The following is a 71,508-nucleotide window of genomic DNA, read 5'->3' as shown; positions in this document are numbered from 1 at the left end:
ACCTTAATTGTGGCGGAAGGCATGGAGTAATTTACAATCTCAGTGATTATAAAATAATAGTACTACTACATTTTACAATTCCTATTCTCCAATGGAAATTGACTTTTAAAGAATTGTATACGTACTTTGTTGTACCGTCACATTGTAACACCCCAGAAAATTGTGACTTTATTTATTTATTATTATTTTTATTTGATGGCTTTTTTTTATTTATTTAATATGGATGTTGAATTAGAATTTCTTTTGTGGAAATTGAGTTTCTATGTGTTTGATTTAATTATGTTAAATTAGTTGTTGTGAGTTATGTGAGTTAATGTGATTAAGCTTCCAATGTGTGAATTAAATTAAATGGGATAATGCATAATCATTCTAGCCATTTTATTTGAAATTTTCGACCCTCCTATTTATTGGAAACAATACTTTCTTTCTTGGATTTAATTAATTGCTTTGGGATATTTATCCAAATTAAATCCAAACCAAATTATCCATATGTTATTCTAAATGATTTTCGACCCCTTGGCCATCCCTTGAGATTTTCGAAATCTCCTATTAATTAGGAGAAGGAATTATTTTTGTAGATTTAATTGGTATCTTGTTTATCTCTTTCCTTGAATTAAAATCTAATTAAATCTTACCATATCTTGCCAAATCTCTCCATATCCTATTTTAATTAGGATTTGATTCTTTCTTTCACTAAAACCTCATAATTTTCGCCCATATGCCTTTCAATTACTTGTTGGATTAATTTATTTGTTACCTATTTTGTGGGAGACTTTTCCTACAAGAAATGTTGAGCATGAAACTGTGGTGCTCGGACAGTAGGTTCCGATGAGTGTTTGGCCAACCAAACGATCTTATTTTGGCACGACTTTTTAGCTGAGTAAAATTTTAAGTGTCTTCTGTATTGTGTCAAAATTTCAACCTCTTTTGACGAAAGATGAATTTTTAACGAATTTTTTTCAATTGAACTGCGCAGTCCTGTCAGAATTTGTATTCTCGTCCAGTGAGTTTGGTTTTTGTTTTTGACCGACCTAAAGATGTGATTTTGGTGTGAATTTTTAACTGGATGAACCTTGATGTGTCTACTGTGTGGTGACCAAATTTTAGCTCCAAATGATATCGGATGGATTTTTAATGATTTTTACAAAACAACTGCACTATTCTGCCAGATTCATGTCTTGATTGAAATAGTCTTGTCGGCAAGTTTTGAACGAAATACATGATACATGTGTGAGTAAGAACTTATCCTATGATATAATTATGCGTTGCACGTTGATGTATGCCAAAGGGTTCGTTTTGTGTATGATGGTGAACGTTGGGATGGGCAATATAAGAAAACGATGAAAGGAACGATAGGGCATGCATGAGGAATGTGTTGATAGAAAACTGATTGTGTTGTATTATGTGGTTATGATGTTGATAAGGGTTGTTGTGCGTACGTGGGTACGAAGAGCAAGGATTTCAATAAAGTTGTGAACCGTGTTTGTAAGCGATCGAGGTGGGCTTTCTTTACTAAAACTCTTTTACGTTTCAAAATTATGATATTGGAGATATAAGGATGGTTTAAAGTGTTATGTCATGCCATGATTGTTTTGATGTTGAGATTGTTGCCTGATGCCTAGTTCGTTTGAGCTTGCTCCGTTAGGCTATAGGGCTATGTGTGAAACGAATTCGGGTCTGAGTAGGGCCGCAAACCCTATCAGGCTGTGTACACAGGTGGGATCGGGAGCCGTCCTTGCTAGTCGGCCGGTCTCGTGGGCGAATAGTGTGGCCACACTTTCGTCGCACTATGGTAAGAGGATGTGATTGATTGATTGTGGAGAAAGTGGGGAGATTGTTTTGACTGGCCAGTCTACGAAAATGTTTTGTGATACTCAATGATATTCTTTTCTAAAATGTTAAAACTCGAGTTCATTATGGTATGGATGACATAACTTTTATCAAATATTTTGGCGTGTGTCTACTGAGTATGTCAAGTACTCAGCCCTGCATATGTTTTCTTTATGTGCAGATTGAGCGGTGATGTTGCGGCGGATGTTGAGTCGAACCTTAAAAAATTCCGGATGCGTCTTGTCTTCATACATAGGCGTCTCCCTATGACTCTCTAGACACCTTTATTCCGCTGTCTTGTTTCGAATCGTTCTTGATAAAGTCTTTCGTTTTGCTCTACACTACTTTGTGACATTAATTACCTTGAGATATTAACCCGCTGCTTAATTGTTTAATCGATTAAAACTTTTCTTTTGAAGCTTTGTTTAAGATGTTGTCTTTCATTGTTTTCCCCTTCTTCTTCCCCGCTCCTTAGTCCCTTCCCTAGTCACGATTTCCTCGTCTTTACTATCCTTAGTAAGGGCGGTCGTGACACACATCTTTTTATTTTTATATTTTGTGGGCATTGACATATTATTGTTTACAATTTTAGTCATTAGATTCCTATTAGAAGTTTTACTTTTGACTGACAAGGTTATAAAAAAAATTGTTTGATTTCATAAACGAGAGTGGTAGAAATGGTTAATTTTCATAAACGAGAGTGGTAGAAATGGTTAATGAAATCTGGGTATAAAAAAAATATTTAACTTTATAAACGAGAGTGATAGAAAAGGTTAATGAAATTTATTTATTTATATACATTAATTTTAGAGATTTTGGTTCCAAAAACCTTTAATTTTTCTAAAAAAATCTATTATTTTCCATAAACTATAAAAGTGGTACGAAAAATTACAAACTTTTGCAAAACGCGTTTATTTCACACTCGGCTCGATTTTAAAATTTTCTTGCAAATTACGATTTACGTGGACATCGTAAAGTCTGTGTCTGCACACCAGAAATTTAAATCCTCACGACATTGTTTAATTCCTAGCTTTTTTGATAAATCTAAGAATTTGGCTGACAGATCTTAGTAGTTTGAAGCTTTCTAGGTTAGAATACTTTGAATCGGGAAAATGGAAATGGTGTGCGTATTATCCTTCATATTTGAGGGACCGACTGATATACTATTTTGTGAGGAATGATATGTTACATATCTTATTTGAACTTCTTATGTGAGCACCATTCGCGTTTAACACACATTTAACGCCATTCGTTTCGATTTATATATTTAGTTTGATTCTAACACATTAAAAAATGTTATTGAAGTTTTAAATTTCACAAAATTCATAAAAATCAAAGCTCGATTTGCTCGTTTTCTCTATAACTTCAAATAAATTAATAAACGAGCAAATCGAGTTTTGATTTTTATGAATTTTGTGAAATTAAAAACTTCAATAACATTTTTTTAATGTATTAGAATCAAACTAAATATATAAATCGAAACGAACAACGTTAAACGTGCGTTAAACGTGAGTGGTGCTCATATAAGGAGCTCACATAAGGTATGTAGCATATCATGTCTCACTATTTTGTTTCTTAAATGTTTTAATGTTAACTGTAGGGTTTTACACATCATACGCCACGTGAAGAGAAGTAGTGACAACTGTATTAAAAATATCATGTAATCCAGTTGGATCTCTGTTCTGACCCGCCGGGAGGAAAAAACCTGGCGCCAAAGTTTATGGTTTCTTATACCAATTTTGCAGTTTATGCAAATAGCATATTTGTTTTAGAAAGTTAAAGATTTTAGGCACCAAAATCCCTTGATTTGATAATAAAATATGAGTGGGGTAAATTAGTGGAATGTGAGATCCACTTGTCTTAAATAGTAAAACTGAAATGCGACTTTTAAAGGGGACCATATGAAAATGACAAAATAGGAGTTGTAATGGGGTCTGGAAGTAGTATATGAGATTAAAGTGGGTTAGTAAGGCTCGTTTCGCATTTGTTCTGGGGTGAAATTCTGTATTTTTCGAGAGACTAACGTGTAATTTTGAGCTAGATGTGTAGAAAATCCGCCAGGACCGAAGGTTGCATGGAGCGACCAGGCGGACAACGGATCATGGAGAAATTGAGCAATTCACAAGTGCTGCCAGTTGATCAAGTGAAATTAAATAGGAAGCAGCAAAAGCCCTAAGGAGACAGAGAATATTCCAAGGATCCTTCTACGAGGGGCACAACCGACCTTTCAAAGGGAGATTGCCTAGGGATCAGAGCCTCATGCCTCCCTATATAAAGGGAGGAGAATGAATAATGGGGCAGCTCTCATCGGCTCTCTTCTTCAACTCAGTCACGGGGGCTCACATATTCTCCATTCCTTAGATTCAGTTCTACACACTTGGATGAGGTGTTAAAATTCTGGCTGCGGTGGTGGTTTAATTCAACTTTGAGTTGTGTAACACAGTCCTGCGTGGGCGAAGAAATAATTGCTTTTAATTTCCGTTCGACACATTTTCATTTGAAGTATTATCTAGTTTAAACTGTGTGATTGTGAAGGCTGATGCTGAAGCTGTGGATTATATTTTGTTTTGGTGCAATGGAAGTTTATTGAGTCTTTCTTTACTTGTCTTGATGTCGATTCTGTGTTGTTGGATGCGTTTAGCAAGTGATTAGTTGTCTAGAGTTTGAAGTAAATTAGTTCGAGCTAGGTTTGAGTTTGTGAATGATTTCATGTTTGAAAGTAGTAGGATGTTTAGATCCAGTTCATTGATCTCTGAGGTTACCGATCCGAGTTCGCTTGCATTTAATGATGGCAGATTTGTGTTGGATTTAAGTTCGATCTCATGGATCTAAATAACCATGTTTTGTTCTGCATGATTATGGCTAAGTTCTGTCTTATGCAATTCCAGTTGACCCGTTAGATTAGATCTACAGTTTTAAGCTTGCTCTTCGTGTTTATGAGTTTGTGAAATTTTGCTTCGCTAGAATGATGGTCGAGATCTTTTTCATGCTTTATTTCTCGTCGATTACATGAAGAAGATGAAGTAGTTATCGAACTTTTACTTTATGGTACGCTTCTGCAGGGATTATCAGTTTAGGGAATTGGTCCCCACTTACTTTTACCTTTTGTTTGGTTATTTCAGGAAAGTTTCAGTTTGAGTCTCTCAGTTCAATCCAGTTGATCAGTCAGAGATCGCAAGTGGTCAACCAATCTTATTATAGTTTAGCTTAACGGATCAGCTTAGTTTAGTTAAATTTCCTAGTCCGATTCAATCAAGTAGGATAAAACATAACCCACTTGCATGCGTGGCAGCAGCCATCTCCCAAAATGTCCAAAACAAATGTGAAACACGTCATCTCTGTGGAATTCGACCCTTACTTCCATTTACTAAATTCATAGTATTGTGGGTTAAGGTCTCGAAAGCCTTGGTTCCGATTCGTACGCCCAGCGACACGTAGATTGGCATTCGTAGAGCCGACTTGATCGACCAAAATTATGTCACTTGATCCATCCGAGAGCTCTCGCATGCTAGAGGAAGGCACTCCGTCTGGATCAGTCGACCGTTATCAAATTGATCAGTTTGCGTCAATCATTTCACCATTTTTCGCGTGCAGTCGGAGTAACTAGTCGGCCTTTCAGTATATCATACATAAAACGTCATATTATACATCATACGAATATTCAATATAAATAAAAAACCAGATCTTTATATTATTGGAATTTTTGAATGTGTACTGTAATTTGACATACCGAACTTTAAATATATTCAATTTAAAAATATAACAAAGAATAAAGAATATCTTAGTTCAAATTTCTCTATCATGTATGGTGCATATGTCCCTTTTAACACCCTCAAACTTTCAAGTCACGTACCCGTAACCAAATCCAGCGTACGTTCCAAGACTTTGCAACAAAAAAAATGATGGCTTTTGATTGAAATGAAATTATGAAAGTAATTCGGTGAAATCATGCATCAAGATTACTTGGGGAATAATTTAAACTGAGAACAGTTTGAAGTGAAGTATAATTTGGGTAGCTAATTCAGCACGTCAAATTTTATTCAATTCTCGTAGAAATATTATTTTTGTTTTCTTTGTATCATAAGGATGTGATTTTTATGTTACAACAAACCTTAATTTAGTGATCATTTTTAGATAAGGGTACAAGCAGAGGGGATAAGAATTTGAAAATTTAAGTTTATATTCATTAATTCCACACTATTACTAATAGTTTTGACCTTTGAATACAAAATACTGCTGATAATTTTCAACACGGCGCGAAAATATATTTCGGACATACGAAATTAATGAGCTAGTATAAAGTTTTGTTTGCTTGTATGTTATCGAGTCGACCATTATTGGGTTAGGTTCATGTTGGGTTTGGTCCCCCAAAAATAATACTCCATCCATTCTGCGTTAATAAATGCATTTTATTTTCTATATCCATTTTGAAAAAATTATAATATATAGTTAAAGTGGACAAAAAGTAAAGTAAAAGAGATAATTATGTATAGGAGAGCCTTCTCTATACTCCCTCCGTCCCGCTACAAGTGAGGCGCTCTAAATCGGACGTTGTTTTGTAAAAATTATAAGAAATAGTTAGAGTAGAGATAAAGTAAAGTAAGTAATATAATAATGTATATACAACTCTCTTCTATACTATTCTCTCTCTTACTTTACTTTCTCTCCACTTTAACTATTTATTATTATCTTCGCAAACAACGGTCATAAAGAAACGTCTCACTTGTAGTGTGTAAAACACAAGAACTACGCAAATCAAACGCAAGAACACCAAGAAATATGTGGTTCAGCCGAAGCCTACGTCCACGAACGAAAAGATGATTTTGTATTGAGTTTATGCAAAGATGGAGATACAAGATATCAACTAGCTCTAGATTACAACAACGAAGAACATTCAACTCTCGTGACTCATTTCTCTCTTATTCTCACTCGGAAAAGAACTCTTTCAACCGTGGATGAAACTCTCCTTTCTTCTTGTGTGATCGCTCTGAGATCTCTCTCACTTCTGCTTCTATCCAGCTCACACACACCTTCTATTTGTATCAATGCGTGTGTGAGTGTGACGGTTATCTTCCTTTATTTCAGCTCAGCTTGCAACGAGCTAAAGCGGTTGTAACCTATTCCTGACTTCAATCTCCAATGACTAGTTTTTATTTGATTTGAACAGTCTTCGGCTCTTTCTCAATTTGATCAGCTAAAACTATTAACATAGTGGGACATAGGGAGTAATAATATAATCGAACTTAAAATGGAGAATCAATTGCTACGACAGAAGCATAAATACTTGTGTCACATCAAACACAAACTAGATATATACTTGAAAAGTGTACTTCATATACTCTCATCGTCCACCAGGCACATTTGGTGTGGGCTCAGGTTTAAGAAATGGGTTGAAAAAGTTAGTGGAATATGTAGTCCACTTTTTTATATTGGTTTATAATAGAATGTGAATGAAGTGAGTGAAGTGAGTTAGTAGAATGTATGACCTACTTACCATTTTTGGTAAAAGTGAAATGTCTTTTATTGGGGACGGGCCGAAATGATAAAATGTAACTCTTATTTTGGGACGGAGGTAGTACTTTAGATTGAACACAATGTTAATGTAGAATTGATAAAGTAAGAAATAAGAAGAAAAATGATAGTGAAAATAGTATTAGTGAAGAGTGAAGAGTGAAGAGTGAAGAGTGAAGTCTATATTATTAGTAGTGTAGATAAGATTTCAAAATTGGAAAGTTCATACTTTTCAGAGACAGACTAAAAAAAATAGTTCATATTTTTTATAGACTCAAAAAAAATACTCCCTCCATTTTATTAAATATGCAACACTTGGGAATCAGCACGGGTTTTTATATAGTATTGTTTTGCGAGTTAATGAAGATAGAGTAAAGTAAGAGAGATGAAAAAATAGAGATGGAGATATTTCTATTTTAGAAACATTTAGAGCATCTCCAATGGCGGCGAGCGGACAGGCTAGCCGATTCCCAGTGCTGGCCGGTCCGCTCGCCGAACCATTGGAACCGGCGAGCGCCATTTCAGCGAAAAAATTGGCGACCCGACGCCGATTTTCGGGCGCTGGCTAATCCGCTCGTCGGTCGGCTGGCCGCCATTGCAGGCTCCTGATCGGCGAGCGATCTGCCAGCTCAATTTTTTTTTATTTTTCGAAACACTATATATATGCGATTTGCACGTCATTTTCATTCGCACCACTTATTTTAACGAGTTTTCTCTCCATCTTAATTTATGTACAAGAGCAACAACGTGAAATGAGTAACGCGGGTGGTAGTAGTGGTGGTAGTGGTGGGGATGCTGAGGAGTACGAACGGCAAATGAACGAAGAGTTGGAGGCTTATACGTCCCGCAAGATAAATCGGTTGATACAAAGGGCCTTGCAGCCGGCGATACCTCGACCTCCACCCGTTGTCCACCGACGAGCAGTGATTGATCGGGATCACGTAGCTGCACATCAGCGGCTATATGAAGACTACTTTGCGGAGGAGCCGTGGTTTGGGGCGCCTCTTTTCAGGCAGCGTTTTAGGATGCGTAGGGCAGTGTTTATGCGTATCGTTGATGCTTTGGAGCGTCGATATTTGTGTTTCCGGTTCAGGTACGATGCGGCTGGCAGACCCGGCCACACACCTATACAAAAGTGCATTGCGGCAATCAGGCAGTTGGCCTACGGAGGCGCGGCAGCCATGAGGGACGAGTACCTCCACATCGGTGAGACGACTGCCCTGGATTGTCTGAAGCATTTCTGTCAGGGCGTCATTGAAATATTCCGTGATCAGTATCTTCGAAGCCCTACCCCTGAAGAGTGCCAGGATCTGATGCAAATGCACGGGGAGACGCATGGGTTCCTCGGGATGTTGGACAGCATAGATTGTATGCATTGGGAGTGGAAGAACTGCCCCGCTGCCTGGAAAGGGTTCTACACCACCGACTACAAAGGAAAGAATCCCACGATGATCCTCGAGGCCGTAGCTGATTACCGGCTGTGGATTTGGCATGCATATTTTGGGGTAGCCGGGTCGAACAACGACCTCAACGTCCTCAACTCGTCGCCCCTTTTCAACGAGCAGTGCCAGGGCGTCGGTCCGTCCATCAGTTTTATCGCCAACGGGAACTAGCATGATATGGGCTACTACTTGGCGGATGGGATATACCCTAGGTGGCCCGCCTTTGTGAAGACGATCAGATGCGCATCAGATGAGAGGAAGACCTACTTTGCAGAACGGCAGGAGTCGGCGCGCAAGGACGTGGAGTGCGCATTTGGTGTGCTCCAGTCTCGATGGGCGGCAATTAGGGGTCCAACGCGTTTGTGGCATGTCGACTGCATTGTTGATATAATGTACGTCTGTATTATCCTGCACAACATGATTGTCGAAGATGAAGGTGTGCAACTGACTAGTTGGGCCAATGACGATGCTAATGAAGCCGGCCCAAGCCACGGCGTGGCCGCCCCCAACGTACGAAGGGGGGTACCTCACGATGAAGTCGGCCGCCTCAAGGCACATGCCGACATACGCCAAGTGGATGCTCATATTCGACTCCAAAAGGATTTAATTGAAGAGTTGTGGGAGCGGAGGACTGCACGTCGTTAGATTTTTTTAATTAATATAATTTTTTTAATTAATGTACTTTTTTTAATTTAAATATTCCCGTATTTGTGTCGTAAATTTAATTCCGTATTTTGTGTGATTGTTAATTATTTGTTTTTTATAATTTTGTTTATTGTGGCTGGCCTATTGCTTGTCCATTTGCTTGTCATGATGATGTGGCAGGAGGAGTTTTAGTCCTGATGATGTGGCAGGAGGAGTTTGTTGCTAGCATATGGCTGGCCTATTACTATTGTGGATGCTCTTAATTCTTAAAGGAACAATTTAAAAAGGAAAATGTTTCATTTTTAATGGAAAAAAGAGAGTATATGTCAACATGATGTGATTGGTTCTCAATTAAGTGCGGCATTTCTTTTTGGATTTCTTTTTGGAGATTATAGTGTATTAAGTGAATGTGAAATAAAGTAAGAGAGGTAATAAAATAATAAAGATGTTATTTTTATCAAAAAATAAAAATATCTCAATGTTAGAATTTATCAAAATAAAAAAATCACTCAATTAACATAAAATATATAAATATATGGTGTAACAAAAAACTTCAAATCATAATGATCATTGATCAAAAAAGATTGAACGTGTTGCCGTGTTGGTCAATATAGTAAGTAACACCAATAACACTGAAACACCTTTAAAGTGTAAAGATAATAGTAGAGCACATATTTTAAAACGAAATGAACAAATATCATTCATTCCTCACAAAATGCAACATAAATTATCAGTATGAATTAGGGTCAACTCTTACCAAACCATGACTACAAATGCAGTTCAACATGGCGCCAACACTACGTGTCATCCTCCCTCCAACCACGCGTTTTTCAACAGCAGGCCTTTATGTTTGTTTTTCTTTATTTAACTTTAAACGGTTTTAGTCAAAACTTTTAGATACTTAGATTAAGAAATTATATTAAAAATTTAGAGAGATGAATATAGTAGAAAAATAAAAAAAGAATAAAATAGGTAATAAAATAAGGTAATAGTGATCGAATATTTTATTTTTTTGCCAAAAAGGAAATAATTCAACTTAGTTAGGACATCTTAAAAAAGTAGACTAAAGTTCAATTTTGGTTTCTTACATTTGTCCTAAAATTCTTTTTGGTCTCATACATTAAGTTTGTGACCTTTTGGTCCCTAATATATTGTTTTGATACATTTTGGTCCCAAACATATTGTTTTGGTCCAAAATAACCATTTTCTGTTAAATTTAAAACTCAAATTATTTTATCAATTTAATAACTTAATTATAATCTAAGACTAAAGTCCAATTTTGGTCCCGTACATTTTTCATAAATTCTTTTCGGGTCTCATACATTAAGTTTGTGACCTTATTTGAGACCAAAATGTATCAAAACAATATGTTAGGGACCAAAAGGTCACAAACTTAATGTGGGACCAAAAAGAAATTTAGAGCAAATGTAAAGGACTAAAATTGGACTTTGGTCTAAAAAGTAATACTCCCTCCATTCTATAGTAGTGGATGTGTTTCTTATAGGAACGCGATTTAAGAAAAAATTGTGTTAAGTGAGTTAAGAAAGAAAAGTAGAAAATGAAAAAAGTAGAGAGATAAAGAGAGAAATAAGTAAGAGAGAAATAAGTAAGAGAGAGTAAAGTAAGTGAGAAGAAATATGTAGATTTTTTGTAAAGTAATGAGAAAAATGGCAAAATAACTCCACTATTATGAAACAAAGGGAATACGACTTAGCTTAACTAAGACGGAAGGGAGGAGTACTACCTAAGATTTAGATGATAGTTAGAGCATCCCCATCGCCACTCTCCGGGGCGGACGGCGTCCGTGCTAGCGGCGCGACACAGCCCCGTCCGCCGCCATGCTCGCGCCAACGACACGGCGTTGCTCGATAAAAAGAGCACGTCCGTGCCGCTGAGCAGGTCGACGTGGCAGCCTCCTATTGGCCAACGGTAATGCCGTTGGCTTTTTCTATTTTTTTTAAAATTCGAATTTAATTTAAAAAAATAGTTTTTAAATAAAAAAAATATTTTCCCACTTCCCAATAAATTATATCCGTTTTCTCCCCACTTTTACTTTATTTTTCATTTTTCCCCAAAATTCACATTTTTCATCTATAAATACGCGCCATTCCACACAAAAAATTTCACAGCACACTATACAATTATCATCTAAATTCTCTCAACAATTCTCAATCTTTCACCCTTGCAAAAAAAATGTTCGGCTCTGGCGATCACCCTTCCGACTCCTGCGGATGGAACCACGATTGGTTCAACCCAACATCATTCCCTCATCCGGATACGGAATTCTCGCCCCCTCCTCAAACTCAAGGTTCTCAAATATCGGGTGGCTACCGGCCTTGTCCGGTGGACGAGCAAGATGCACCCGATGGGCGATACGGGTGGGCACCCGAACAAGGATCGGGATCGAGAGGGATCGGCGGCTCCCAAACTCCGAAGGACAACCCCAGCGCCCGTCCTCCTCATCCTCTTCCTCGTGGTGTTCCTACTCATAGTCGTGGCGGTGAAGTTCACGTGCGCACCGCGTACACTCCGCCGAAGATGGAGAAGATGTTCAAAGCCTATATGGAAATATCCGAAGATCCAGAAACCGGCACGAACCAAACCGAGGAGAGGTTTTGGTGGCGCGTCTCTCTCCGGTACAATGACAACCGACCGGGGGGGACATCGAGCGCAACGAGAGTATGGTGCGCAATGCAATCTTCAGAGCCAACGAAGAAATCCAAAAGTTCCAGGAGTATTTCCTCCAGGAACAGCGGTTGGCGGGGAGCGCATGAGTGAGACCGACATCATCACGGGCGCCATGTCGACCTACCATTCCATGCATGGCAAACCATTCAACCACCTCGGCGCTTGGCAGCAGGTGTGTAGAAATCCGAAGTATAGGGGAGGCGTATCATCCTCCTCCAGCTCCACCGGCAAACGGTCGAGGTAGTTATCCTTATCCGACGGCGGCTCCGATAAGGTGGCTAGCCAGCTTGTCGGAACTAACTTGGATAGCCCCGACGCTGGGCCGAGCAGTTCCCAGCGCCGGCCGCAAGGAAGAAAGAAGGCGACAGCCAACCGCCGATGGGCCTCGACTCCGTCCGTCCCCGCTCCCGCTCCCTTTGTGCCACCTCAACCCCCACCAACTCGTTGCGGACCCTTTTGGCTCAACTCAATTTGGTCGATAGGTCTCGGATGACTCCCGAACAACTTGATTCACATTTGGCAATGATACAGGGTCTCTGGAAAACATTGGGGATAGGGACAGAGGACTGGTCTTCCACGGGGGTATTTTAATTATGTAATTTTTAATTTGTCGGATTTTAATTATGTAATTTTTATTTTTTAGGATTTTAATTATGTAATTTTTAATTTTTAGGACTTTAATTATGTAATTTTTAATTTTTTAGTGTTTTGTAATAATATTCAGGGTATTTTTAATGCATTATAATATTGTGGAAATGTTATTATTTAAATTGAATAATAGAATGGTTGGACCCTTGAACATATTGAAGAGCATGGATGTGGGCGTTGTGCTCTTGGGGAACAGCATGGAGTAAAAAATGAATAAAAGTGGGTCCGGACCCACTTCCATGCTCTTACTAAGAGCATGGATGGAGATGCTATTAGATCCGATTCACCAAAATCTTTATATAATTTCAAATCGGCCCCACCAAAAGCAATTATAACTACGCGCTTTTATAGCTAAAATAGCCACTAATTTATTACTCCACAATTAAAGAATCCAAAACGCGTTATTCCGACATAAAATAATTTCCTCAAAATTCAATTTAAGTCTCTCGTTTTCTCTTTTCCATCAACTCCAAATCCACAATGTCAACCTTCTTGTTGAGAATCTCCATTCTCTACAAGCTCTTGTACACAGTTTTCCAATACTTAGCACCCAAGAAGTTGAGAACATATCTCCCTGATGAATCGGCGAATTTTTGGTGGTGAAGAATGCTGGTAGAGAATGCAGATCACGACACAATGAATTTACGTGGTTCGATTTACTGAGGTAAATCTACGTCCACGGGAAGATAAGAGGGCAGAGTTGTATTGCTTGATCTGTTTTCTACAGCTTACAATACAGACTTGCTATTTTATATTTGATCTCTAGAAAGCGAGAGAGTCTCACCCTATCTATCTGATCTAGGTTCTATTTATACAAAGGACCAAGATCGTGGCATGCAGCACCATTTACTAGGTAGTGGATGTCGTGGAGATCGTGGCGATCTTGCATGGGTCCACTATCCTGCATGAGTTAATGACTGCTTGACACCACTAAATAGATCGTGGGTGTAGTGGAGGTGGAAATCCTGCATGAGTCCACTATCTCCTAGTTCGGTCGAATACTGAGACCGAACTGCTGAATTATTGCCGAGCAGCTTTTGCCGATCTGAGAGTAGAGCTTGATGCCGACCTGAGAGCAGAGTTTGATTGGTTGGCTTTTACCGAGCTGTAGGCTGAGGCCGAACTCTTTGGTTGTGCCGAACTGATACTCTTTAGTCATGCCGGACTGATACTCTTTAGTCATGCCGAACTGATACTCTTTCTTGGGCTTTAGGCGGATGGGCTTTACTGCTGTTGGGCTTGTTTAGTACGTACTCCATCACTACCCCCACCGAAAAGCGAAGTGAATCACTTCGGCATTCTGGATAAAGGTACGGGGTAAGTTGATGTTTGTCCTCGGTTTTATGAAGTGAACTCTTCTTTGACCGGACTTGTCTTTGGTCTGATGAAATAAACATCTTTGACCTGACTCGTCTTTGGTCTGATGAAATAAACATCTTTGACCGGACTAAGCTTGTGTCCTAATTTGGCGAGTTTTATCGCTCGGATCGGACTTTCCGTTGTCCTAATTTGGGGATCGGACTTTCCCTTGTCCTAATTCGGCGAGTTTTATCGCGTGGATCGGACTTTCCCTTGTCCTAATTCAGGCAAGTTTTATCGCGAGAATCGGACTTTCGTTGCAGTTCGTTTCAGACGAAGTGCTTGATTCTTAAGCTGAATTGTGGTCTTGTATCCTCTTTAGAAGCTTTGACTTCACAATCGTTGGCTTATTGCAGCTCGTTTCAGACGAACTGCTTGTTTAAGCTGAATTGTGGTCTTGTATCCTCTTTAGAAGCTTTGACTCACAATCGTTGGCTTGTATATGTTCTAAGAAGGGGATCAGCCTTCGAAGAACAAGATACCTCAGTAACATTTGTAAGAGACGACACGCACAGAGACAGACAAAACACACGGACAAAACGCACAGAGACAAATAAAGACCAAGCAAACCAAATAAAGCACATTGACCGAACAGGACTCAAGACTGACTGACCGGACTGTCTCTTACAAATGGAACTTCTTGAGGTTGGAAATGTGCCATGTTCGGGGTACCTGTTCTCCTGACATGTGAGCCAATTTGTAAGACCCTTTGCCGAGGACTTCTGACACCCGATACGGACCTTCCCATGTGGGTTCGAGCTTGCCCAGCTTTTCTGCTCGGCTTACTTCGTTGTTTCTCAAGACGAGATCTCCGACTTGAAATTGCAGCTTCTTCACCCTTTGGTTGTAATACCGGGCTACTTGCTCCTTGTACTTGGCTGCTTTTATGCATGCCAATTCTCTTCTTTCTTCGGCAAGATCTAGCTCGGCTCTCAGTCCGTCGTCATTCATTTCTGCTGAGAAATTTAGAGTTCGGGGACTGGGTATGCCGATCTCCACCGGAATCACGGCTTCAGTGCCGTACACAAGACTGTACGGAGTTTCACCGTTGGAGGTTGTGGGTGTAGTTCGGTAGGACCATAGGACTTGAGGGAGATTTTCTACCCATTGTCCTTTGGCTTGTTCTAACCGAGCTTTTAACCCTTTCACCAGGATACGATTTGTTACCTCCGTTTGTCCGTTTGCTTGTGGATGAGAGACCGAAGTGAACCGCTGTTGAATATTCAGCTCTTGGCACCAATTCTTGAACGTCTTGTCGGTGAACTGAGTCCCGTTATCCGAGATGAGGATGTGGGGTATGCCAAATCGGCACACTATGTTCTTCCAGACGAAATCCAATGCCTTCGAGCTCGTTATCGTAGCTAATGGTTCAGCTTCCACCCACTTCGTAAAGTAGTCCACGGCAACGATTAGGAATTTCGTTTGCCGAGGAGCTTGAGGAAGTGGTCCCACTATGTCTATGCCCCATTGCATGAAAGGCCAAGGGCTTTGCATAGTGTATAGATCGGTCTGCGGCATCCTTGGGACATTTGCATGAATTTGGCACTTCGTACACTTCTTGACGAGCTGCACTGCCTCTTGTACCATGGTTGGCCAATAATATCCCCATCTCAGAACTTTTTTAGCTAAAGCTCTGGCTCCGATGTGGCTACCGCACGATCCTTCATGAACTTCTCTGAGGATGTAGTCCGTCTCTTCTGGTCCTACGCACCGCAATAACGGCTGGAGGTAAGACTTTCTAAAGAGGACTCCTTCATGAAGTTCGTACCGAAGTGCTCGGCACGTGATCTTCTGAGTTTCTCTCTTATCCTCGGGCAATTGTCCTTGATCCAGATACTGCAAGATCGGCGTCATCCAGTTCGGCGAGCTGGATACTGAATGTACCTCGGCTTCATCAATGCTTCGATGCATTAATTCTTCCGCCTTTGAGCTCGGATCTGAGGCCAACTTACTTAAGGTATCTGCTCGGCTATTTTCCGCTCTGGGAATGCGGATTATCCGAAAATAGGAGAAACTTCGGCTGATGCTTTGCGCTTTGTCCAAATACTTCTTCATTCTCTCGTCACGAGCTCGTGTCCGTCGGGAGCGACAAGTAAAATACCAGCTCCACTTCCCATCTTGTTTGAAGCTCCATCTACGAATCCGCTCCAGCAGTCCGGCGGCTCTACTTCGGATTCCAAGGGCTGTGCTAGTTCGGCATTTTCAGAATTCTTCTGTTCGGCAATAACAGGAATTGCTTGATCGAACTTTGCTTCTGCAAGAAAATCTGCCAAGGCTTGTCCCTTGATGGCTTTCCGAGGTAGGTACTCGATTGAGTGTTCTCCCAGCTCTATGGCCCATTTGGCGATTCTGCCTGATGCTTCTGGCTTGGTCAAAACTTGCCGAAGTGGCAGATCAGTTAAGACGCATACCTTGTGAGCATAGAAGTATGGCCGCAGTCTCCTTGCTGCATTTACTAATGCCAGAGCAATCTTTTCCAGAGGTTGATACCTGGTTTCTGGACCTCTTAATGCTCGGCTTGTAAAATAGATGGGAAGCTGCTTTAGGCCTTCTTCTCGTACAAGCACCGTGCTGATGGTTTGATCCGATGCCGCTAAGTATAAGAATATTACTTCGGCTTCGGTTGGAGCAGAGAGAATAGGAAGCTCGGCTAGATAACTTTTGAGCTCGTCAAAGGCCTTTTTCTGCTCGGCTCCCCACTCGAACTTTGGTGCCTTTTTCAACACCTTGAAGAACGGCAGTTGCTTTTCGGCTGCTTGGGAAAGGAATCTATTCAATGCGGCTAGACATCCAGTTAGTCTTTGCACATCGTGTATGGACTTCGGCATCGCCATGTTCTGAATAACTTGAACTTTTGAGGGATTTGCCTTGAGTCCGTCCTTTGAAACCCAACAACCCAGAAATTTTCCCGAATCTACCAAAAAGGTACATTTTTGGGGGTTGAGTTTGAGGTTGGCTTTTCGGAGCACGTCGAGAGTGGATTTGAGGTTGTCTTCGTACTCCGAAGTGCTTTTGCTTTTGACAACTATGTCGTCGACATACACTTCAACCTGTTTTCCGATTAGGTGCCGAAAAAGCTTGTCTACCATCCTTTGATAAGTGGCTCCGGCATTCTTTAAACCGAATGGCATCTTTTTATAAGCGAAAATGCCGAAATCGGTAATGAAAGCTGTTTTCGGAGCGTCACTCTCATCCATCAACACTTGGTGATATCCTTTGTATAAATCAAGAAAACAGAAAATTTCGAAGCCGATCAAAGCTTCTACTTTTTTATCTATATTCGGAAGGGGATAGCAATCTTTAGGACAGTGCTTGTTTAGATCGGTAAAGTCTATGCACATCCGCCACCCTCCTCCTTTTTTCTTGATCATCACAGGATTGGCCACCCAAGAAGGATATTTCACCTCGAATAGTACATCCGCTTTTAGTAATTGGCGGACTTCGTCATGGATGACTTGGCTTCTTTCTGCCGCAAAGAGTCTTTGCTTCTGTTTTACTGGCCGGATTGAAGGATCAATATTTAACCGATGAGTGATTACCTCGGGGGGCACTCCGGTCATGTCCAACGGAGACCATGCAAAGACATCTTTGTACTCCTTGAGGAGCTGAATGGTCTTTTCCCGGAGTAGAGGCGTTCCTGCGAAGCCGATCTTGACCGTTCTGGATGGATCATCTTCGTATAACTGAACGGTCATTGAGTTCGGCTCTGAAGTGACTTCGGTCATCTCGCTTGCCTTTGACTCCGGTTGCTGTGATTGCTATGCTTGATGGTGCCGAACTGATTGCTCGGCACTTTTAAGCGCAATCTGCAGACATTCTTTTGCTCTCTTTTGATCACCTCGGATGACCGCTATCCCACCTTTAGTGGGGATCTTGATGGTGAGGTGATAAGTAGAGCAAACGGCCCGAACTGTGTTGAGCCAGTCTCTCCCCAGGATGATGTTGTACGGGGACCGAGCTTTCACCACAAAGAACTCGATCATCGTATTGGAGCTTGTAGGCGCTTTTCCCACCGTGATCGGAAGGCTGATAATACCTTCAGGGCGGGTGTCCTCCTGGGCGAAACTTTTCAGAGGAAGTGGAGCCGGACTGAGCCGAGCTGGATCCACTTCCATTTTATCGAAACATTCTTTAAAAAGAATGCTGACTGACGCTCCTGTATCCACAAATACTCTGTGGATCAGTTTGTTTGCCACTCCGGCTTGAATGACAATAGCGTCTTGGTGAGGAGAGATGGCTGGGACGGGATCGGCATCTGAAAATGTAATCGCTTCGTCTTTCTTCAGCCTTTTATGTGTTGGCTCCTCTTGATTGGAACCTCTGCGTTCTGCTTTTAGGGACGACTTAGTCTTCCCGGCAGGGAGAGCATCAATAGTTAGGATTACTCCATCATATTGCGGCTCGTCGTCGTCTTCGGGATCCTCATGCCTTTTCGGATCCTGAGGATTGCAGTTCGCACCTCTCTGCCTTTTGTTCTTTTTCGGCTGCTTGCTTTGGTATTTTTTTAACGTTCCTGTTTTCACAAGAACATCAATACCTGCAGCCAAATTTCGGCACTCCTCGGTATCGTGACCGTGGGTTTGATGGAAGGAGCAATATTGATCCTGAGGTCGCCGCGCGGCTGATTTCGTCATCCGCTTTGGTTTTTCGAACATATCGGAATGTAGTTCGAAAATTTCCGCTCTTGACTTGTTTAATGGTACGAACTGAGCGGGCGGCTTCTCAGGATTGAGACGTGGCCCCAATCTGCCTTGTACCGGTGCCCTTTGAATTCTTTCAAAAGGAGTTCGGCGAGGAAGCCTCTGATCGCTATGACCGGGCTTCTTTTCGTCTCCTCTAGATGAGCTGTCTAAAGACCGTTTTCGACGGTCTGCCTCATCGGCACGGGAGAACTGGTCCGCAATGTCCCACATCTCTTGAGCTGTTTGCGGACTGCATTCCACGAGCTTTCTGTAGAGAGCTCCGGGCAGGATTCCATTTTGGAATGCCGAAATGACAAGTAGATCATTGAGATTATCTACTTGTAGGCATTCCTTATGGAATCTCGTCAGGAAGTCGCTGATCTTTTCGTCGTGACCTTGACGTATAGAAAGCAGCTGAGCCGAAGTAATTCGGGCTTCCGCTTTCTGAAAGAACCTCCTGTGGAAAGCATCCATTAGATCTCGGTAGGATCTAATGCTGCCTTGAGGAAGGCTGTCGAACCACCTTCTGGCGTTCCCGATGAGCAGCTCGGGGAACAGCTTGCACATATGGACCTCATTGAGACCCTGGTTCGCCATATTATATTGATAGCGTCCCAAGAAGTCATGAGGATCCACTAGCCCGTCATAAGTCATTGACGGTGTCCGGTAGTTCCGCGGCAAAGGAGTTCGGGTGATATCGTCCGAGAACGGAGTCTTTAATGCTCCGTACATGGCGAACCCGATATTTCTTCGGTACGGAGGAGATGGAGTTCTCCTGTGGTTCCGGTACCGAGGAGGAACAGGAACATGTCGGGGTTGAGGATTCTTTCTCCTGGAAGACACGTCACTACTGCGGTAGTGACTTTCATGTCTGGATAAGGAGGGAGAATCCGCCGTTGTCTTCTCCGGCTGTTGGCTCTTCTGCAGGAAGGTTAAGAACTCCTCCTGCTTCTCGGCCAAGAACAGCTTGACAGCTTCATTTAAATTGGGCTGCTGGGAAGACTCGGTGCGATGACTCCTGGAGTGGCTTGTTCCTCCTTCGTGAGAACCGGAGGTAGATGTCTCCCGAGGCCGTTTTTCAGACCTGCGAGCTGGACTAGCTTCCTCACGGTGATCACGAACGGTATTACGGGTGGTATGTGATCTGGTATGCATTTTTTTGGGGTGGAAAAAGGGTCAAAAATTCGCTTTATCACAAATTTGGTTCTCTGTTTCCCACAGACGGCGCCAGTGATGAATCGGCGAATTTTTGGTGGTGAAGAATGCTGGTAGAGAATGCAGATCACGACACAATGAATTTACGTGGTTCGATTTACTGAGGTAAATCTACGTCCACGGGAAGATAAGAGGGCAGAGTTGTATTGCTTGATCTGTTTTCTACAGCTTACAATACAGACTTGCTATTTTATATTTGATCTCTAGAAAGCGAGAGAGTCTCACCCTATCTATCTGATCTAGGTTCTATTTATACAAAGGACCAAGATCGTGGCATGCAGCACCATTTACTAGGTAGTGGATGTCGTGGAGATCGTGGCGATCTTGCATGGGTCCACTATCCTGCATGAGTTAATGACTGCTTGACACCACTAAATAGATCGTGGGTGTAGTGGAGGTGGAAATCCTGCATGAGTCCACTATCTCCTAGTTCGGTCGAATACTGAGACCGAACTGCTGAATTATTGCCGAGCAGCTTTTGCCGATCTGAGAGTAGAGCTTGATGCCGACCTGAGAGCAGAGTTTGATTGGTTGGCTTTTACCGAGCTGTAGGCTGAGGCCGAACTCTTTGGTTGTGCCGAACTGATACTCTTTAGTCATGCCGGACTGATACTCTTTAGTCATGCCGAACTGATACTCTTTCTTGGGCTTTAGGCGGATGGGCTTTACTGCTGTTGGGCTTGTTTAGTACGTACTCCATCACTCCCATTCCCACAACAACAAAAACATATCAACAACGAGCCCATTTCTTCCTTTTCCCCGTCCCTCCGCCCCAGTCGAACCCTGGAAGGCGCGGAGCTGAGCCGCGTCTTCCAGACGTTCGACAGGGAATCAACGCCTCCTTGGAGAAGATGGGAATCTTCATCCCGAGAGACGAGTTGGCTGAGGTGATCGCCCGGGTGGACGTCAATGGAGACGCCAACGTCTCCATTGACGAGTTCTCCACCCTGTACCAAACCATAATGGACGAGCGCAACGAGGACGAGGACATGAAGGAGGCGTTTGACGTGTTTGATCGGAACGGGGATGGATTCATCAGCGTTGAGGAGGTGAGCTCGGTGCTGGCGTCGCTCGGGCAAGGGAGGGGCGCGGAGGAATGCGAGAAGATGATCGAAAAGGTCGATGCGGATGGAGACGGAAGAGTGGACTTTAATGAGTTCAGGAAGATGATGAATGGAGGAAGGGAATGAAGGATTGACCGATGCTGCTCTCTTCGATGTATGTGATATGAATGTTGATCGCATGAGGCTGAGAAACGTAAGCTGGAATTGTAGATTCAGGTTTGTGGTTAACTCTGCTCTCTTTTCAATTTAGTTAGGGACTGTCCTTTTTACTTTTCATTTTGCTTTATTTATTTTTCAGTAATATGTGTCTTACTTTTCTGATAGTTTTATAGTACTTTTCTGTTGTCGCATATTATTTGTTTGGATTAAATTGATCAAATTACAAACTAAACTTAGAAGCTAGTTAATCAATTTTATGTTGTTTTCTTATTGTCAAATTTTTACGTTTCAAACTTTAGGATTGTAACAATACGACTGGGAGCATTCAGTAGACTCAAAAGAAAGAAACTCAAGCGTGGTTGCATTGCCAAAAACCGGGAGCTGAACCAGGAAAGGTCTTATCTTCTAGGGATCGGCAACTCACATTACCACTGTGTTGTGCTAATCTAGGTTGAAATTATACTCATTTCAAATTTGAATTTTGTTATAGGAAGAAGAAACAATAAATTATTATGATAGATGTCTCATATTTTAATGTGCTTACAAATTAGCACAATAAAAAAGTTATTGGGTCCATCAATAAAGACACTTATTCTAACAATTAAAAAAATAAAATAAAATAAAATATTTGATCATATATCTAAATGTCAATTCGAAGATCCAAAACCATATTATTCTATTCATTTATAAATTCATCGAACTAAAAACTCTCTCCTGCTATTTAAAACATTTTTTAAATCTGAGATGAAATTCTGCCAACCTATTGGGCCATTGGTTGTTGTTATTGCACTATATAATGCTAAGACCGATTTGTTAATTTACATATGACATATTGTTAAGAATGCGATTCTCAACGTTCGATTCCCACACACAATCAAGAAACAGTTGTCGTCGTTGTCGAGCGTCCAACGTTTGGGTCGGCGACGAAGACGGCAAAGGGGAGCGGCTGAGCGCGAGGAATTCTCGTCGGCAGCCTTGAAGGTTTGTTTCTTGGTGCAAAAGCAATTGAGCCAAAGTATATTATTTCATAGATAGATCAATTAATGACAAAAGGCTCTATTTATACTAACAACCCTAGGGTTGGTTCGACCTAATCCTAATACGTTCGGGAAAGAACCAACTAAGAAAACCCGAACGGGGCTTATAATTCACCCGACTCAATTATAAATAAATTAACAAGAATATTCCTAAATTAAAGCAAATAAAATATAAAATAGAAAAGACTCCTACTAGGCTCCGTCGCTGGTTACGGGACTTAAGTCGTGTACTTCCGCGGCGGTTTGATTCGATCCCTTGGCCTCAATGTCCTCGGCGCTGCTGCATCCTCTGTCTTCTTGTGCTGCTGCGAAGGTGTTTCCGTAGCAGCTGCTGCGTCCTCTGCCTCCGCGACGGTCGGCGCCTCTGTTTCATGGGCAACCGTATCAACTCCCCCTGCTTAACAACCTCCTTGACCTCAAGGGGAAGATCAGGGAAACGCTTACGAATGACGTCCAGAGGTTCCCACGACGGCGAGTCCGAGCCATCCGACCAACGCACAATCACATGGTCCACTGCCTTGCCATCATGCCACAAGACCCTAGAATCCACCAAGGCAACCGGGTACACGATCGGTCGGTCGCCCACAAAATCGACGGGCAAGGGAACGTGTGCAATTGACTCCTCTCCCGCAACAAACTCCCGCAGAAGACTGACGTGAAACACGTCATGGATCCGGGTCCCCTCTGGCAGGCGAAGGCGGTACGCCACCGGCCCTATACGCTGTAACACTTCAAAAGAGCCCATAGTAACGCCGTGCTAGCTTGGCCGAAAGAGGCTTTGCTACCGAGTGCTGCCGATACAGCTGAAGTTTTAGCCACACAAGGTCCCCTTCCTCAAACTCCACATGACGACGTCGTTTATTGGCGGAGTCCCGCATTCTCTGCTGTGCGCGCTCCAGATTGCTGCATAGCTCGCGAAGGAGTGCCCCTCGTTGACGAATCAGGTCAGCCACCTTAGGCGGAGTGGCTGCCGAAGGGGGCGACGCTACTAGCAGTGGCGGCTCGCGACCATAGAGGGCTTTAAAGGGTGACGTTCCAAGGGCGGCGTGGTGGAAACAATTGAGGGAAAGCTCGGCCCAAGGGAGCAGTTACACCATTTGGAGGGGCGATCCGCCGCGAACGCACGCAGATACTGCTCCAGGCCCCTGTTTCGAACTTCTGTCTGGCCGTCGGACTGCGGGTGATAAGCCGTCAAAAAATGGAGCTTGGTGCCGCTAAGGCGGAGCATTTCATCCCACGTGGCGTTTAGAAAAACCGAGTCTCTGTCTGACACTAGTGTCTTCGGGAATCCATGGTGACGGACCATTGTGTTAATAAATAAATGCGCCACCCGCAAGGCATCGAACTTGGTAGGCAAGGGTGCAAAATGCGCATACTTAGAGAGGCAGTCCACCACCACCATGATCGTCGTGTATCCTCTAGATGGGGGAAGACCCGTGATGAAGTCTGTTGGGATTCAATACGCACAAGACTTTCACACACTCAGGTGAATCACACACACACTCACAGTTGTATGATAACTCACAATGCAGAAGAACACACCCTCACACTTAGAGTATCGAAGATGGTAATCTTGGAGAGAAAACTTGAAAACTCTTTATTGATTTTCACTACTAACTACGTACATGGTTTTGAGCTATTTAAAGCTCTACAATCAAGTAGCAACTGCTACTAACTAACTACAAGAAGAATCAAGAAAGCAAGAAGAATAACTGCTACATCTCGGCTAACTAACTGCTGCACCAACGGCTAGTTTCTCTAGGCCGAACTTCCTTCTCGGTTCAAGACCGAACTGTTGCTTCTTCTTTTTCGGCTCAAGACGAACTCTATTCTTGACTCAAGACCGAACTTTCTTTTCGGCTCACAACCGAGCACTCTCTTCGGCTCACAACCGAGCTCCCTTCTCGGTTCACAAACCGAACTCCTTTCTCGGTACACAAACCGAACTCCTTTGCTTCTCGGCTCAAGACCAACTGTCTTCTCGGCTCAAAGCCGAACTCAAAGCCGAGCTCAAAGCCGAGCTTCCTTCTTCTTCTCTTCTTCTTCCAACTGAAATGAGCACTCCATTATTACAATTCTCCACCTGAGGGCTCATCTCAGTTCTCGCACAAACATTGATCAACTTCTTGCAATGATCAAACTTGTCTCTACTTAGAGATTTAGTTAGCATATCTGCCGGATTGTGCAAGGTGTTAATCTTAACCACCTTCACCCTTCCCCTTTCAATCTCATCTCTAATAAAGTGCAACTTTATGTCTATATGCTTGCTCCTTTCATGGAAACCCGGATGTTTAGCCAAGCATATAGCTGAGCTGCTGTCACAATGAATCACCATTGTTTCTTGGTCAAAACCAAAATCAGAAATTACTCCCTGGATCCAAAAGCTCTCCTGTACAGCTGCAGTGAGAGCTATATACTCTGATTCTGTAGTTGAGAGAGCAACTACACTCTGCAGACCTGATTTCCAACTGATCACAGTTCCAAACATGGTGAACAAATAACCTGTTTGAGACTTTCTGGTGTCCAGATTTGCAGCATAGTCTGCATCACAATACCCCTGCACAACCTCCTCAGATCCACCTTCCCAGCCATTGAACACAATCCCCCAGTCCTTAGTTGACTTCATGTACCTCAATATCCATTTAAGAGCATTCCAATGCTCCTTCCCCGGGTCTGCCATGTATCTGCTAGTCACTGAGATAGCATGAGCAAGATCTGGTCTTGTACAAATCATAGTGTACATGATACTCCCAATAACACTAGCATAAGGGATAGCCTCCATCTCATCAGCCTCTTGCTTAGTTTTAGGCGCTTGTTCCTTTGATAATCTGAAACTCTGGGACAAGGGTGTTGAGGCAGGTTTAGCATTCTCCATTCTGAATCTCTGCATAACTTTGTCAATATAATCAGTTTGCAGCATCCACAGCTTCTTGCAGCCTCTATCTCTCTGAATATGTATGCCTAGGATCTTCCTTGACTCTCCTAGATCCTTCATTTCAAAGCTCGACTTCAGATCTTGTTTAACTTTCTGAATTTCTGTCATAGAAGGGCCTGCAAGTAGCATATCATCCACATAGAGTAATAGGTAGGCAATGGGAGTCCTGCCTGCCTTCTTGATGTAAATACAATCATCATATTCTGATTTGGAGAAGCCAATCTTCTTCATCTGTGCATCAAACTTCTTATTCCACTGTCTAGGACTTTGCTTAAGTCCATAAAGACTTTTCTGTAGCAGGCACACCTTGCCTTCTTCTCCAGTCTTCACATAGCCCTCTGGCTGTTCCATAAAGATAGTCTCCTCTAGATCCCCATTGAGGAAGGCTGTCTTCACATCAAGCTGTTGTAGCTCCCAGTCTAGCTGGTTCACAACTGCCAACAAGATCCTAATCGAAGTGTGCTTAACAACTGGAGCAAATACTTCATTGAAATCAATTCCTTCTTGCTGTGTGAAGCCCCTAGCCACCAGCCTTGCCTTGAATCTGATTCTATCTTTATCAGTGGTCTCAATCTTTTTCTTAAACAACCACTTACAACTGATCAGCCTCCTTTCTTTTCCATCTGTAGTCAGTCTGGATTTATCCACCAAAATCCATGTTTTGTTCTTGAGTAAAGATTCCATTTCCTCATTCATGGCTTCAATCCACCTTTCTCTGTCTTTACTCTTCATGGCTTCTTTATATGTGAGAGGATCTGCAATATCAATGCCCTCAGCAGCACAAAGTGCATAGTAGACCACATCAGAAAACCTTTCAGGTGGTCTTGTATTTCTTCTGCCTCTATCTCTTGCTATCTGGTACTCTCTGGCAGAATCTGCTGTAGGCTCATCAATTTTTCTACCTCGAGCTAGAGCACCATCATCCTCTGGTTCAGACTCACTTTCTGAGTCAGAGGCTCCACCTGCTCCTTGGCAAAGTCCCACTGGCTCCACCTTGAGGAAATCACTCTCAACTTCATTGGAGTCCAGCTTCCTTTTTAAGTATGGCATCTGATCCTCCAAGAACACAACATCCCTACTCACCACCACCTTCTGCCTACCAGGCTCAATGCACCAGAGCCTATACCCCTTAACACCCCTCTGATACCCCAGCAATATGCATTTTAGAGCCCTAGCCTCAAGCTTACTTTGCCTAGCATGAGCATAGGCTGCACACCCAAACACCTTGTATTTTGAGTAGTCACTATGGGCTCCATACCACATGTAATCAGGAGTCTCAGACTTAAGGGCAGTAGATGGACACTTATTTATGAGATAGGCTGCTGTATACACAGCCTCTCCCCAAAATCTGTTGCTCAGACCAGAACTGAGTAACAAGCACCTTACTCTCTCTAGGATAGTCCTATTCATCCTCTCCACAACACCATTTTGCTGGGGGTTACCAGGAACAGTGCGGTGCCTCTTCATACCCTTCTCTTTGCAAAACAGATCAAACTCAGTAGACAGGAATTCCAAGCCATTGTCAGTTCTTAGGCATTTAACACTCCTTCCCTTCTCTAGCTCCACCTCTTTACACCATATCTTGAATTTTGTGAATGTCTCTGATTTTTCTTTCAGTATATACACCCACAGTTTCCTAGTGTAGTCATCAATAATAGCAAGGTAGTATTTCCCACCACCAATTGAGCTTACAGGTGAAGGGCCCCAGAGATCACTATGTATGTAGTCTAATGGGGCTGTAGAAGAGTGAATACCTGTAGGATAGGGTGCCTTCTTTGCTTTTCCAAGTATACACTGCTCACAGGGGTCCATCTTGTTGAAATCTCCAGAGATCAGGCCCTTCTTGATGAGTTCTTTCAAGCTTCCTTCTGCTGGATGGCCCAATCTCTTGTGCCATAGCATTATGGAATCATCTGACACTGCATTGCTTTCTCCATCAACGGCCTTAGCCTTCAGATAATAGAGAATGTGCTCTCTGTCAGCCTCCATCATCACTGCATTCCCAGATTTCACAAGCATCTTTCCCTGACTCATCAATATGGTGAACCCTTTCTCCTCCAGCATTCCCAATGAGATGAGATTTCTTTTCACTTCCGGAATATACCTCACCCCAGTTAGGATCTTTATAGAGCCATCTTGCAAACTTAGCTTCACTTTCCCTATCCCTTTGATCTGACACACATGGTTATTTCCAAGAACTACAGTCCCTGATGCTTCCTGAAGATCATGAAACCAAGATTTGTTGGGGCACATATGGAAGCTGCACCCTGAGTCCATTATCCACCTGTGACTGATCCCATTATCACTTACATTCATGAGTTGAGCAGGGGGATCAGTACTCTCTACACAATCAGAAGTGTTGTGGCCCTCAGAGGCTAGTTTTCTCTTCCAGGCATGGCAGTCCTTCTTCAAGTGCCCTGGTTTCTTGCACCAAAAACATGCTCTGGTTTCCTTCTGAGCATCAGAACTTGAGGGTTTAGAGCCCTCAAACTTTTTCTTGAAGTTCTGCTTTTTGAACTTCTTCACATTCAAGGCCTCTGCTGCTTGAACATTGGAGCTTGCAGAGCTTCTGCTGGTAGTCTTCTGGAGTTCCTTAGCCATCAAGGCCGAGTAGACTTCTGCATAGGTGATAGGCTTATCTCTGCCATAGATAATTGCATCACTCAACTGGTCATACGAGCTAGGCAAGGCATTCAATGTAAGAATGGCCTTGTCTTCATCTGAAATTTTAACATCCACAGAGCCCAGATCATCAATGATCTTATTGAACTCCTCCAACTGCTCTATGATAGATTTTTCACCAGAAAAACTATAGGCATAGAGCCTCTTCTTGAGATACAGCCGGTTAGCCAAAGATTTTGCCAGGTAAACTTCATCTAACCTGTTCAAGATCTCCACCGCAGTCTTGGCTTCTTGAACTTCCCTCAAGACCTTATCTCCAAGGCACAGAATCACTGCAGAATGTGCCTTGAGCTGCATCTCCTCCATCCTTGCCTGAGCTTTATCATCAAGCATTGGAGCCTTTCCTTTCTCTTCTGTATTTGCAAGAACTGCGGCCAAGCCTTGTTGAATCAAGACCGCCTTCATCTTCATCTTCCACAGGCTATAATCATTCTTGCCTGTGAACTTTTCTGCATCAAGCCTTGCTGCCATCTCTGAAACCGTTTGATCCTCTGCAAATCAGCTTCAATATCCCCTTCCCACAGACGGCGCCACTTGTTGGGATTCAATACGCACAAGACTTTCACACACTCAGGTGAATCACACACACACTCACAGTTGTATGATAACTCACAATGCAGAAGAACACACCCTCACACTTAGAGTATCGAAGATGGTAATCTTGGAGAGAAAACTTGAAAACTCTTTATTGATTTTCACTACTAACTACGTACATGGTTTTGAGCTATTTAAAGCTCTACAATCAAGTAGCAACTGCTACTAACTAACTACAAGAAGAATCAAGAAAGCAAGAAGAATAACTGCTACATCTCGGCTAACTAACTGCTGCACCAACGGCTAGTTTCTCTAGGCCGAACTTCCTTCTCGGTTCAAGACCGAACTGTTGCTTCTTCTTTTTCGGCTCAAGACGAACTCTATTCTTGACTCAAGACCGAACTTTCTTTTCGGCTCACAACCGAGCACTCTCTTCGGCTCACAACCGAGCTCCCTTCTCGATTCACAAACCGAACTCCTTTCTCGGTACACAAACCGAACTCCTTTGCTTCTCGGCTCAAGACCAACTGTCTTCTCGGCTCAAAGCCGAACTCAAAGCCGAGCTCAAAGCCGAGCTTCCTTCTTCTTCTCTTCTTCTTCCAACTGAAATGAGCACTCCATTATTACAAAGTCCATGGAAACGTCTTCCCAAACCTGCGATGGAACCGGGAGTGGTTGCAACAATCCCGCCGCCTTCTGAGTTGAGTACTTGGTCGATTGACACACCGCACACACTTCGACAAACTTCCTCACATCCTTTCGCATATTCGGCCAGTAGAAGCCTGCAGATAACAGGCGAAAAGTCCTCTCGTGCCTGGGGTGGCCTGCAATTGGTGTGCAGTGATGTTCTGTCAGGAGAGGCCTCTTAAGCTTGGAGTTGGTGCTGAGGACGATTCGACGCTTGAAATAAACAAGGCCGTCGGTGAAAGACAAATGTGGCGGGGCCGACCCCGTCGCAATTTGGTCGACTAGCTCACGCATGTCGGTTAATTGCGTGGTCTCCTAGAGGAGTAACTCCAATATTTTAGGTACCGGCTGAGAGACGGCCGCGAAGAAAGCCGCATCGGCCGATGGAACTTGCTCGGGGTCCGACTCCCTCGGTTCGGCGGCGGTGTCGCCATCTTCGTCTTGGCGAGACAAGGCGTCAGCTGCCTTGTTTGTGCTACCTTTCTTATACTCGATGCTGAACCCATACCCCATTAATTTTCGCACATAGAGGTGCTGATCAGGCGTCTGAACTACCTGCTGCAAGAGATCCTTCAAGCTCTTTTGATCACTTCTAATGATGAAATCACGCCCAAGAAGGTATTGTCGCCACTTCTGAACGGCCACAACAATTGCATATAATTCCTTGTGGTAAGCCGATGCGAATCGGCGACATGGTCCCAACTTCTTGCTGAAATAGGCAATTGGATGTTTATCCTGGATGAGAACCGCCCCTATGCCAACATCTGACGCGTCTGTCTCGATGCAAAACTGTTTGTCAAAATCAGGTAAGCTAAGGACAGGGGCTGATGTCATCGCTTGCTTGAGGGACGAGAACACTATTTCTGCCGCCGGGGACCACCCGAAGGCGTCTTTTTTAAGTAGGTCGGTGAGGGGTGCTGCTATCAAGGCATAGTTAGCAACGAATCGTCTATAGTACCCTGTTAGCCCTAAGAAACCGCGCAACTGCTTGACCGATTTAGGCTGTGGCCATCATGTCATTGCTACAATCTTTGCCAGGTCCGCCTTCAAAATCCCGTCTGACACTAAATGACCCAAATATTCTGTTGTCGTCCCGCAGAAAGAACACTTGGAGAGCTTGACAAAGAAATGATGAGTCTGCAACAGGGTTAACACGTCCGCTAAATGAGAACAGTGTGACTCCAACGTGGGGCTGTAAACCAAGATGTCGTCGAAGAAGACAATCACACATTTCCGAAGCAATGGCTGGAAAATTCTGTTCATGGCAGCCTGAAAGGTTGACGGTGCGTTAGTTAGGCCAAACGGCATAACCAAGAACTCAAAGTGACAGTCGTGGGTTCTGAAAGTCGTCTTAAAGACATCTGTATCGTGCATGCGTATCTGATGGTAGCCTGATCGCAGGTCCAATTTAGTGAAGAATTTCGCCTTGCCAAGCTCGTCAAACAGTTCATCCGCTGTCGGTATAGGGAAATGATCCGGAACCGTTGCTAGATTTAGGGCCCTGTAATCGATGCAGAATCTGAACGTCCCGTCCTTCTTCCGGATCAGGAGGACCGGTGAGGAGAACGGGTTGTGGCTCCGTTGAATGATCCCTTGGTCGAGCATGTCGCGCACCTGTCGCTCAATCTCATTCTTTTGAAAATAAGGGTAACGGTAAGGGCGAACATTGACCGGCTTCGAGTCCGGAAGTAGATGGATGCGGTGATCAAACTCCCGCCGCGGCGGCATGCCAGTCGGGACAGAAAAAACTTGGCGGAACTGATCCAGCACGCTCCGTACATCTGGCGGGGTATCAGGAGGAAAATCTTCCTCAGAAGCGCCCTGGTACTCTCCCTGTCGAATCTACCCGAATAATCTCGTAAAACTCATGGGACGACGAGTGGGACGTTAGCATTTCCAAGGACTGCAGGGAGATGAGGCGTGGTAAGGGTTGGACGCCGTGTAACTGCACGCGGACCCCATTCTAAGTGAACTCGAGAGTTTTCCCAACAAAATCGGCCCAGACCTTTCCCAATGATTCCAGCCACTCCATACCCAACACAATATCGGGGCAGTGGATCTCCATAATATGTAAATCAATGAGGAAGTCCACCCCTTGCATAGAGAGCCTGGTCCGGCGTGCAATATGAGAACAAACCAACGACGCTCCATTGCCCACATACACGCGAAACGGTCGAATGGGAGTCAATGATAATTTCAACAGTTTCACTACCAGGGGGTGTAGGAAATCATGAGTGCTGCCCGTGTCAATAAGTATACTGACCGTCGTGTTCGCAATAGTCCCTACAACGTTGAACGGTCGCCCCTTGGTACCGCCGGCTAAGGCATGGAGTTGCGACAAATCTGCTGCAATAACCGTTTCGCTCTCCTCACAGCAATCAGGGTCGTCAAGCGTGTCGTCGTCGTCATCCTCGCCCACATAAGACAGGATCTTTTGCTTGCACACATGGCCCGGCGTCCACTTCTCGGGACAATGGTAGCAGAGCCCCTTCCTTGAGCGCTCTGACTTTTCCGCGTTCGAAACACGAATCGGTCTGAAACTCGGTCTTGCGGCCTCCTTGGCCGACGTATCTGCTTGGCCGGTTTGCGGGCCCTGGCCGAAAGTAGGGGCCCTGTTTTTGCGGCCGGTCCACTTGCCACGGTTCGACTACGGTTGTCGTTCCTCTCGCGACACCCCAAGCCGCAAGGCCAGAGATATAGCTTCCGCCAGCGAGCAGGGTTGTTGTAAATCCACCTTCTCTTCCTTCAGGCCAGTTATAAAAATTGGGATTAGGGCCTCGTCGGATAGGCCCTGCACACGATTCAGGTAGCGTTCAAAGGCATCATGGTATTCGGCAACTGATCCTGTCTGAACCAATTTGGAGAGCGGCCCAATGGAATTGCGGAAGCTCTATGGATCAAATCTGTGGTGCACGTCTTCCAAGAACTCCTCCCATGTCACCACCGGGTTGTTTGTGCGGTAATTAAAAATCCACTCGGCGGCTGGCGGCTGAAAGAGCATCACGACATAGTGAAGACGCTCATAGTCCGGCATCTGCAGATGGTCGAAATAGTATTCGACACGAGAAATCCAATTTGTCGCATCGGACCCATCGAAACGCGGCGCCTTCATGGAAAGATCCTTCGGCCTCTCGGGTTTGAGGCCATTGCGGTTCACGCGATTGAGTGGTGAGTCCCAGGAGGTCAGTTGACGATACCCCCGAAAGCCCCTGTCGAACTCGGATGTGTCGCGTGCCATCGGCCTATCCCAGCTCGTCCGTTGCCGAGGAGCAGGACGTGCGCGATAAGGGGCAGCGCCCGAACCTTGCGGCGCGAACCCTGCATCTCGTCTGTACCGATCGCGGCTTGGGAACGTGATTGAAAACCGGGGGATTGTCCTCGTCGGGCGGCCACACATCCCCGTGGGAACGATACCCATCAACGGCCCCGTCATCTGAAAAATAGGGTGGTTCCGGATCAATCATTCGCGGAGCCTCTAACTTATTGATTCTGAACTCCAATTGATCGAAGCGGGCCAAAATCTTGTCCAGTCCCGCATGAATAGGGTCGAACGCCCCAGTGACATCCCGCGGTGTAGAGCTGGACTCCGGTTCATCGTACCGCGATTTCTGCGGCCCATCACCACGGCGACCACCCAGCGTTAATTTGCGGTTCTGATCGCCCACTATCTCTAGTGCGTTGCCTCCGGTAAGGAGGCCGGTCGGCGGCGCTAGATCGTCCATAGTAAGATCACAATGAAAGACAGCGGTTGTTAATAATGCGATTCTCAACGTTCGATTCCCACACACAATCAAGAAACGGTGTCGTCGTTGTCAAGCGCCCAACGTTTGGGTCGGCGACGAAGACGGCAAAGGGGAGCGGCTGAGCGCGAGGAATTCTCGTCGGCAGCCTTGAAGGTTTGTTTCTTGGTGCAAAAGCAATTGAGCCAAAGTATATTATTTCATAGATAGATCAATTAATGACAAAAGGCTCTATTTATACTAACAACCCTAGGGTTGGTTCGACCTAATCCTAATACATTCGGGAAAGAACCAACTAAGAAAACCCGAACGGGGCTTATAATTTGCCCGACTCAATTATAAATAAATTAACAAGAATATTCCTAAATTAAAGCAAATAAAATATAAAATAGAAAAGACTCCTACTAGGCTTCGTAGCTGGTTACGCGGGCGGTTTGATTCGTTTCCTTGGCCTCAATGTCCTCGGCACTGCTGCATCCTCTGTCTTCTTGTGCTGCTGCGAAGGTGTTTCCGTAGCAGCGCTGCGTCCTCTGCCTCCCGACGGCCGGCGCCTCTGTTTCATGGGCAACAGCTGCTGCGTCCTCTGCCTCCGCGACGGCCGGCGCCTCTGTTTCATGGGCAACCGTATCACACATGTGGATGTCGATGTCTTATTTTCAATTTGTACATAAATATAAGTAATCTTATTGGTGTGCTACATGTATGCAAATCAATTGTCAAATTTGCCCCGATCGATATAATTGAAGAAAAGGACATAGAATCCCTCTAAATTAATATACACAATAACACAAATTTCTGCTAATTCGAAGTCAACTATTCAAAATAGATAAAATTCTATCTTAAACTCTGAGAATTTAACCAAGAACCGACAAACCGAATACCCAGCCTTAAAACAAATTTCTGCTAATTCGAAGTCAACTATTCAAAATAGATAAAATTCAATCTTAAACTCTGAGAATTATAGTAGGAAACACTTATAATTCAGTACCTACTTTTCAAACTAACAATTAAACCTGCTCAACAATAAATCCATATTTAGTCAATTATCCTCAAATTGAAACTCCATTCGTTCTAAATGCTAATCCCATAAATCATGGAAAATGAACTAACCGAATCCAAACTTTCTTGATTCAAGTTATCCATTTATCAAAACTTATTTAATGTGATATAACGATATCTTTATTTAATTTTTGACTAAATTTTACATTAGTGCTTATGTACATTAATTATCGCTGCCCTTTTTATAAATAAACCAGCTAATCATATCCTAAACAATCAACTGGATAAGAATAACAATAATGTTTTCAAAAACGGAAATGCAGGTATCCCAATCCAGCCAATTATCCAAAAACATGTGATTTAATTAATTGGATAAAAATACAAATAAGTGTGAATTCAATAATACGTACATTGAATAAATTTTTCTTGTGTCATAAAAAGGAAAAGGAAAAGGAAAAGGAAAAGAAAAATAAGTTGTTGCGGCGTTCCAGCCTTTACGTGCAACACAAGCCAATAAAATAATCATCTGCAAGCCATTATTTAATTAATTAGTGGATTAACCATCATTTTCGCCACCCAATCAATTACCAACCAGAATTTAAATAAAATAAATTCAACGATAATTAATCATGTTTTATTTTTTTATCCAAACCACCATCCCTCTCTATATAAACCCTCCATCACTTCCCCCATTCTCATTTCCTCTCAATTACACACACTCTAACGTGCAATTACACACAGTTAATCACTTATACTGTGTATATATATATATATATATAGAGTTTTTCCCATTTCTCTCTCAACAGCAATGGCGAATGCAGGAGGTGTGGGGCAGGGGCTGGTGGTGAGCTTCGGCGAGATGCTGATCGATTTCGTCCCGACGGTTTCCGGCGTGTCGCTGGCGGAGGCGCCGGGGTTCCTGAAGGCGGCCGGCGGCGCTCCGGCGAACGTTGCGATCGCGATCACCAGGCTCGGCGGGAAGGCGGCGTTCGTCGGAAAGCTCGGCGACGACGAGTTCGGGCAAATGCTCGCCGGAATCCTGAAGGAGAACAAAGTCTCCGCCGAGGGGATCAATTTCGATAAGGGCGCGCGCACCGCCCTCGCCTTCGTGACGCTGCGCGACGACGGAGAGCGTGAGTTCATGTTTTACAGGAATCCCAGCGCTGACATGCTCCTCAAGCCGGAGGAGTTGAATCTTAATCTCATTAAATCTGTGAGTTTTATTTTCGTATATTATTCATCTTGATCTGATTTATTGGATTGTTGTTTCGATTAATTTATCTTATTTTTATATATTAGTTTTATAATAAAATATGAGTGAGAATGAGTTACAGAAATATAGGGTTCACTGTCAAAAATGGTATTAAAAGTGAAAGGGGACAAATTTTAGGGAAGAATGAAAAGGAAATAAATGATAAATTTTCAGGGACGGAGGGTGTATTTTTTTCTCATTTAGATTGATAAGTAGTACTTCCTCCGTCACATGTTACTTGCACTATTCCATTTCGGCTCGTCTCAAACTACTTATATTATTTTTAGTTTAAGTTAGAATTATTGTATTTAATTAATATGTTAGATTAAGTTAAGAGCCTCTTTATTAAGTTATGTCTCATTACATTTAAAATTCTAATTTAATTATACTAAAATATCAATCCCAAATTTACGGCGGAAAATGAAAAGTGCGAGTAATAAGAAAAAACGTAGTAGTATTAGTTTAGTAAGAAAAAGGTACTTTTTCCATCCATCATTAAAAGTCTTATTTGAGTTCAGTACGAATTTTAAGAAATATAAAGAAAGTGGATAGAAAAAGATAGTGGAATGTTTGACCTATTTATATATAGTATTAGTTTTATACTCCCCGTCCACCATTTAAAGAACCCTTTTGTCATTTTGGTTTGTCCACGATTTATAGAACCATTTACTTTATTCCACTTTTAGTATGTGTATCCGACATCCTACCAACTTTTTACACTCACAATCTAATATAAAATTAATACTTTAAATGGGTTCCATATTCCACTCCCTTTCTCCCTTTACTTTTTTTCACAAAGTCAAACAATTTCTTAAAACACGTGCCGAGTCAAAATGGCTTTTTAATGGTGATGTGAGTAGAATGAATTAGTAGATGGTGAGATCTACCTACTATTTTAGTAAAAGCCTAAATGGTAAATCGGGACTCCTAATGGTGGACGGACGGAATATAAACGATGGATACGAGTAACAATATGCATAAGAGTGATGTGATTAGGTTAGCTCTTTTCACACACACAAAATTGGCACAAGAAAATAAGGAACTAGTACTAATTTGTTTTCATCTGTGTTCTGTTGAAATCTGAAAATATCGGATTCCAATGATATAGACTTCATTTGTAATTTTTTGGAATCTACATATATATGAGAATGTGACATTAGAATATTGGTGAAGCATTTTTGCTTGCATAGAAAAATGGTTGATTGTGGTAATTATTTTTGGAGGGCAGGGCAAGATTTTCCACTACGGATCAATTAGCTTGATTGTGGAGCCATGTAGATCAGCCCACATGAAGGCCATGGAGGAGGCTAAGAAAGCAGGGGCATTGCTGTCCTATGATCCCAACCTCCGGCTTCCCCTGTGGCCTTCAGCCGAGTACGCCAAGGAGCAGATCTTGAGTATCTGGAACAAGGCGGACCTGATCAAGGTGAGCGACGACGAGCTTGAATTCCTCACCGGAAGCAGCAAGATTGATGATGAAACTGCAATGTCCTTGTGGCACCCCAACTTGAAGCTCCTCTTGGTCACACTCGGCGAAAAGGGATGCAATTACTACGCCAAGGTACGCTACTATTCTATTAGTCAATGTGGCGACTGGATGGAGTTATCTGACCTAAAATGTGTGTTACTGTTTGGTGGAATTTAGAACTTCAAAGGGCATGTGGCCGGCTATGGTGTGCACGCGGTTGACACCACCGGAGCAGGTGATTCTTTCGTGGGAGCCATCCTCGCAAAGATTGTTGATGACCTTTCCATCATCCAGGTAAAATCCAGCCATCCTATGTATGTATGTATGTATGAACGACTATAAAAGCTTTTCGTCCCTCGTGCGTGCAGGATGAGGCCAAGTTGAAGGAAGTGTTGAAATACGCCTGTGCCTGTGGCGCCATAACCACGACCCAGAAGGGCGCCATCCCCGCTCTCCCTACCCCTGCCGCCGTGCTTCAGCTTCTCAAAACCGGAAAATAGGCACACCATTTGCGTTTATTACAGTTTCATTTTGGTTTTTTTAAGAATTTTGAAATTGGTTCAACCATGAACGACCCTTTTTTCCTCTCTTTTGCATTTCTCTGTATTTTTCTTGAGTTTATATTTCACTCATTTCGGCATTTCTAAATTGTGAGTTGTTATAAAATAAAAATAGTGGCAGCACATACATTTTTATGCGAATTACTTTCACCCACACAATATGCATCATTCATCATTTGATGATCACACTGAACTTCACCGTATCTAATTAAAGGAAAAAGCATGAAACAGCCATCAAATATATAAACCAAACATCACCAAATCAGAAACTATACAAGTCAAGTGATTATATGAAATGCACCTTACTAAATCATTTAGTGCTATATCAAATAATCTCGTTAGTTTGATTAGTAACATAGTAATTACTAATTTTAACACAAACATTTAGTTTCATTGATACATATATCATAATTTAGTAATCTTTATGAAATTAGCCCCCCTAGAGTTGCCAATTTTTTGCACAACACGCAAACCAGACACGAACATGCACAAAATTAACAAAATTGGGTCAAACCTTGGGTTCATGTCCTGACTCGTCCTTATAGTTATTCCAATTGTGGCAGATCGTGCTGCTTGTGCCAGTGTTTTATGGTTTTCTACAAATTGCCAAATAAAAACCTTTGTTCATTGTAGCCATTTTCTCAAGTATCGGGTTGCACTACTCAAACCGCCACCTCGTTGCTTGCCTTTACCCTTGGCCGTCTTTGTCCAATTAGGTCAAGGAGGGGTGGTGTGTGTCAGAATACCTCCCATTGCGGATTCCCATTGCGGATGCTCTAAGTTTTACAATTGATATTTTCTGTTGACGAATTTAATTCAAAAATTTTAGTCTTAGACAAGCCACTTGGACCAGTCTTGATTTTTCCTCTATGACAGGGTTAATAACAACTCAACAACAAAATCTCAAAAGAAACAATGTAAAGAAATGAAAGAAAAGGGTGCATCAAGAAAGGGGTACAAAACTAAGACAAAAAGCAAAAGATAACCTCCTACAAAGATATAAAGTACTAACAAATAAGTGAAATATAAGAGAAGAGGGTCACAAGAAACATCATTCAACTACATCATGCATCCAAGAAATCTCATTTACACACTACAAATATGCCTAACAAACTATATATGAGCTTTTTGTTTATGAGTTGAGACATATTTTTGTGATCATCAAGATTTCAACCAAGATCAGGAACTGTGAAGAACTCCTCATCATCATCAAGAACTTCAATTCTCGGCTTCTTGTAAGGACTGTACGATTTCGGTTGCCTGAAAGAGATCATGCTACTTGGCTGCGACGTCGGAAGCTGAGGCACCTCTGCTGCTGATAAAACCTCCGGACATACTTGCTCGCCAAAGTAGCTAATGTCTGTGAGCCAGTCGAGCTCAGTGAAGTCTGGCTGCTCCTTCTGATCAACACAAACGTGAACAATATGAATGAAACAGGCGAATTAGTATTCTTGATTTCTAGTGTTATATATTAATCAAAAAAATGATTTTGGAGTTGAATTTCTACAATAATCGCTCTGAAAAGTGGATATTCTTACCTTATCTGATGAAGAGTAGTCAGAAAACTGCAGCAGTTCATCGACACCCCACGACGAAGATGTGAGTCCAGAAACATGGAGTGGGGTGGATTTCTGACCAATTTGTTGTGAGATTGATTTTGGGGGCTTCGGGTCCAACTCACTCTTGACATTACCCTCGTTGCAGGCGTTGCCTAAAGCCACTCTGATCCCAGTTGCTAAGAAGCGTTGGTGGTTTGCAGCACGGCTGTTGGCTGAATGGATGGGCTCGTCGCAGTCCTTGCAGAAGAGGGCTCTGTCCTCGACACAGAATATGAAGGCCGGCTTTTCCTACACGTAGTCAAGCAGAAGTGGGAGTTAGCTCGCGGAGCAGCACAAAGGCCGTCTTTAGAGAAGATCGGATCGGATCGAAAACAATGATAAAATAGGACATAGGGAATCTTCTTGTAACCAAAAAAAGAACGTACACATAGAATTTCCTTTATAATAGGTAGATGTGATCAAAATAGCCTAATATCCAATTTTAAGGTATGCTTCTTTCCAATACATGGATTAAATCTTGAAGGATTTAATTTGAAAACACCTCAAAAATCTCCTTTTATCTTCACTTTGAAGTATTATCACATCAAATTAACAAAGCAAATCATATGCAAATCCTATGATTAGACAAAAGATTATGGTGCACAAATTAAGGGCCATCAACTTATAACTCCCACCTAATCAAACAAGCCAATCTCACAAATCAAACAACTACTTAATCAAACTCAAACTCAAAAAAACAGAATCCTGAAACCCTCAGCAGAAAAATCATACAAATTAAAGCAAAAGGGATGAACTAATTAGTGCAGAAAATCAAGATTTTGCATACTTGGCAAATATCACAACGAGGGAGCTTGTTGGAGAGGCACTGAAGCAGAAGCCTCTGGTGCTTGCTAGCAAGCTTGTTCGCCGCGTGAACTTCGACGTCGCATTTCGCACACAGCGCCGCCTCGTCGGCGCAGCAGATCACCGTCGCCGGCGCCTTCTCACACACATCGCACTGAATCTTCATCTTCTCACAATCAAAGATCGGATTTTTACAACAACCCTCTTCACAATTTGCACCACAAACAAAATCCCATATGCTGAAATCCCACAAAAAAACAATCTTTTGCAGAGAATTTCACTCACAAAACAGATATTTGATGAGGGGTCTTGTCAAAGGTCAAAAGATCTTCTGATTGAAATCAAGAATTCAGACAATGAAAAGCTCAAGTAACTGAAATGTATTTTTTAGATGAAAAAAGAGTTATAAAAGGAAGAATCTTGGAAGGAAATAGAGAAGCTTTGTTGATTGGAGGAAAACTGAATTGGAAGATAAGGCTTTAGATTTCGCGTATCAAATGCTAGAACGTAGTTGAGACAGCGCGGCACTGCGTGGGGAAGAGAGAGAAAATGGACTTTTTGCATGTGTGGCTGTGAGAGGAGGACGCTATTAGTGGCCAGAATTTATTTGAATTTTAATAAATTTATGGGAAATTTATTATTACTTGGTGATTCATTTACATGGTCATTTAATTGCTCAACCCTACTTGCACACATTTATTTATTTGAAGGAGACATGGGGAGACTTGGTTCAATCTATGAGGATAAGATATAGTTTTGAGTCAAATTGTGGTTTAAGTAAATTATGAACCACACAGTTAGAAGATATTTGTTTAGAAAATGAGGAAAATAAAGGATTTTGTGTTAATATAAAAAAAACTTCAATAAAAATAAGGTTAATTGTAGTCATTGTGTGGACATGTGGCCGAAAGACAATCTCACTACTAATGGATTAAAACCTAAAAATTGAGAAATTATACTTTTGATTATACTAAATGTATATTCATGCATACCTGAATTATCTTTTGCCTACTACTCCATTTTGCATGATATATTTATAACTAAGTTTGATATTAAAAGCTACATGTTTCTTTAAATGATTTAGTTATGGAAGGATTTAGAGAAAACACAAATATCTTATACTAACAATTAGTTCGATTTTTGAACTCTGCCTTCTCATATATAGAAATATCCCATACCCCTTTTAATAATAACTTGGACTCATGAAGGGTAGTTGGTCTTCCCAAAAAGGAAAGAAATTTGATAAATAAATTAAACATGTAAAATTATGCAAAAAGCTTACTACACTTGTGCTGCGTGGTTCGTTTTTCTTCAATTTAATTTTATATTTTTTTAATCTACTGTATTATTTGTGTTCTCATTATGTTTTGTATTTAATGTGATACGCTTTAGACGGCAAGTAGCACGTCTGCGTAAATCTCGCATTTTGTCTTTTTCCAATTTATTCCATTTTGTCTTTTTCCAATTTATTCCATAATGATTTAAGAAGATTTGTAAAATTAGAAAAAAAAAATGTAGGCTTTGTGTCAATATCAGCTCACACCAGGGACGGATGTAGCTCATAACTAGTATGGGCAAATGCCCCACCTCAAAATTCATCACATATATAAAAATTATACATTATAAAATTAATTTGCTTTAATATCTCACTATTTGCCCCTGTTAAAACTCTTTAATTTTGTTTATGTATAACTTTGCCCCTCTCTGTATAAATTCATGGGTCCGTCCCTGGCTCAGACGATGGTTTTTTCATTGTTATTTGTTAGATAAGAAATGAGGCAGAAATGTTATCCGACCAAATTTGTAAGAAACATATCCTTGTATTTTGAGAAAAAAAAACTGCGAGGCTTGGATGGAGCATAGAGAATAACACAGACTTATATGATAGATTAACTATGATACCAAACACTTAGAAATAGTCATGTAAATATCTATATCTAGGTATTACTAATTTATCAAACGGGTGCTTACGTTCAAGGAAGGTGAATCTAGGTGTATATAAGGCGATAATATTTACCTTTTCTTTTAATAATTTATTCAATTTATAATAATTATACAAAGATGACAGAACATCTTGTAAATATATCAAATTAAACGGTAAATTTGGTCTTTTTTCTTGAAATGAGGCAACTAATTAAGTTATTCTTCATATTATACTCCATGTTTAATGCAAAGGTTAAATTAAATGATGATTTCAGTTCTCTTTAAAGAAAATAGCTGAAAAAATTATTTTACAATATACTAGTATGATCCCCATAATTTTGAGGTCTGGTGAAATGTCAGCATCATCAAACAATATTTGGGCACAGCTATTAATAATGATGTACTACAATAAAGTGTATGGTGGTGAATCACATTTTGCATTTACAAGCTTGGCACAGCTGTTTCAAGTGGACACCCATGGGCGGACCCAAGTGATAAGGAGGAAGGCCTCATTGAAATTATTTTTTCAACTTTTTTTAATTAAGTTTTTTGTTTAGTGTAAATTATTATATAAAAGCTCCTATAAATAATCTAAATTATTTAAAAATATATTTTAAAATAAAATTTAAAAATTTTAACCGTAGTCGATAAATATTTCTGCGTTTTTCGGGTGGACACCACACCACATCATATATTGGGAGAATTACATTTTTATTAGGGTGTGGTTGTGAGAGAATAAAATAGCAAGATGACGTGTGACGACTTATATCCTTGAAAGCCAAAATATCTTTTATACTTATAATTAATATATGATAAATAACAAACGATTTTGTCTCATCAAATACCCATGATGAGAGAGGTCCGTTTTACACTGATTAGCCCAATATCGCGTTGGGCTATGATAGAAAAATCCACACATAAAATACACTCTAATACACTATATTTTTGTAGATGACATTTTTAGACGTACATATATGAATATTACATCCAAACAATGATACAAATATCTATGGTAGTGGCACATGGCACATGGCATATGGCACGTGGCACGAGACTTTAGGAGATTTTGTTTTGTGTGTTAATTACAACAGAGAACTTTTTTCAAAATGAAAATGTGATATCAGACAGACTAAAAAAGGAAAGTGTGACATCTTTTACTAGACATATGGAGTATAATACGTGTCACATGCAAGAAGAAGGCTTCTTTGCTGATTTAAGGTGTGGTAGAAAACACCTAAAAGCAACTAGTTCACCGCTTCTTCCACTCCACGGGCAAGCCACCGTGACCCTGTAAACCCTAACCCCAACCCTAGTTCGAACTGCGGCCCCGGCCTGGCGGCTCACGCCCTTGAAAGAGCTCTTCATCTTCTGCTTGAAGGTGTCTCTGTTGGTGCCACCGTTGATGAGATGGTAGCTGCTCAGAACAACCCTCCTTGCCTGCAAATATTCGCCGTCGCGACCACCGAAGCTCAGGCTGTTTTCTCTCTCGAGAAGGATTTCGTTCTGTTTTTGGATAGGAGGAGAGATCATTGGGCCCACTTTGTTCTTCCTCAACATCATGTTTGGCTTTGGGAGATGCAATAGAAATTTCAGCATCTTCTCCTTTGCCTTAGCCATTGCTCTCTCTGCATATTTCACACAATCTTGCATAGTTGTATATATATATATATATATACTGAAAGTTTATTTTGATTTAGTTGAGTAGTAGTTGAATTTTGGATTTGACATAATATCATATGTTTTGTCTTAGGTTATGGAGTACTCCCTCTGGTCCGCTCAAGATATCCATATTCTTGAATGACATGAGATTTTATGAAGAGTTGTTAGCCAGATGGAGTAATTAGAGAGAAAAAGTATGAGTAGTTGACAGAGAGATTTATTTTCAAATATAGAAAGTGAGCATTTTTTGAGTGAGACAAACTAAAAAGAAAAATTGGACATCTTGAATGCAATGGGTGAGTACTATATAAAATCATCTTTTTTAATACTACGTCGTTGTAAAATCATTATATACTCTATCCATCTAATTTAAACTTTCAATTGCAATAATTTAGATGGATTTTAGATGTTTATCAATATTAACTGTAATTAAAATGTCAAAGGCATAGTATAATTGATTATATAGAGTATATAAAAGCTGCTTTGATTGAACAAACTTGGTGATATTTTGGGCAATTTGCCATTTTCTTAATTTCAAATGATCGCATATATATAACTTAACTACATGAATTATATTTTATTCGTACGTCTCAGGTTAATTTATTGACTAATTTGGTGGTTGAACCGTTTCTCGGAAATTGATGAAATGTTAATCCCATTTAAAATAATTTTTAACATTAGGTTGGTAGTTTTGGTTGCAACCATATATTCATACTTTATAAAACCAATCGTTTCAAAGGATTTGACTATTATTTACCAGTAATATTGACTCCACAGACATCTCGTATAAGAGTTAGAACGATCATATGTATATCTAGTAGGGCCGGCAATTTTTGACACGACACGATAACACGACACGAACCGGCACGAAAATAATGGGTTTGGGTCAGAGCTTATTGGGTTCGTGTCCTTATCGGGTCGACCCGTTAAGGACACGAAAATTTCGTGTCGTGTTCGTGTCGTGTTCGTGTCGTGTTCGTGTTATCCGTTAACAATACGTGTTCGTGTCGTGTTCGTGTCGTGTTCGTGTTATCCGTTAACAAATAATATTTTAATATTATTAATTCTTATTATTTTCATTTTTAATAGGTTTAACCGTTATCAGGTCGTGTTGTTATCGAGTCGTTATCGTGTCATCTCGTGTACGTGTTGTTATCGTGTCGTGTTGACCCAAATTGGTTCGTGTCGTTAATGGGTTCGTGTCGTGTTCGTGTCGTGTTCGTGTCTGAGGATTTCGTGTCGTGTTCGTGTTCGTGTTTGAGGTTTTCTTAACGGGTCGTGTTCGTGTTTGCTGTTATCGTGTTCGTGTCGTTATCGTGTCGACACGATAACGACCCGACACGCACGATTTTCCACCCCTAATATATCTACTCTGATGTGATTTAGTTGGTGACATAAATCCATAGTAAGAAGGGTCACAGTCTCAATTATCACAGTAATTAATAAATGTACTTATAATTTAAGCTTTGCTTGCAAACAATTCAAATTCTCTGAAACAAATTAACTTCAAATTATGATAATTTACTTGATAATTAACCTATTAAATTTGATATATTTTGCAAAACTAGTTGAACTGGCACGTGTAACGCATATAGACTCTAGAGGAATCATTATGGTTGGATTGGATGAGAGAAATTATTTGACTTATGGATCGAGTTATTTCTATGCATGATGACTTTAATCAAAAACAAATTAACGCTTTTAACGTCTAAATTATAATCGTCAAAAGCCTCACGAGATGAAGGTGAAAAATACACACACACACAGAGTCATGTAATGTGTATGAGTTTTACTACTCCCTCCGTTCCTTCAATTTTGTCACGATTTGACTGAGCAAGAATTTTAAGAAATGTAATAGAAAGTGGGTTGAAAAAGTTAGTAGGTATTAAGTCCTACTTTTAAAGTAGGACCTCTGTCCCACTAAAGATGACTCACTTTCCTTTTTAGTTTGTCTCATCCAAGATGAGACATTACTATAAATGGAAACACATTTCTCTCTACTTTATTCTCTCTCTTAGTTTACTCTATCCACTTAACACACAAAATAAAATTGCATAAAACTTTGTGCCGCCCAAGGAATGGGTCATCTTCCTTGGGAAGGAAGGAGTACAAAAGTTTTGAGCACAAATATTAATAAATTGTGTTAAAAAAACAGGAAAGATGAATAAAGTAAGAAAGATACAGAGAGTAAAATAGGTAATGGAAAAAAGTAAGAATGATGGGATGTTTTATTTTTAGTCAAAAAAGGGAATGACTCAACTTAGTTGGAACATCTCAAAAGAAATACGACTCAAGTTAGTTGGAACGGATGGAGTATTAATTTTATAATAAAATGTAAATGAGAATGAGTTATTGGAATGCTGGGTCAATTATCAAAATTGGTAAAAAAGTGAAATGAGACAAAATTTGTGGGACGGACAGAAATGGAAAAATATGACAAATTTACTAAAGATAAGAGTCAGTAAAAGAACCTCAAAATACTCTAGGTGAGAACAATGAAACAAATATGAAGTGAATTCAAATTGAATAAACTGCCTACTGAAACAAAGATTGTGTATTTTTACCTAAACTAGACTACCCAAAAAGTAACTGTGCTAAAGATTAATGACATATACGGCTTTCCATACCTAATCCTTCGATGATGAGTCGTGGGCACGTTCCTTTTCAGGAGGAGATTGAATAGAATTTCTAAGCTTCATGTCCGCAGTCTGTGATAGCTGCTGCTCCTGCTGAAACTGGTGGAGTTGACGCTGCTGGAATTGGTGCTGTTGCTGCTTCTGAGAATGCAGCTGGAGCTGCTGAAGCTGTTGAGCCGTTAACATCGTGTTCATTGAGTGGTTGTTGGAGAAATATTGCTGATTAGCTCCATAGGACGCAGGAAAGTTAATCATAGTTCCACCGTTGGACATTGGCTGACCGGTCAGAACCTTGAGATGTTGAACCTCTTCTTTCAACGCATTATTCAAAGCTGAAATTCGAGTGCAAGAGAATATCTGTTAGTTTTTTTGTGTAATATACGGCTTGGAAATATCAATTCAGTATTACAAAATAGTTTGTTACGCGCTGATCTTTAAGAGTCGCATATCAAACTTTTTTATACATAGATTCATAGTATAATCTATTCACCCAAACCAACACATTGAGACTGATTAGATATAATAAGAGTAAATTATCTCCAACCATTATCCAAAAACTTATACTCCCTCCGTTCCATAGTAATGGAGGCGTTTCTTTTCGGCACGGAGATTAAGAAAATTGTGTTAGATGAGTTAAGTAAAGGGGGAATAAAGTAAGAGAGCGAGTAAAGTAGGTGTGGAGAAATGTGTTGACTTTTACTAAAAAGGGAAATGACTCTATTATTCTGGAACGTACCAAAATGGTAAAATGACTCTATTACTATGTAACGGAGGGAGTACTCCTACCAGATTACGAGTTACTTCTCGCGAAACAAAAATTTAAGCCTGTACTTAACTTCCTTATCAGCCTCATTTTGCACCTTCTTATCTCAATTGTTTCAAGCTAGATAGGACAGAACGTGCAAGAAACAGAAGGATAAAAGTGTACTTTTAGATACAGTTAAGCTAAGACATTTTTACCATCTTGTAAATGCACTTGTTGTTCCATCGTCTGCAAGCGTAATTTGAGTTCGCTATTTTCAGCTGTAAGACCATTTGTATCTCTCTGCTTAAAAGTTCAAGAAACGGTTGTCATTTAATAGACACACGGAAATATGAGAACCGAAAAACAAACAGAAAAACATGCATGATTACATGGGCAAAAGCAAAAAGTACAATAACCAAAGAACTGTGCAATTCTGTCATTTTAGCCAAGCCAAATCACATTCTTTTCCAGATAATATGAAATACCCACAAATTAAAAATAACCATTTTTGACACAACATATTATTCGTTAAACTCTTCCTTTATTCTGTCACCGATTTACATAATCTTAATCCCTCTATTGTCTAGAGGTGAAGCTTCAGTCAATAAGCATATGCCTTAGAGGATGTGTAAATTATTTATTTATTTCGGCAGAGTAGGAAAGTGGGATTTTGATCATTGGAGCCAGAAGCCAGCATACAATAGTAATTGATATAGGAAAGAGGGTTAAAATCACCTGCAGTAGAGTTAACTGTGCAGACAACGAAGTCCCTTCTGTTTGTAGAGTCTGTACTTTCCTTTCAAGTTCAGCGATATACCTCATCTTACGTTCCTTTGATCTTGCTGCTGACTGCCTATTTGCCCAAATCCTATTACATGAAAGCATGAGACATGCTAGTCAGATACATATTGACACATCCTTACAAATCATAACAGGGAACATGCCTATAGTAACTAAAAAAAGCTAATGTAGTACTGCAAAACAGAAAGACATAAATAAAAGGCTACTAGGAATTCATGTCAACAATAAATATGAATTGGAATAATTATTCACATGCTTAATTTTAATGTTATCTCCAACTCAATCCAAACAAAGATAACAATCAAATGAAGGCTGCAAACTCATAATTCCATAAATTGTACTACGGATTAAGAAAATAGACGAAACTTATATCACCAACCAGAATATAAATTTAGACAGATGCAGAAAAAGTAAAGATCCTAATTTTGATTAAATAGTAAATGCACATTACTGCAATAAATTGACTAAATCAGAGAAAGTAATAGTATTAAATTTGCAAATCTATCATGGAATAAATGTAAGTAAACACTACTCAGCGAGAACGAAGATGTTACCTCTTAGCACCCTTTGGATCGACAAGAGCAAGCTCAGCGAGCTTAGCAGCAGACATGGCCTTCTTGGCATCAGCAGAAGCTGGATCTTCTGAACCAGACATGAACATCTCTGATTTAATAGTAGTCGACCCATCCATGGACTGGCTATGCTGATGCCTAATCCTCGGTTTCTCGCTTAAAGATTGATTGGCTGCCCCCAAAGGACCAGACGAAAGACCTTGCTCCGCTGCCATTGCATTAGACGACTCACCAGCTTCGAACGATGAAGTTGCAGACGTAGAATTGAACTTATCCATGTCAAGATACATAGAAAACAAGTCATCCTCAGTATCATAGGAAAAAGAGGGCCCATCCAATCCACCAACAACGCCCAAATCACTGTCAAAGCTAATATCATCCGGAAGGGTAAGAATCTCAGAGTGAGCACGTCGATGCCCCATATGCTTTGGCGGATTGTCGGGCATGCGGCTTATATCATGACTAAATTGCCTGGAATCCGATGGCATGCCATTACCAAAATGACCCTGCTCCGATGAACTGTCCGGCCCTAGCGGAGGCAAACTCGACAAACCAGTTTGCTCCGGCTTGGCATTATAACTACTCCCAGGCGGTGGGAAAACAGAGTACCTTCCCGACGGCGGAAGTATGTTCCCATGGTGAGACTTCTCCTTATCCATCATCCACAATCTCTAAAGCCAAACGCAGTTCAAATTTCTCGGAAAAGACCGCTCTAATTCTCCTAAATCTCCTAAATTTGAGTAGTAGCTAATAAAAACCCTAAACAAGTAGAGTAAGATTTCTATGTTAACAATAAATAGGGAAAGCAAATCATCAAAGAAGCTAAGTCGGAAACCCTAGGCACAAATACAACCAATCACATGAACTCAACGGAGATCTGCTTACTCAATAATCTTCAAATAAAGTTTTACACTTAAAAAATCAAATCAGAGCATTAATACAGGGAATGTGTACATGAATCGCAGAAAGCTGATACATTATTTTTTAAAAAAAACATGAAAGCAACAAGGATAGCAGGAAAACCGGAAAAAAATTTAAAAAAAAAACAAAGAGACAGGAAAGCACTTACAACAGAATAAAAGTTTCCAGTAATTCTCTTTTTTTTCTCAATCCGATTAGATCTCAAAAAGAGTATGAATGAGAGGAATCCGGAACAGCTTTCTCACATGAGAAGCAGAGAAGACAAATCACCTTTCACATGGTCAGAATTAGGAAGCTACAAAGAGACGATGAATATATATACATATATATACACACACAAATTGTGTGTATGAGTGTGTTCATAATAAAAACGGGTCGATTATTTAAGAGCTTCTCCAATAAGAATAGCTCAGCCATAGCCCAGCCACAAACTCTTCCTGCCGAGTATTAAAACTCTTTCTGCCACATCATCAGGACAAGCAATAACTCAGCCATAGTCCAACCACAATAAACAAAATTATTAAAAATAAATAATTAATAATCACACAAAATACGGAATTAAATTTACGATAGATATACGGGAAAATTCAATAATAATATTAAAAAATACATTAATAAAAAAAGTACAATAAAAAAATTACATTAATTTAAAAAAAACTCCTACTCCACGCACGAGCCCCCCCCCCCCCCCCCCCCCGCCTCCGCCTCACGCCTCGCCGTCGTCGTCGCCGCTATCCGGGACCCCCAATTCTGCGGCATCTGAGTCCGCGTCTGAGCCCCCTACCTGTGCCGCGGCGGCAGTCAAATCGGCTCGCATACTCACGAGCAGTGCATGAAAAAAACTCTTCTCCTCGGAGTCAGTGGCATTCTTCCAGTCAGATATGACCTTGTACATCTGAGCCCGCATTTGTTGACGCGCCAAGAAGACGAGGTCGGCTGTCGGGCTACGAAGAGTGGGGGATGGCGACTGGACCTCCTCGGACCTCTGGCGAGCCCGTTGCGGCCGCCTTTGACCAACCGGGCGAGTGCAGCGAGTAAACGCAGGAGGGGACGGGGTCTCCTGAGCATCTTCGGGGAGGTCGTGGGAACCGCCGCTGTTGCCGCCGGCGTAATCACCGGTATAGTTCAGGCGCTGCTTCTTCGGCCAGCCAGCATCGACTCCTGCCCAAAACTTCTCGGAGTCCATTAGCACCAGGTAGCAGTTCCAGTAGGTGAACTCCTTGTAAAGCCCGGGCACGGGGAACTCTTTCTCCGCCATCCTCCTGCAATCCTCGTCAGTTTGGCCACTGGACTGCATTCGGAGGGCATTGGTGTACAAGCCCGAAAATCGGGAGACCCCTTGTCGGATTCATTCCCACCCATTCCGGCACTCCTCCCCGCTGCGTGGCCTCCCCTCCGAGAAAAATGTCTTGTAGGTTGTTGCTATTTTAGCCCACAAGTTGACGATCCTCTGATTGTTCGAGGCGAGGGGATCATCGCAAACACTCACCCACGCCTTGGACAGCACGACGTTCTCCGCGTCAGTCCACTTCCTCCGCGCCTGGCTGTCGTCATCAGCCGACTGCGACGACTCGCCGACCACCCTCTTGCCCTTCCCCTTCTTCTTCTTTGGCGCGCCCCGACCCCGCCCTACTACCCCCGTTTGAACGGGGATGCCCGCATCCCCGAGACCTATCCTCAACTCCTCTAAAGAGAAAGTATCACACCCAGTGAACTGCGTCTCCGCTGGGGTCGATATGTGCGAAGCAGCAGTAACAAAATCAAGACTGGGGCGATAGACGTTGCCCCCCCCGGCGTCCCCTGCATCCCCAGGTACCCCGGCGTCATTATTTTTTTATCTGGATTCTCTATTTTAAGTAGGTAGGTCATGTGTGTCAATAATCATCCAAGTTATATGTTGAAAGAGAATCTAGAAGATTTACAAGTAAGATCAAATTCATTGACGCCAATCTTTCTATCTGTAATAAAATACAGATTTGTATGAACATTTTATTTAAATATTAGTAATTTTTTAATTTAAAGGGTGGAAAATTTCGCATAAGTAGCTGCTTAAATTGAGAATAACAATAATGAATTAATACCCTCCGTCTATTCATTGATGTCAATCTTTCTATCTGTAATAAAATTTAGATTCATACGAACAGTTTATTTAAATATTAATAAAATTTTAAATTTTTAATGTGGAAGAATTCCTTGCTTGGATTGAAAATAGCAATAATGAATTAATACCTCCGTCTAGAATTTTTTAAGCAACAAAAGTTTTAATTCACTATTAGTAATTAAGAGAAATAGAAAGAAAAAAGTTATTAAAATATTATTGAAGAATAAGTCACATCTCATTAGAGACAAAAAATATTATAAAGAATAGAAGTAAACTATTTTTGAAAGATATAAAAAAAAGTATTTAATTTATATTATTTAAAGATGAAGAGAATAGTACAAATTTTAAATTATAAAATGGAAAATTGGCATAAAATAGCTACCTGAATTGAGACTATGGAAATTTGCATACTACCATATTCTCCTTCCCATTAAATATGAAACCTTTACTTTTTGACATAAGATTTTATATGAGAAATTTCGGAATTTGGGTCTCAATAAGCCGACCTTTCGAAATGAGAGATTAATTACGCTGACCTTTCGAAAAATGGGGCCGAGGCATGTGAATTTTTCGGAATAAGGGTTATTCTCTTCATTTTTTTATTATTTCCCTTCCAATAATTATAAATTGTCTAAAGTCTAAACTATCCTTTAACCCAATTTCTCAAAAATTTCATTTTACTCCCTCCAAATGTCCTAAATATCAATATGCTCTGTCATATTCTCACACAACAAATTATTTTTCGCTTTTCGTATTTTTACTTATGATTGTTTCTCCCACTTTAATCTCGTTTAGTTAATCCATAAAAAAATATATGTAGATTATCATCCACTACTACTTCCACAAAAGCAACAACTAAAATACTAATTTTCCACAAAATCATAGATTGTGAACAAAATATTCCACAGAAGCGTACTTCCAGAATACTTTCACAATACTAATTTAGTTAACCTCATTACAGTTCGTCCACTCTAACAAAAATTGCATTACTTCTTTAATTCTAATGAGCAATTGCTTTTTGTAATAATTTAATGGTGGAAGCGGCGAAGAGTGGAAGCGGAGATGGCGAAGGGTAGAGGCAGAGACAGGTGAAGAGGCGGCGTTGAAGTGGAGGGCGGAGGCGGAGGCGCGTAAATGTGAGAATTTGAGAGAGAAGATTGAATTTTAGAATGGAGGGCAGATTTTTTGGAGGGAGTAGAATGAAATTTTTGAGAAATTGAGTTAAAGGATAGTTTAGACAATTTATAATTATTGGAAGAGAAATAATAAGAAAAATGAAGAGGATAAATATAAAAGGTGAAAACCCCTTATTTCGAAAAATTCGCATGCCTCAGACCCATATTTCGAAAGGTCAACGTAATTAATCCCTCATTTCGAAAGGTCAGCGTATTGAGACCCAAATTCTGAAATTTCTCGATTTTATATAATGTTGTTTTGTAAGTTAATGAAGAGATAATAAAGTAAGCGAGAGACAAAAAATAGAGATGGTAGATTATATCCATTTTAAGAAACATTTCAATTTTAATGAGATAACTCAAAAAGGAAAAACGTTTCATTTTTAATATTACAAATAGAGTATTCCATTTTTAATATGAGAAATAGAGTACAATGTATGTCCTCCCGCCACATTTTTCTGTGCTAGATACTCATTATGGAAGTTATGATCTGGTGTAAAAAAATAGAAGAAAATAATGATGTATAATTCGATTTGCCAGCTAATTTTTTTAAAAAAAATACCCAAAAGTCTCTGAACTACAATGTAAGCAAGTTTTAGATTTTTTCTACCGAGTAACTTTTATACAAAAATGCTACTAGTATTTTTATCATTTCTACTCTCTATTTTATCTCACATATTTCTCTCTAATAATTTTTCTCTCATCTTTGTTATCTCTAATTAAATTATTAACCTTTAAATACATTAATTTTCAATATTTTCTTATTTTTCTTAAAAAATAATCTAAATATATGAACTTTTGAGTTATTCTAAATTTTCTCCTAAAATTAATGTTCTTCAAATTGAAAGTGAAATGTTCATAGTAAATGCCAATGTGGCAAAAGGTGATGAGTATAAAAGAGGTGAGTATTAAAACAACATCGTTTAAATATAAGAATGTAATTTGTTTATGTGTGTGGTGGCCAAGCTATAGAGTGATTAATGCTCGAACCAAAGGTCATGGGTTCGAGTCCACCGTAGTATGGCTTTTAAAATTTATGTTTATTTGTCAATAAGAAAAAGATGATATAATTTATTCGTAAATACATGAACTTTTGTGGGTTTTTTAGAATTTTCCATGAACTTGGAGATTTTTTAAAATTCCCCTAACTTAGATTATCTTATTTTTTTTATCCCCTAATAATAGAGAGTCCCTCTATCCTAAAAAAATAGACTAGTTTTACTATTTTTGGTCGTCCCAAAAATTAGGCCGTTTAAATAGAAAGTTTTTAATCAGTTATATACCACTAATAACGTGGACCACACAATCCATTAACAATACTTCCACCACATTTTCCATCTATCTAACTTTACCAATTGTATATTAAAACTCGTATCATTTATAATTTTATCTATATTTTGAGGACGGGAGAAGTATTTTCATCAAACTCTTCGAATTAAATTTAGACATGAATATTAATTTAAATTTATTGAAACTTAAAGATAATTCAATTTCTTTTAAATAATAATTCATCTAAAAGTTTAAAATCCCATATATTAAATTCTGACTTTTCTTAAATTGCTAATTTGTTAACTCATCAACGTAGTGTATTAAAAATGTTAACACGATGATTATGAAATGTCAACATAAACTTAACTTGATATTTTAATACATTGTGTTGACATTAATATTTAAATGTCAACACAGTTTATTAAAATGTCAACACAAATATGTGTTGATATTTTAATGTGATTGTGTTGACATTTTTAATACACCACGTTCATGAGTTACCAAGTTAGCAATTTAAGAAAAATTATCATTTTAACTCACCCCTTCTTATATAATTATGTTAAATACAAAATTAACATTAGTAGTTAATATATAAAAATGAAAAATTCCATCGTTCTAAACAAATCAAAGTTGAAAAATAAAAATAGCAAATATTCTGTAATATTTCTTAAAATTTGTTAATTGTTCAAGATATCATATATACAAGGTATGGTATAATTTATAAAAAGGATTTATGGTTTAAAATACTAATCCATACTTATATAGACAAGCTAGGATCATCACCAAGTCGATGTGGCACAAGATTTAAGAGAATTTAACACGCCCCCTCACGTGTGGGCCAGAATGACACACCTGTCTTCCATCACTTGGGTAGGCAAGAGAAGAGATAAAGAGATAAAATCCATCATCGACTTGGGCCCGCTCTGATACCATATTAGAAATGTGTCACTCACCCCTTAAAAGACCTTAATTATAAGGGGGATGGTTATCTACACTTATATAGATTAGATGAGATCTTCACCAAGTCGATGTGAGACAGAATTTAGAGAATTTAATACACCATCTCACATGTGGGCCGGAAAGGACATCGGTCTTCCATCACGTGGGTAGGCAACGCATGAGATAAGAGAACCATCATCGATGTGGGCCGGAACGGACCTTGGTCTTCCACTCGTGAGGTAGATAACAGATAAAGAGTAAATTATCATCGATTTGGGCCCGCTCTGATATCATATTAAAAATGTGCTACTCACCTCTTAATAGACCTTATAAGAGAGAGGGTTATCCATACTTATATAGACAATCTAGGTTCATCACTTATCTACCTCACGAGTGGAAGACCGATGTCATTTCCGACCCACATCGATGATGGTTCTCTTATCTCATGCATTGCCTACCCACGTGATGGAAGACCGATGCCCTTTCCGGCCCACACGTGACGGGGCGTGTTAAATTCTCTAAATTCTGGCCCACATCGACTTGGTGAAGATCTCATCTAATTTATATAAGTGTGAATAATCCTCCCCTTTATACGACATTTTAAGGGGTGAGCGACTCATTTCTAATAAGATAATTTACAAAATAATCTTATTTAATTTGAATTTTTCAACATGGAAAAAGTTTGAAAGTCTTATAGTTCTTGTACTTAAATTAGGGAAAAAAAGTTCAAGAAAAAAATTAAGAAAATGTCGTAATTTTGTGTATTTCCAAGCTGGCAACATGTTACTACATTCTTTTGCCACTTTTTCCCACGTAGATGACAAAATGACTAGTGTATTACACGTTAGCTTTAACTTGATCGAAATTGTTCGTTAGAGCATCAGCACTGGAGCGGAATTCTCCGCGAAATTCCCCAAAACACCTCATGCCACGTCATACGGACTTCCCACTGTCTTGCCACGTCATATGAAATTCTCACTGCACAATAGCGGAATTCTCACATTAAAAAAATTCACAAATTCACAAATTATACAATTTCCGGAATTAAAAATTCGACGCGAATACGGAGAAAATGCAACCACTTTATTTAAAAAAACCATACTTCATTAAAAAAATACATAATTACTAAAAAAGTACATTATTATAAAAATAAAAACCGACTTCTCACTCCTCGGATTCCTCGTCGCCAGTATATATAGAAACCGAAAAAAAAACATTTAATGAAAAAAAGCAGAATTCCGCAGGCATCAACGCAATGGCGGACGTCCGCACGGAATTCCCCTTGGAACTGCGAATTCCTTCATGGAATTCCGTATCCGTGCCTGGGACGCGCAATGGCGGACGTCCGCCACGGAATTCCCGCACGCCGATGGGAATTCCGCGTGGACGTCTGCCATTGCACGTCCCAGGCACGGATACGGAATTCCACGAAGGATGGAGGACGTCCGCCACAGAATTCCCGCACGCCGGTGGAAATTCCGCGTGGACGTCTGCCATTGCTGATGCTCTTAGGAAAAAAAAACTCGAAATTCAAGTATTTAAATTACAAAATGTTGAAAGTTCATGCATTTACGCACAATGTAAACCATTTCTAACTATTTAAATTACTATCATTGTGGCGTTCGGTCTGCTAGACAAAATACACTACAAAAAAATGCTAAAGTGACGGAATTAGTGACAGTAGTTGACCCCTCAGTAACTAGTGATGGATAAGTGACGGAAAAGAATCAGCCACTAATTAGTTAGAGATAAATCCATCACTAATACGAACTTACCATGCCAGCCGCCTATGTTTTCCGCCAATGGGTGGTTAGTAAATTTAGTGACAGATAAATCCGTCACTATGATTTTTTACTGACAAGCTTTTTATTTACGGCTCTATCCAACCTTAATCTGTCACTAACTCTGTTAATGACGGAATTTCATTGATTAGTGTCGGATTATTCCGTCACTATCCGTCACTAAACAACGAGTTTTTTTGTGGTATAATAATGAGATATAATATGAGATAAGTCAAAATAAGGTTATCTAGAATTAATTAGTCGTATAGGGTGGTGACAAACTCATAGTTTAGGATGGTTTTAGAGGTGATTAATCCATGTTTTTTGTTGAATTAAGGTGTTTATTATAGGTTTTCACTCATTTAGTTATCAATTAGATGAACTAATGAGTTTGTTGGAGTTTTGAAGTAAAAACAGGTTAAAACGGGCAAAACGGAGCGGACGGGGTGATTGCAGAGAGTTCGCCCGGTCGGGCGTTTTTCATTCGAAGAAACGCCCGCCCGGGCGTTTTGCAGAGATTGCGGGTTCCATTCGAAGAAACGCCCGCCCGGGCGTTTTGCAGAGATTGCGGGTTCCAGAGAGAATGCCCGGTCGGGAGTTTTACACGGACTCTTTATTTTGCTGATTTTCGCTCCGGATATAAAAGGGGACTTCACACATTTGAGCCCTAACTCTCACACGACGATTCTGAGCAAGAGAGAAAGGTTTTGAAGAGGATTTGAAGGATTATGAGCTTCTACTCTCAAGAGATTGAATGAGAAGACTTCCCACCATCATTTCTACCATAGGGAGTTCTAGTTTTCATTTTCTATCCATGTCTTTTTCCATTTGCTTTGTTTTCCTTTTTTGTTTCATCTTTGAACATGAGTAGCTAGATTTTTCTTAGGGATGTGGTGATGTTTGTATGGAATCCATGGGTTGATCCTTGATTTATGCTATCTTTTGTGTTGGTTTTTGTTGGTTACTGAGCTCTTATTATCCAATTGCCTAGCTAACAGTTTGATATATCTTGTTCTAATTAATGACATTGAGAGATGCATGATTAGAATGGTTAGGTAATCAACAACTACGTGCGTTACATGTAATCGAGAGATGCATGAGCTAGAGAGAGGACTTGGGTCTGTTGTTCTAGGGAGTTAATCTTGAATTGTATGGAGGAGACTCCTACACTAGGGATTAATCCACGAGTTAGATGCACCCGAGAGGGGGTCTAACCAATTAACCCGACCTTCCTAGCCACACATGAGAACTAATAGATGAGCATGATCCCTAGGTGAAACCCGTGATCCATACTAACGGATCCATATCCTTACCTTTCCAAATTTGTGTGACCATCATTCGTTTGTCTTGTTTAGTTATTTATCTTTAATTGATCAATTGTTCTTTGATCTTAGTTATAGAAAAACAAAATCCCCTTTTAGTAGTCTAAATAGTGTTCAAAGTTGCAACGTAATACTCAAACCGGCTTTTAGTCTTCGAGGATCGATAATTTTAGCTTGTCATATGCTACTTAGCCCGTACACTTATGGTGACGCTTTTTAATGCAAAATTAGCATGAGTCAAGTGGTGTTCGTTTTATAGATAAAATAGTACTAAGATACAAAGCAGGATAAAGTTGTGAAATTATTTTAGTCATAGGGGGTAGCTATGACTAATTATCTTATGATTATCCATTTAAAATTGAGTTATGATATTGAATCTCATGAACCAAACACACTATATATTTAAGCTTGTGATACAAATACAATATGAGACGAGCCATTATACATTATCATGAGATACAATATTATCTTGGCATAATGAGAGGAGCCAATATACAATATTAGCTTTGAGAAAAAATTCAACTGAACAATAGATTATACTCCCTTCGGTCCCCATTAAATGTCCCATATTTTCTTATTTGGACGGTGTCCATTAAATGTCTCATTTCACTGTTACTACTTTTAGTAAATGGACTCATATTCCACTAATTCATTCTACTCATAATTATTACTCCCTCATTCTCATAAGAATATGCACACTTTCCTTTCTAGTCATTCCCATAAGAATATGCACTTTCCAATTTTGAAAATTCTTTTATGTCTAATGAGATGAGACTCATTCTCCATTAACAATACTTTAATTACTTTTTTCTCCCTGTCTCTCTCTTAATTTATCAATTTTGCATTAAAACTCGTGCTGAACCCAAAGTGCATATTCTTTGGGGACGGAGGGAGTATAAAACTAATATATTTAGGTAGGGGTCTACTTTTCCAGCAACCAAACATGACATTAGTAGAGTAGTGCACGATTAATTTTATAAAATGAAAATGTTTATATATGTCTCCCTTCGTCCCATAGAAATAAGCCATTTGGGGTTGACACGGGTTTTAATTTGTAATAAAGTAAGAGAGAATGAGAAAAAGTAGTAGAAATTATGTAGTGGATGATGGGCCCATAAATGAAAAAGTAAAAGAGAAGTAGAAAAAGGTTGTCATAAATGAATGTGGACTATTTGTATGGACGGACGAAAAAGGAAATATGACATATTTCTATGGGACGGAAGGAGTATTTTATCTTATTATTCATTATGTAATCTACTAAGTTGTACTTCATTCCACGGTAAATGAGACACTTCTCTTTTTTTCACGTTTTTTGAAAAAAAATGATAATAAATGGTTAAAGTGGAGAGCAAAATGTATTCTCAAAAAATAATAATAAATAGTTAAAGCGGAGAGAAAAAAAAGTGTCCCACTTAGCATAGGACGGAAGGAGTATATGTTTCATTTATTATCTACTATGGGGCTTGATAAGGTGTGCACAAGCCTAACAAAAGCCACCCAAATTAAAAGTATTGCTTAATTTTCGGTATTTAGATACTTCCTTTGTCTTCTATTATGTGTTAGTATTTCATATCATTAACTTTTTCAACCTAATTTTTTTTATATTTTATAAAATCTATGCCTGGTTCTAAAATGAAAAGCTTGTCAAGAAATGAGAACTACTCCCTCCGTCCCCTAATAGGAGTCGCTCTTTGACCGGGCACGAGTTTTAAGAAATGTAGAAAAAAGTTGATTGAAAAAGTTAGTGGAATGTGAGACTCATATTTTTATATTGGTTTTATAATAAAATGTGAGTGGAGTGAGTTAGTGGAATGTGGAGCCCACTACCATTTATGGTAAAAATGAAGAGTGACTCTTAATGGGGGCGGCCCAAAATGGAAATTAGCTACTCTTATTTGGGGACGGAGGGAGTATTACTTAACATTCTTATGTGAACCAGATCCCAATCTTGTCAGGAAATGAGAACCTTTTCTCCGTTTTTCTCCCTCTTCTAACTTACATGCCCAGGGTAGAGAGAGTGAGGACGGGTGAGAATGAATAACATACAATAGTTAGGATTCATTTATTAATTCTAATTCTAATTGAGTGTGGTCTTCACGCATCTTCCTCTCAAAATATCTAATGTTTTACTTTGGAATTCCAAGTCCAATTTTGATATGAATTATGTGTTTAAGTATATATAGGCTTTATATACTAGATGTCACTCAAATTCAAATTTTTGGGTTTTCAAGTCCATGCTTTATGCCGAATTATGCATTAATTTCTAATTAGTAGACAAAATACTGATTAGTGGAATAGTTAACTATGGAACATGTGGCTCGATATCAGAGAATGTTTGGAAATTAAAATTTCCGTAGTAATTAAATAAGGATATCCCTTTTCTGCTGGAAAATTAAAGAAATCAATGCTAGAAAAGATATGGAATCTTCTTTAGCAAAGGTATATCTAGAAAAGGCCAAAAAGCATTAAAAGTAGGTAAATTTTAAATGACTCTAAAAAGGTTAATTAGAAAGCAATGCGATTTGATGAATTCGTTTACAAAACTGGTCTTTTTCTTATGTAATTTCCTATTCAAGGAAGTATTATATCGATATTGATAAAACTCATAAAATGATATTCATCCATAAAATCACGAATGTTAATCCATTCTGAATAAGATATTATTAGCAAAAAAAAAATTTAATGTGGGAAACCGTAAAGCCATCTATGCCATTAAGATATTGCATTTAACCTATCATAGAAAATAACACACAAAATATAAAATTTGTGGAGTAATATCAAAATTAGATCAAAATATATGATTTTAAGAACTACTTCCTCCATCGCACAAAAGTTGTCTCACTTTAATCGGACACAAGTTTTAAGAAATGTAATGAAAAGTGAGTTGGAAAAGTTAATGAAATGTGAGTCCTACTTTTATATATTAGTTTTATAATATAATGTGAGTAGGAATGAATTAGTGGAATATGTGGTCTACTATTATAAGAGCATCCATAACCCCGGCCCGGATTCAGGCTCCAAGTCCACTCCACGTCATCATTCCCATAAATTTGAGTCCCAGACCACAACTCCTCTAAGGCCCCATCCCATACCACAATTATTAAATTACACTATTAACAACTTTAACCTATTTTACTTGTAAAAATTAAAAACGCTGAACAATTATAATACGAGAAATTTATTTTTAATTTAAAAATAATAAATTATAAACTAAAATAAATAAATAAATTAGAATATAAAAAAATGCAAAAAAATTAAAATTAGAAAATCAAAGTGGGGAGCTCCGTCCCCCTCTCCCTCTCCCTCTTCTTCCTCTTCCTCGATCTTCTTCCTCTCCCCCTTCCTCTTCCTCTTCCTCTTCCTCTTCCTCTTCCTCTTCCAAATGCAAAAAATTCAGAAATTGGGGCAACGGGTCACGGCCCGCTTCACCTCCAACGTCGGGCCGAGACTCGCCATTTGCGGCACGGACACGCATAACGCAGGGACGGAGCGGATCCCGGGCGAGGCCCCGAGACGCGACTGCGTCCTCGTGACCGTCCCTGGCTGGAAAATGTCGAAGTTTAACACGCAGGACGCGGGCCGGGACCCAGGTGCGGTCCGGCCCGCCTGCGTTAGTGATGCTCTAATGGTAAAAAGTGAAATGAGACAAATTTTATAGAACGGACGGAAGTAGAAAAATGAGATAACCCTTGTGAGACGATATTATTTTATCTTTATGTTTGTTGTATATATTTATAGTGACTTCATGCAAGTTGGCATATGATTGTCGATTATAATATTGTATAGAACTTCAATTTAAGAGGAACTTAAATATGCTTTTAAAAAAACTTGGATTAGTATCACTCAACAAATTTTGTAACCGATAATTATTTTCACAAATAAATTATTCAAACTAAAAACTTCAATAGAGAAAGAAAAGCTCAGTCGACTGTCCACTTGATTCCGGTGGAGACCATAGCACAAGATCCGTCCCTTCCCCACACCCTCCTCCAATCTTCTCATCTCTCTCATCCGCGGCCGATTCCTCGAAAATGCCGAAAGAAAGCGGCAAACACTCGAAAACCTGCGTCGTATTAGGCGGCCGGGGATTTATCGGCCGCGCATTGGTGGATCGTCTGCTCAAACTCGGCAATTGGAACGTCCTAGTCGCCGATTCTCACAAGTCTCCGGAGCTCAAGCCGTCGGAGCCGCTCCTGACCGATGCGATCGCATCCGGCCGCGCCGCTTATTTCCAGGTTGATGTGCGTGATAAATCTCAAATCATGGAAGGTACTCATTCAGAGCTTCAATTATGATGTGCAATGTTGGAAACGTGGAATACTTAGTGGATGAGTGTGGAGTACTGGAGTTATTCTTTGAAGTGATTAGTTTTGATCGTTAATTTAACCTGCATTGTTTTATAAGTGTGATCCATGCGATTATATGTGGAGTTTGGATGGATATATGTTGATGGTATCGAAATTCAGCATTAGGATGTTTCGGAATTTACTCTACTTATAAATTAGTATAGTTAAGCTGTTGAATTTGGAGCATACGTTGGGAAAGATGACTATACTGTACTGCTATATTCATTTGGCTTATAATAAAATGGACATGAAAATTTTTATCAGGATCCCCAGAGAGAAATCTACTGGAAGCAATAATTGGTGATTGCTTTTATTTATTTCTTTCAGTGAGTTTAGTAGTAACTAATTTTAGATACAGTTTTGCGTTGCTTTATATGTTTTTATCTATGTTCTCATTTGACGTTTTCTTATACTAATGTATCTTTGTAGTTTTGGAAAGCCAGAACTTCCGTTGCTCTAATGTTGTTGCTTAGTAACACCTTGTCATATCTTCGCAGCTTTGAGAGGGGTATCAGTTGTATTTTTTACTGACTCTATGGATTTATTTCCCCAAGATTTTTATCTTTGCTACAAAGTAATCGTTCAAGGTAATTTCTGATTTAGCAGGTAATAAAATAGTTGATGTGGTGTACTGGCATTTCATCTTGTGCTGATGTCCTTGCCGCAACTCCTCAGGTGCAAAGAATGTAGTGAAGGCTTGTCGAGAATGCGGAATTAAACGGCTAATATACAATAGTTCTGCCGATGTAGTTTTTGATGATGTCCATGACATACGTGGCGGAGATGAATCCTTGCCATATTCTGGGCAAGTGTGTATCTTACTGAAACTCTGAGGTTTCTTTTATTCTCTCCATCTCCCTCACATTTGTCAAGAACTCTATCCTGCAGTTCTGGGATATGGTTGCTGACCTTAGGACTCAAGCTGAGGCGCTGATATTGTCTGCAAATGGCACTGACGACCTTTTAACTTGTGCACTTCGTCCTTGCAATGTATTTGGACCCGGAGATCCACAACTCATTCCCTTACTGGTGAATATGGTGAAATCCAATTGGGATAAGGTGCGGAAGCTGCATTGCTATCTCACAAAGATTTCCAAAAGATTATCATGTATCTTTTAATTTCTGTTTAGTTCTTCATTTAGTAGATGCCATGTGTTTCTGTAGATCATTGACTACTGAGTGATCAAATGCATGCTTCTGCTCGCTATATTGGAAAATTACAAATCATGAGATCTTTCTCTGTTTTTCCTTTGTCGCATGTTTTATATTATTAACTGAGTTAGGTATGTATTTTTTGGAATTAGTAATAGGCTTTCTCATTTCAGTTTATTATAGGAAGTGGAAACAATATGTCGGACTTCACATATATTGATAATGTTGCTCATGCCCACATCTGTGCTGAAGAATCTCTGGGTGCTCAGATGGATACCGTGTCTGGCAAGGTATGCTCAAAACTGAGCTGTTCTTTGTTCTGTTAATCACTCTCACTTGTTGTAAAAGAATGTTTTCTGCTGAAATATATTGCAGGTCTTCTTTATAACGAATCTGGAGCCAATGAATATTCGGGAATTTGCATTTAATTTCCTAGAGCGCTTAGGCTACCCGAGGTAATATTCTCTCATTGAATGCTAGATGCTGCGAACTTTCCAGAAAGGTCAATTTCTTCTTCAGTTCTTTGATGAGTATGCATTTCTTCACCTGTCTCATAGATACACTGTGGCTTTTTACAAACTATGATGCTCCCTTTAGACAATATATAAATGGTCTTGGATCTTACAATCCTTCTAAACTCTCAAAATTTTAAACAGGGAGAGTGGACTGTTAGACCTTCATTTCCTACATTTGACCATCGGAAGAGAATAAGTCTTATGTGGACTGTTAGACTTAGACTTTCATCTTTAATCTGTTGGCTTTGAATAATTAATGTTGTTATCAAGCAAGTTTTCTAAGACACCAACTTCACCTTGATACGAAAGGTCTAATTTCTGGATGAGTGACTACACTTGGAAGGAGAATGGAACTTCTTCACTTAATAACAGGAATAATTTTCAAAATTAATGCGTCACATCTTTTACATTTCTATGTCCCTTTCTATTATCTGCTAGCTGTCAGAAATGGAAGTCCTGGCCCCATTGTTCATAACGAGAAAGTCGAACTGTAGGTGTTTGCTTGTAGCGATATATATGGACCACCTCTTTTCTTGATGGTTTCATTGCATTGCTTGTGTTGCCATTTATAATCCAAATTGTTGCCCCTGCTGTTCATCAGTTAGGCTGAATGCTCTCATTATTTGATCACTTGCATTTGTACATATCTGGTTGCAGGCCTTTCATTAATATCCCGACTCACATATCTGAGCATATATTTTCTTTTATAAAATTGCTTCATCGGAAGTCAGATTTCAAAAGGCTTGATCCATCCATCTCTATTTACAAGTTAGCTTCATGCACAAGGACATTTAGTTGTCATGCTGCTCAGGAACATATTAAGTACTCACCAGTTGTTTCCCAGAAGGTAAATTTTTCCATTCTCTCTCATTAAAAACTAGTATCTCCTACTATAATTTATATTAAGAAGAAATTTTCTTTTCATACTCTCGTTTGAAGTACCTACTACCTAGAAGAGCTAAGTGCGAGCTATATATTAGCTTTACTGTTCAAATAATGTTGAAAGTTTTAATGGTTGAACTTGTGAAGGTTGGCTTGGTCTTATCTATATGAATTGCAGATGTCAACAAGTTTGTATGTAAAACCATTAGATGAAAAAGTAATCCCAGTTGATGTGGGAAGTAGGATGCATTTAAAACTTTCTCAAAGAATAATTCTTGCTTGGCAAGGGGACTTGTACATGTTGTCAGCAAGTCCCCACTGTTGATATCTTCAAGAAGATAGTCAAGTGATTCCATGTTCAGCTGTTGTGTACTCCTCTCCATAATGATGACTGATTATGGTGGCGAGTAACCTATGAGTGCCTCCAATTGTTTGCAAGAAGTGTATCGAGATGGATATATCGATACCAACACAGGTGCTGAGTGCATGGTTTGGCCATCTTAATATACTCATGCTGGAGTCTTCTTGTGGTCTTAAGACATGGCTGCATACAAGACTCTGATGGTGTATCTGGATCCTATAGCTCAATACACTTAAACACAACAGGGAAACCTTCCTCTTTATTGTAAGAACAGAACATTTGGTTGCAAAGGAACAAGCTTGAAAGCCTTGAATAAGTTATGCTGACCTTAAAGATACAAAACTCATTACATATGCATGTATCTGTAGAGCTAGACTATGGCCATTGTTTCTTTATTAAAGCAAGTTGCTGTGACAATTTGTGATAGGCTGGTATTTTCCCTTTACAGGACTAACGCCAGGCTGAACATTTTGAAGTTGAACTACTCTTCTTCAAGTCGCTCAATTAAGTCACTCTTTTATTGTGATCACATATTATACAAACTAAATGTTTGTGGAGGATTTATATATGAGAAGATAGAGCTTCGTGAGCTATTATGTATAGTTTTTCTTGCTTCTATATTATGGTTTGTAGAATGAATATTTCCTGTTTAACAATTTATTTTATCATCTTGTCATTTGTCCAGTAGCTTGGGAAGTTCACATCCCAAGTCTGAGTAGAGTTGAGCACCAAATAAATACCTTAAAGTGGGGCTTGTTGTTTGTCACAGGAAGCGATGAGACTAACTGTTGATTCATTCTCCAATTTGGCCGTAGAGCCTGTTTTTATGAGATACGGATGCGGCGATGAACCATCCAAAATAGAAAAGCAGTTAGGCGGTGGACAAGGTTAGTTTTATATTCCAGCCCTTGGTATTGCAGCGCAGTCATATATTTTGTTCTTGACTTATAGATTTCTCCAATATGTCTATTCCATTAGAAGGTGTTTGGAACTTGAAATCCCTTTACTAAATGACCTTGCTAATTCAATTGCACGTCTCTCATTATTTAAATGTGATTCACTAGTTGAATCTATAGCTTAATGGTTAGCATAAGAACTTATTTTTCCTCTATGCGCTGAAGCATCTCAATTGTCCTAGTATGTGCCTTGATTGAGCTTTGCATATAATGCAATGATTGAGCTTTGCATATAATGCAACCCCACTTAGTTATACCAAAAAAATTATTGGGTAATGTTTTTTAGTTATTATTGTCACTTGGGTGATGCTGTGCTATTTTGCTGCAGTTGCAGATATTTTGCTGTGGCGTGATGAGAAGAAGACCTTCATTAGTTTTGCATTGCTTGGTTTTATGTATCACTGGTTTTTCCTGTCTGGGAATACTTTTATTTCATCTCTTGCCCAACTGCTACTGCTAACCATCGTGTTGCTTTGTGGGCACCATGTTCTATCATCATCTGTGTAAGTTAAATGTAACTATCCTTTATCTATGCTTGTTAGATACCCTTCTGCTAGTTTCTTCTCTTGCATATGAGGTTGTTCTGTGCTGCGGTGTTTTAATGATATGCATACTCCATATAATTCTGAAGCAATGTCTATCCTGTGTTCATTATTATACTATGTTTTTAGACTTTTTCTAAATTAAACAACTGCATCTGATCGATTGGCAAGTTACAGTATTTTTGATAACTGAAAAAACAATTAGCACTATTGTGTAATTTCTTGGTCGTTTTTTTTTGTTGAAATCATGTTGGATTATTTACTACTATATACTACAGATATGGATCCACAATTCCTAGATTACCATCATCATGTTTTGAGATCTCAGAAGTTGATGTGAGAAGCCTTTTCTTCGCGATGAAATGCATGTGGGATAAGGTGGAATCCCTAATCAAGTCATTGGCTCAAGGAGAAGATTGGTTTATCTTTTTTAAGGTATTTAATTGCTGAACTTGTCCTAATTTGAGGTGGTTTGTATTACGTCCAAATTGGTGAAGCTTTCACATTTGCAAGTAGAATGATTATATATCTGAGCACTGAATGATAGATGAGATTTTTCAAATTGCCATGCTTTCTTGAATAAGCATTTGGTAACTGCCTTTTCATCTAGGAGCTTCATTTGCTCCTGAATTGCTCATGTTGATTGTTTCTTATCTGATTGCTTGTGAGCTGGAAGTTGCTCACATAACTGACGAGGCACATATATAGCTTAGAGTAATCTTTCGTGTTTTATGTCATTTTTTGTAATCTCCGTTGTATTGCAAAGTAAAACAATTAAGAACAGTGATGTGGATATCTTTATTGATTTGTCCAAAAATAGTTTTCTTATGATATTGTTATAAAGGATATTTTTCTGTCTATTACAGGTTGCGTGTTTCATGTATGTTTTCAAGTGGATTGTTTCCCAGTACTTTGTCCAGGCCATTGGTGTTGGTACGTCTTTTGATTAACTGCGCTTGATGTTGGTTTCTGAATTTTGATATCCTATAATGATTTCTGTTCATGGTCAATCAATTGCAGCTTTGGTCTTTGTGTTCAGTTTGTGTTTCGTGTACGAACAATACGAGGAAAAAATAGACGAGATAGCAGTAATTGTATACACGATTGCCAGTAAGTTAACTATCTTGCTGGCTAGCAAATTTCCAAAACCTAACTCTAGCTATAATCCTTTGACGAGGAGGGATCTAAATGTAGGTTGTTAGATGGCAGGCAATAAGATCTTTGTCGTCCCGTCTTTTTGTAACCTTAAGCTTGTAACTGTGTAACCATTTTTGTAGATATGTAGTGTAAATTCTTTACATTATTACAATGATATACTGCCACCATAGATATCCTAAGATTTGCATCTCTTGCTCGAATTTGGTAGTATATTTCTTTGGAAATGTGTTGCAAATAGTGAATAGTACAAATAGTTATTCCATTTTATATGCTCTTGGCCTCTATTTGAATTCATCATTTGAATGCATGGCTTTCGAATCATGAATGACTTTATTATAGATTTGTTTGCACCAAGTTTTATTTTTATTTGATCAACCCATGTGTGATGCGCACAGACACTTACAATTAGTACACACTTATGTATTATTAATAACCATGAATTTTAGCATTGTCATATAGAATTTAAATTAATTTATATTGCTTGAAATAAAGTTACATCTCTATGTATGCTATTTTTTTACAAAAAATAATTATGTCATGTTTTATATGGTAAGTAGTCCTAATTTAAGTTGGCTGATATTATCCACAATTATAGTTACTTTTTAGGTTTCTTATAACAGTTGAAAATATGAGATAATGAGATTTATCCAGTTAAACTATATGTTTGGTAGCTATGTTACATTTTAATGTTGTCCGTGTCTTGTATCCGGCTCGTATGAAGCCCACTGAATAACTATACGTTTCAATTTGAAACTAACTTCCAATTTGGCCAAGTTACCCTCCAATATTGTACACGGATAGTATTAGTAAAATACATTATTACTTTCGAGATTTTTGCTATCATAATTATTTTCCTTATTTATGCAATCATAATTAGTGTAATTAGGCTATCATAATTATTTTCTTTATTTATGATTTATTGTACTAGTAATCATAACTTGCAATATTATTTCGTTATCAAACATAAAATTAAGATAAATTAACTAGTCGAAACTATAACTTGCAATATTATTTCGTTATCAAACATAAAATTAAAATAAATTAACTAGTCGAAACTATGATAATTATCATGATTGTATAATACCTAGTCAAAACATAATATGGCCACCAAACTATACTTAATATTTAACCATCCCCTTAACTTAAAAAAAGCACAAACACATAAGACATAAGTCATTCCACCTCTTTATTGTCTTTCTACTGCATTTCATTCATCATCTTACATACTCATTAACACCCAAATTTATATACCAACACCTAATTGGTAATCTTCAAAATCTCATATCTTCTTCTTTTTCTTCTATTTTCAATCACTTTCATGTTTCAATTTTATATCTCATTGTCTTAACGTTTCAACTTTTTGAAAATAAAATTGTGTCTAATAAATCAACAAAAATAAATCCACTTTTTTGTGCTAGATCTCAATTTTGTACACCCCGTGTGTTGCAAAAACCTTTGATTTGCTTTATGTTTTATTTCAATTTTGAGTAAATTATATCATATGGAAATAATTTGTTATACAAATAATAATAATATGAGATACATGCTTTTGATAATATAAACAATTATCTTTTGGGAAATATTATTGTTGAAACTACTCCTCAATAATGTGGTTGGCAAATGATATGGAATGATAACCCATCCGTGTTTGCAAATGGCTGAAAATCTGCATCATTGTAGTTTATACGAGGCTTGACATTGTCTTAATGAATGAATATCTACTTGCTCATATTCTCTAGTCATTTGACCTTGATTTTGATTGCTGGTATGATCTGCACGTATATAATGTGTTAATGTGATGGAAAAAATAAAGGAATAAAAATAGTGTACCTTTTGAGTTAAACACTCTCTCATGACTGTCTTGTTCACTGATCGAATGGATTTTGTTTCTAGATTTGGTTTATCCGCTTCCTAATTGGATGATACAGTTATTTTTTGAAGATAGCTATCTTGATAGTCAAAGGCCTAGAACATACAAATACAATCTGAGTCTGAGTGGAATGAGAATTGGAGATGTTACTATCAAATACTAATTCTTTCAAAGTCGGTGGCTTATTGATGTCAAATAATGATACGATACGTGGCCAAATAGGGTTAGGTAAGGCTAGATATGTGTTTCAAGTGGTGAAATACTATCACATACAGTTGAGTGAAAACAAATGAACTTTTAGATTATTTAATACTATATTCGTTCAGTATTAACCGTCACATTTACTTTTCTACGCTCATTTTATAAAAATGATACTCCATCCGTCCCTCTGTAGCTGAGTCGTATTCCTTTTTGGGTTGTCCCATTATAATTGAGTCGTTACCTTTTTTGGCAAAAATCAACAATTTTATTCTCTCTTACTTTACTCTCTCTTACTTTATTCTCTATTCATCTATCTACCTTTTTCTTTTTCTACTTTATTATTCATTTACTTAACTCACTTAACGCAATTGTTCTTAAATCTCGTGCCGAAAAGAAACGTATCTACTACAAAGGGACGAAGGGAGTAATAAATAGTTAAAATCGAGAAATAGTAAAATAAGAGAGAATAAGGTAGAGAAGAGTAATTCTTTACATTATTCTCTTTGTTATTTTACTATTTTTCCTCTTTAACTATTTATTAGCATCATTTTTACAAAATGAATGCAGAAAAGTAAATGTGATAGTTAATATGAGGAGATAGTAGTAGAAAAAAGATACTACTAATTTCCAAGAATCTTATCTACACGAATGAATTGTTCCTCTCTCTCTTTCTCGGTTATTCCTTTTCCTATTGAAAGGAAATGAATCATATCGACTGAGATATCCCAAAAATGTACACGCTTGACTTAGGCTGGAATGAAGTTTGTATTATTTTTTTTCGTCTTTCTTAATATATCTCGCTCTTATAGGCAAATTATGGTCCAATTTTTCTTCTTCTCAAGGTTGTTTTTCAACTAGGTTGTTAAACCGTCCTACTCAATAGTGTGATTAATGCATGTTCAAATCAAACAAGAAATTGTTGTCAACAGGTCATACTCAACTTTTTTTTTTAATTCTTAAGCTGACGTAAAAAAATTTTATGTATGTCTAATTAATTACGTGTAGAATGTTACATCAAACTCTAGCAATCAAGTGCTAGAATTATTAGTGTGGGGCATATGAATATATTTGAAGATCTGTTATCAATTTGTAGTTTATTAAAATTGAAATTTTAGCTAAAAAATAAAAGCATGAGAACTAGAGCATAAGTTGGTACTTATCACATACATACACATTTCATTGCTAGATATATTACCAAATCCTGCATCCCTAGTATTAAGAATAGTAACATCTTTAAAACATTCATTTGTAAAGTCACACATTAAGATGTAAATAATATTTACTTCTTTTGTCCCTAAAAAATAGACAACATTTACAACAGAACGGATTTTATGCATAATTGGTAAAGTAAGAGAGAGATAGAAAGAAAAAAGTGATTGTAGTATTGTTAGTAGATAATGGAACTGATCTCATTAGAGAGGAAAAAGATTTTCTTAAGTAGAAATTGGTCTGTTTAAGGGACATCCAAAAATAACAAATGTGGTCTATTTTTAAGGGACGAAGGGAGTATTTTATAGCACAATTAAACTAACAATATATATCACGTATAATATAACTAGGGATGATCGTCTTCATAATTGCTAACTAAGACTAATTTTAGACTATAGGATTTTAGAGATCTAATGGTCTATAAATTGACATGTGTAATTTCATTTTTCATTTTTTAATATTAAAAAGATAATAACAACTCTTCATCCATCCCACAATAATTGTCACTCTTTTCCATTTCGGTCCGTCCCACAATAATTGTCACAATTCATTTTTTACCATAAATTGTAAGTAAGTCCCACATTTCACTAACTTACTTCACTCACATTTTATTATAAAACCAATATGAAAAAGTGGGTCTCACATTCCACTTACTTTTCCAATCAATTTTTTCTTTATATTTCTTAAAACTTGTGCTCACAATAAGAGTGACAATTATTGTGGGACAGAGGGGGTATCAATTTAGGGTTTAAGAACACAATATCAATATGACAATGTCAACATAATTTCATTTTGATATTGTACAAACACTGTATTGACATATAAAATGTATTGATATAACCTGTTTTACGAAATTTATAAATATTTATGAAAATTTTATCAAATTTTGACATCGAAACATATGCATATAGTATCTTATTGGAATCTTTATAA

At 39.4% G+C, this 71,508-nt stretch overlaps 5 protein-coding genes across 7 annotated transcripts; 3 read left to right on the top strand and 2 right to left on the bottom strand.

The window, feature by feature from the left end:
- The first annotated feature begins 11,966 nt into the window (after positions 1-11,966).
- On the top strand, positions 11,967-21,210 carry LOC121774823 (calmodulin-like protein 3). The gene is made up of 2 exons (XM_042171684.1): positions 11,967-12,064; positions 20,709-21,210. Exons 1-2 carry the CDS (start codon positions 11,967-11,969, stop codon positions 21,208-21,210), a joined length of 600 nt encoding a protein of 199 aa, XP_042027618.1.
- Positions 21,211-34,549: 13,339 nt separating this feature from the next.
- LOC121762076 (fructokinase-2-like) lies at positions 34,550-37,278 on the top strand. The gene is made up of 4 exons (XM_042157842.1): positions 34,550-35,070; positions 36,338-36,670; positions 36,755-36,871; positions 36,946-37,278. Exons 1-4 carry the CDS (start codon positions 34,666-34,668, stop codon positions 37,075-37,077), a joined length of 987 nt encoding a protein of 328 aa, XP_042013776.1. The 5' UTR covers positions 34,550-34,665; the 3' UTR covers positions 37,078-37,278.
- An 859-nt stretch (positions 37,279-38,137) lies between these two features.
- Positions 38,138-40,035, bottom strand: LOC121762068 (B-box zinc finger protein 24-like). Its single transcript, XM_042157831.1, has 3 exons — positions 39,523-40,035; positions 38,676-38,984; positions 38,138-38,537 (listed from the first exon to the last, which is right to left on the bottom strand). Exons 1-3 carry the CDS (start codon positions 39,703-39,705, stop codon positions 38,307-38,309), a joined length of 723 nt encoding a protein of 240 aa, XP_042013765.1. The 5' UTR covers positions 39,706-40,035; the 3' UTR covers positions 38,138-38,306.
- A 5,510-nt stretch (positions 40,036-45,545) lies between these two features.
- On the bottom strand, positions 45,546-49,122 carry LOC121762055 (probable transcription factor PosF21). 2 transcript variants are annotated; one of them, XM_042157815.1, is made up of 5 exons: positions 48,945-49,122; positions 47,858-48,634; positions 47,238-47,370; positions 46,718-46,805; positions 45,546-46,089 (listed from the first exon to the last, which is right to left on the bottom strand). In XM_042157815.1, exons 2-5 carry the CDS (start codon positions 48,535-48,537, stop codon positions 45,749-45,751), a joined length of 1,242 nt encoding a protein of 413 aa, XP_042013749.1. In that variant the 5' UTR covers positions 48,538-48,634; positions 48,945-49,122; the 3' UTR covers positions 45,546-45,748. The 2 variants fall into 2 exon arrangements, with proteins under 2 accessions (XP_042013749.1, XP_042013754.1); XM_042157820.1 differs by having other exon boundaries at positions 46,718-46,802; positions 48,945-49,120.
- Positions 49,123-61,281: 12,159 nt separating this feature from the next.
- Positions 61,282-67,471, top strand: LOC121790191 (3beta-hydroxysteroid-dehydrogenase/decarboxylase-like). Of its 2 annotated transcripts, none has more exons than XM_042188462.1 (12): positions 61,282-61,652; positions 62,227-62,316; positions 62,405-62,538; positions 62,618-62,788; positions 63,055-63,171; positions 63,257-63,336; positions 64,054-64,243; positions 65,409-65,526; positions 65,924-66,098; positions 66,416-66,572; positions 67,004-67,070; positions 67,158-67,471. In XM_042188462.1, the coding sequence occupies exons 1-12, from the start codon at positions 61,415-61,417 to the stop codon at positions 67,337-67,339; spliced, it is 1,719 nt and encodes a 572-aa protein (XP_042044396.1). In that variant the 5' UTR covers positions 61,282-61,414; the 3' UTR covers positions 67,340-67,471. The 2 variants fall into 2 exon arrangements, with proteins under 2 accessions (XP_042044396.1, XP_042044399.1); XM_042188465.1 differs by having other exon boundaries at positions 61,518-61,652; positions 62,159-62,316.
- The last annotated feature ends 4,037 nt before the right edge of the window (positions 67,472-71,508 follow it).

This window comes from Salvia splendens, chromosome 2 (genome assembly GCF_004379255.2).
Source record: "Salvia splendens isolate huo1 chromosome 2, SspV2, whole genome shotgun sequence".
Classification (NCBI taxonomy): domain Eukaryota; kingdom Viridiplantae; phylum Streptophyta; class Magnoliopsida; order Lamiales; family Lamiaceae; genus Salvia; species Salvia splendens.
This window is presented reverse-complemented; position numbering and strand designations above follow the sequence as displayed.

Bases quoted from the DNA above. Each gene is read 5' to 3' on its own strand.
- LOC121762068 (XM_042157831.1), bottom strand. From the start codon at position 39,705: ATGAAGATTCAGTGCGATGTGTGTGAGAAGGCGCCGGCGACGGTGATC. The intron at 38,985-39,522 runs GTATGCAAAATC...GACTACGTGTAG, and splicing joins CTCGTTGTGATATTTGCCAA to GAAAAGCCGGCCTTCATATT. The intron at 38,538-38,675 runs GTAAGAATATCC...TGTGTTGATCAG, and splicing joins ACTACTCTTCATCAGATAAG to AAGGAGCAGCCAGACTTCAC.
- LOC121762055 (XM_042157815.1), bottom strand. From the start codon at position 48,537: ATGATGGATAAGGAGAAGTCTCACCATGGGAACATACTTCCGCCGTCG. The intron at 47,371-47,857 runs GTAACATCTTCG...TTCATGTAATAG, and splicing joins GATCCAAAGGGTGCTAAGAG to GATTTGGGCAAATAGGCAGT. The intron at 46,090-46,717 runs GTAAAAATGTCT...CTCGAATTTCAG, and splicing joins ACAAGTGCATTTACAAGATG to CTTTGAATAATGCGTTGAAA.
- LOC121762076 (XM_042157842.1), top strand. From the start codon at position 34,666: ATGGCGAATGCAGGAGGTGTGGGGCAGGGGCTGGTGGTGAGCTTCGGC. The intron at 36,671-36,754 runs GTACGCTACTAT...GGTGGAATTTAG, and splicing joins GATGCAATTACTACGCCAAG to AACTTCAAAGGGCATGTGGC. The intron at 36,872-36,945 runs GTAAAATCCAGC...TCGTGCGTGCAG, and splicing joins ATGACCTTTCCATCATCCAG to GATGAGGCCAAGTTGAAGGA.
- LOC121790191 (XM_042188462.1), top strand. From the start codon at position 61,415: ATGCCGAAAGAAAGCGGCAAACACTCGAAAACCTGCGTCGTATTAGGC. The intron at 63,337-64,053 runs GTAATATTCTCT...ATCTGGTTGCAG, and splicing joins GAGCGCTTAGGCTACCCGAG to GCCTTTCATTAATATCCCGA. The intron at 66,573-67,003 runs GTATTTAATTGC...TGTCTATTACAG, and splicing joins ATTGGTTTATCTTTTTTAAG to GTTGCGTGTTTCATGTATGT.
- LOC121774823 (XM_042171684.1), top strand. From the start codon at position 11,967: ATGGAGAAGATGTTCAAAGCCTATATGGAAATATCCGAAGATCCAGAA. The intron at 12,065-20,708 runs GTACAATGACAA...GGGCTTGTTTAG, and splicing joins TGGTGGCGCGTCTCTCTCCG to TACGTACTCCATCACTCCCA.